Below are 72,089 nucleotides of genomic sequence, written 5' to 3' on the forward strand. Positions count from 1 at the left end.
CAGTGGAAAATCATGTTGGGGTAGTAGTAGTGGAACAACTTTTTTGGTTGTCTGCGTAAGCTGTCTTAAAGCAGGTGGCACCTGAACTGCAAGGTAAGAGTTCAGAGTAAGGAGCATCTTCCTACCGTGCTTACAGCAGCCTGCGTCCTCTGGAGCACGCCTGGCAGAAGGCTTTCAGTAAATCCCCTTTCATCCTTTTACGCCCTTTGGTGAATGGTGTTTCTTGGTTTCGTGTCCCTCCCCTTTGACTGAGGAATTAACAATAGCTTGCTGCTGTAATTGTGTGGCAGAGCACTCACAAGTACTATTTTTTGGAAGAGGACCTAATTTGAACTGGCCTATATAAGAAATAATTTGATTGAAATAAATGAATGCTGTCAACATTCCAGACCAAAAATGCAGTCTTGACTTGAAATTTAAAGCGTATAGGGCAGGCCAGTTTGAAACCTGCTTTATTTTGAAATGTGTGAGTGGTAGAGTTTCCTCTGCACTTGTGTTTTGGGAGTGGTAAGAGAGGATTCCTGTCTTGACTCTGGAGAGCTGTTAGGTGGAAGGAGAACAGGTAACTTTAGGGGGAGACTGGGATGGCCCTTTCTTGTTGAGCTGATACTTTCCTGCTCGTGTGGCATTATCGCAGCAGTCAGCCCGACCGACAAGAGACTTGCGAAGCTGCAGCAGTCACTCACATCTCATACAAGATCCAAGAGTGCCTCTTCATTTAAATTGTGCATTCTCTCGGTACACGTCCGATCAGGAAATTAAAAGGATAGCTTTCTGAGTAACTGTCTTGTGGTCCAGTCTTCTTCAGGAAGATGTACAGATTTATACAGGAATAAATTTAACAGTATTAGTGGTTTCTTAATGAAATCTGACACTGTATCTTTCAAGCTGCCTCTTTGGTTATGTACGTAAGCACAGAATCAAGAATGATATCTTGCGTCCGGTGATTATTTTTACCTGTACTATTCAAAGACACTGCTTCTAGAAAGTAGCTTTTTGCCTGAAAAACTGTCCTAGATATGAGAAATAGGTGTTCAGTAACGGCAAATTGAAGTAAAAATCTGTAGAACTTTGCCTTGAGAGTTAAACTGAAAAGTATTTTAATATTCTTTTTTTCACTGCCACATGCACCTTTTATATGGGATAAAAATTCTGGTCCAGGTGACTTGTTAAGAAAATCCAGAAGTCTAAGAATTTAGACGGTATTTGAAATGACAGTAAATGGGAGCAGAGTCTGAACAGGGCTCATAAAATACTTAGTGCTCTGTGAGTTGGAAGTTAAAAATTGTTTTAGTATACATATTTTTTCACAATTTCCCACTGTCATGAGGTAGATTGAATGGGGTTTTTTGTAAAGCAATTGATAAATTGCTTAAGACTATAAAGTGAACATTGTCTAGAAATGGACAATGTACTCTTTTTTTTCCTTAAACAGCTTTGGTTGGGAATAAATGCGTTTTTGAACTGAACAAACATCTCTTCCTTTTTCTAGTTAAAAAGTGAATATATGATATTTCTATTGGGGAACAGAAGGTCAGCAGTTCAATTTTATTTTCAGCATTTTTTAGACAGTTTAAAGTGAAATCTCTTGAAAAGTAGGTAGCAGTGTTTCAAGGGATTAGCAGTAAAATGTAGCAATCCACAGTGATTCTGAGCTTTGTCCTTCTGTGCGAGATCAAGGTTAAACTTCTTATGTCTGAGGTCTGTTCTTTGTTTATACAATACATAAATGTACTAACACTTCTAGTGAAGTATAATTCCTGCAGACCGTTGAATGTTTGAGCTAGGGGAAAAGAAGCAGCAATAGAAGCAAATCATTCAAATGCTTTTTTTTTAATCTTGAAAGAAATTCAAGGATGTCTCCTTTATAAAATTTCATGGTGTTCACCATATCCTGAGTGGCTGGCTGTTTTAATTTCAAGGTGAGAAGTAAGGTTTATTGATAGTGAGGATGAAAGTGCATGAACAGCGATACACTTAATTTGTTTTTCCACAGAGCATGTTTCACCAGTCTGTCATATAGATAATATTACCTAAATGTCCTCTCAGTAGAGTGTCTGTTTTTTTTTCTACGATCTTGTGTGCTTGGCTCCCTTCTGCCCCCTTTTTGTAAGGGACTATGGAGAGGTTGGTAGGTGTAAAATGATCTGTAATTTTGTCTTGTCTGGACACCTAATGTATGTTGTATTTTTCCTGGACCTTCCCCTCCTTCTGTCTTGTTGGTTTTTTTAGTTTGTTTGTTTTTTAATGTATTTCCAAATGTATAGGTAAGCTTAAATGTTGTCTGCTGGGGGGAATGGAGAGATAACAGTCCAGAGCAACATCAGCAAACATTAAGCTTATCCCTGTCTCTGACATAGTAGAAACACACATAAACCAATGCAGAGATGCGGCCGTTAATCATTGCTGCTGTTTTAGAGGCAAGATGAGGTCTCTTTCGCCAAAAGTTTACTTTAGTACAGTTGAGCCGTTTATTAGCTGTGTGGCTTTCCTGAAACTGCTTTTAAAAGAATGCAGGAAAAGGTGAGCCGATGGCCTTTCTGACCCTCTCTCTGTACTTATTTAAATGTGAGGTAGCGTTTGGGGTTCTGTTGTGTTTACTCTGCAGCCAAGAAGCATAGCCCAAAAAAAGCTGCCTTCTCTCTGTCTCATGCTGTTTGCAATTGATGGGTCTTAAGATGTCCTCTCTGCACAGTTTGGGTTTTACCATTGCTGTCTAGAACGTGGAAAACCATCTATCGCTCTTGAAGGCCATGCCTTTCAAAATGAAGCAACAAGCAGCTTTTTGGCCTAATAGTGGAAAAAGTCACTGCAGATTGGGTCATCCGCGGTAGTTGCATCTGTGTAGGCTGCTGGTGGAAGCAGAAGGAGAACCTGCAGCTGCTGCCAGCACCTGTCTGAGCCCTGCCTGCCAGTGGAGTTGCAGCAACTGATGCAGGACAGGGAGGTTGAGGGCAGATGGCATGAATGTGCCGGGGCTAAAGGCTGGAGGAAGGGGTTGGTAGGAAGGGATGTTAGCTGGCTGTCTGCTGCTGGAGTTGCCTTATCTTCAGACTCTTTTTTTTTTTTTTTTTTTTTTTTTCTTTCCCCTCTTTCAACAGACTTAAAACAGCAATGATAACTTAATAATTCACACTCCTTGTGTTTTCTGATAAGTATATAATAAGAGGGCATGAAAAGATGCAAGTTTGTGTAGTCTTCAAGATATGGGGAGATACCTTCTTCCAAAAATATCATCTGGGTTGGATGCAGCACTAATAAAATTGTCTAACTACAAAGATCCTCATTCAGTGTTTTCTGCCTGGTCTCTAGAAGGTTGCCAGTACTGTCTGTTAATCTTTGTCCTGCTTTCCAAATGAAATAAAAATACAAATTTCTTAAAAACACCCCTCCCCTCACCCCCCACAAACAAGTTGAAATATGTTTTGGGGGTTTTTTTGTTTTTTTTTTTTTAATCCATTAAGGTTGACCTTAGTTGATTTCTTAATAATCATCTCATGTTTATGGAAGGACTTTAGCCAGGTTATTATTGTAAGCCCTTTGCCCTGTGTGTTAGTGACCATACTCAGTTTCAGGTTAGCTAAAGACCCGTTAGAGTGTTTTCTCTGTAACTTCTGTTGTTATTGTTATCTGTGTTTTAAGCATAGGTAAGTTATAAGGCTCCTAACTAGTATTGCAAAACTTTAAAATACGTCGCTATAATACCAGCTTGTTCCTGTAGAATACCAGTTTTTGTCCTTTGAAATAGAATTTTAAATTTAAATAATCTGTCAGAAGCTAAAAATGATCACTGCCTACTTTATAATAGGCATACTGTTCCAGAAGGTGTATAGAAATATCCTTTTCTTTTTAAGTAAGACATCAAAAGATTTTTAAAAACTTAAATTTCTGAACAGCAGAGTGCTTATCACATAAATAGGAAAGAGAGTACTTACCATTATGTGTTTTAAAGACTGTCACGTTGATTAAGCATTTGTATCTTGAACTGCCCCAGACCAGGAAATTTTGTGGCATAGTAGTATTACTAATGAAATTTAAAAAAAAAAAAAAAAAAAAGAATTTGGGAAGGTTAGCTCATATGAAGGTCACAACATGAAACAGAGTGAACATTGTATAAAATTAGGGTGGTATTGCATGAATTAATAGAAGGCCAGAACTCAGATTTGTGTTCTTTTAGTGCTGCAGTAGTCTACCTTGTAACAGCCCTGATGGCTTTCTCTTTCTACCACAAGAGAGGGAGCAGACTGAAGTATCTGCTACTTTCTCAAATAAATGTTAGCAATTTTATTCTCCTTTAATAATATTTTCCAGACTCTTACTGTTGTAACAGCATGGTGTCCTTTTCTTGCAACTTCAGCTTTTTTCTGAGACCATGTGCCTCAAATTATGAAGCTGCATTAGTCCGAATAATGGACAGTTTTTACTATGAGGTGACCTTGGCTTACAAGAAAGGAGTGAAGATGTGACCTGGGGGATTGCCCTCACAGCATTTGCTGTGCTTGGCAGTCTCTATCTCCAAGAGCTTCCCTGCTGCTCTTGCCTGTTAGACACTGGTGCTATACCTTCCTGCTGGACTGGACTTGGAGAACTGGAAAGGTTCTTGTGGTCAACTACAGCCATCAGAGATGGTCGTTGCCAACACTCTGGGCTGCAGGCAAAATGTGTGTGGGTCTTGGAAAGGAGATGCATGCTTTGTGATTCCCTTTCCTTAAATGGCGAGTTTACATTTTAAAAGATCATTTGCAGCAGTTCCTGCTTATTTCATCTGGGCAGGCTGATTCGTGTGATAGGCTTCATGAAAACATTGTGTGGGAATTTTTTTTTTTACAAACTTCCTTTTATATGTTATTATATAAACATATATAAAGCGAGATTTCTTTTTTTGTTGAATGGTAAAGTGCTGTACTGACTCCTTAGCAGGAAGGATGTATTTCTGCGTGTTTCTGATCTATATCCTCCTTTATTTCTTTGTGTGTCTTATAAAAAGACTTCTAAGCCACTTATAAGACAAAAAAACAAGCTTAACTTTTGTGCTGTATTGGAGCTACGCAGAAATTCGTTACCACTAAGCTAGTCTTGAGGTTTCCTGTTTGCAGTTGTTCTGTAACGCAAGATACAAGGCGCCGGAGTGTAGCTGCAGTGGTGTTAAAGATTGGGATATCAGATATGTTGTGTGGCTGACAGCAGCAAACATTGCTTAGAAGTTGTCAGAGGCATCCGGTTGAAGAAAGAAAACCCCAAACCTGGTGGCATTGTGCCCTGAAGTGATGGCAGGCAATACAGAGGGGAAGAGGGTTTGAGGTGCGTGGGGGCGGGCTGTTAGGTAGCTTCAAGATAAAGTTACTTAGCTAGTAGAGCTCTAAATTACTGGTTAATTAAGACTCTTCCTTCACTTTTTTTGAAGATATCCGGCCCACTTATATTTTAGCGAGAAGTGACATCTAAAAAACCCGCGCTCGAGGCGCCTGTAGAAGTGGGCCATAGCAGGGCAGTCCCGCCTGCGGCGCAGGGGCCGCAGCACCTGTGACGTGATTAACCATCCCACTGGCCTGTGTCACCCTCTCAGTTTTATCTGTAATTACTGTGGGTTGATTGTTGTTTTTTGGTTTGGTTTTTTTTTTTTTTTCCCCCTAAGTGACTCATAAGGAAACAGTACTTTTGCACCTAAGAACAAACGCCTTGGGGCTTGCCAGAAAGGCTCATGGTGTCTGCTGAGCCTGCCTTTGAAGTCGCCCCTATGGCTGGGCCTCCCTGGCAGCTGGGCCTTAATCTGCGCTGGCTTGGCTAGGCCTAAATCAGGAGCTCAAATGAAGTGAAAAACGTACAGAAAAAGTAGTTTGTTCGTGCCTATCTTCCTTAAAACCCCCTTAATAAGTACTAATTGCACATCCATAATCTGGTGGTGTGCTGTGTGGGCTTTTGGGATGGTCCGTTGTGTCTTTCCTTTATTTTTTTCTTTAGGATAAGAGTTCATCTGATTACTTGGTGGTGTTATCAAGGACATCCAATTTATGCTTTCAAATAAGTGGCACAACTGTAACTCTCCAGAACTTCATTGCTCCAAATTTTCCTCAGAGTTGACACTAAAACTGTAAAAGCTTTGTGGACAGTTCTTCTGTCTTGGGGTACATTTGAAGATTAAGTGTGTTTTGCTTTTCTTATTGTATTTATACCCGAGTTAATGACAGAGAGGAAAATGGTTGTCACTGTAAAATAATTCCATAGTGTAGAAATAAGGATTAAACGTTTTTTTTGTTTGGTTTGTTTTGTTTTGTTTTGTTTTGTTTTTTTTTCCTTACATCACATGCAGGAAACTTAATGTTCGGTCTAATTCTGTACTTATTCTATTGATAATATTTAATTTATTCCAGATGCAGTTTAATGACTTTTTATAGTTCTGAATGAGCTGAACTTCACTTCTTTTTATACCTGCAGTTTGCGTTTCCTGACTTGAGCTTGTTGCTATGAGTTTTTCCTTTTGAAGAAAGGACGCAGGAGAGGGAGGGGACACAGAAAACCTCTGGAGCTTTTAACCTCACTTTTTAAACAGGATATTCTTTTAACGAAATAATAGTTCTTTCAATGCTAAATTGTGAGAGTAGGTTGGGAAATGTAACAAAACATTCCTCCTCACAGTGGATCTATTTATTTACATCTTTGTTTACATTTATTCTTTACAGCTTCCACTCATCCTTGCTTTCAGCTTTGGAAAACTGACCCTCTAAAGTACGACAGTGGCTTGTATTGATTGTGACTGTTTCTTCAGTTTGCACATCAAAGTAAATTAGATAATAATCACATGCACTTACTCAGTATCACTTTTAGTTCCATAGTCAATGCATCCTAATGAGACCTAATAGTGAAATACCCCAAACTAATTGTCAAGCTTGTGTTAAAACAGTCAGCAATTTAGGCAGCCCAAGTGTGTGGGTTTTTCTCTGCTCAGGTATCAGTTTGACACCTCAGAACCACGTAGCCAGATGATGAATGTTTGGTCACTTACAGCTATTGCTTTAAAAGGGGGGGGAGTATTCTTACAATAATTTTTGGTGCAGTGACCTCTTTCCAAAGAAATGTGTCCCTTGGGGTGTATTGACACACATTATATATATTATTAAAGTGTTAAAAGCCACCTTGTCTAACTGCTTCTGCAGTTTATGTGATTCATCTTCATTTGTCTGAGCACCAGCAAAGAGCCCATGTAACAAAGCATGGAAAGGGTTTTACTGGTTTTAACAAAGGGACACAATTTTCCATAATTTGGGTCAGCTTCTTTATTCTTTTTATGCCTTTGCATTTTGAGATTTTCTTGTAGCAATCATTAGAAATAGGATACTTTGCTCGGTTTAGGTTGGCTTTGGCCTTTGCGTGAAGGATATGATATTTTCCTGTTTTTTCAAACATGCATAATTTAAGTGTCAAAAATCCTGTGTTCTACTGGAAATAGCTAAAGGTATGTCCAAAAGGTGTATTCTTTTTCCACAAGTTTTCATTTGAATTCACATTTCTGTTCTTTTTAATGCCTTTTAAGTTCTGAGTTTAGTGCTTTACTGATCACAGAATCACAGAATTTTCAGAATTGGAAGGGACCTCTAGAGATCATCTAGTCCAACTCCCCTGCTAAAGCAGGATTGCCTAGAGCACATTACTCAGGACTGCATCCAGGCGGGTCTTGAAAATCTCCAGAGAAGGGGACTCCACAACCTCCCTGGGCAGCCTGTGCCAGTGCTCTGTCACCCTCACCGTAAAGAAGTTTTTCCGTGTATTTGAACGGAACTTCCTGTGTTCTAACTTGTGCCCATCGCCCCTCTCCCTGTCACTGGGAACCATTGAAAAGAGCCTGGCTCCATCCTCCTTCAACCCACTCTTTAGATACTTGTACACCAAGATCAAGTGATCACCAAGAACTGAGTGAAACAATCTGAAATGTAGAGAGATGCACTTTTTTTGAGTCCTTTCTATATATCAAAACGATTCATCCAGGCTGATTTAAAAAAAACAACACTAAAACAACAAACTAACCACACACCCACACACACCACAAAGAAAACAACTATAAGTGAAAATAAAGCTTCAAACCTCCTGAAACAGGCAGGCTAACCAGAGATTGCACCTTCATAAATAAGAAAGCTTCAAACTTAGAGTGTACTTCAGATTAAGTGATCTAATACAAGTTGTTTTATTAATTACAGAATACAGTAAGCACATCTGCTTACTTTGAAAGAGGCCTTGATAGAAAGAGACTTTTTTTTTTTTATTTCCCACAACTGTGTTACCTTGGAGGACCAAATATTGCCTACTTGCTCTAGCTTGTGAAAGATTAACCAAGTCGACACCAGACAGCTGGCCCATTAACAACACATGCTGCAGGGTTCAAAACCCATTTTGATTTTCAGAGCTTGGGGGCAGGAGAAGGAGAGGTGGTTCAGCCTTCAAATCTTAGAAGAAAACGTGATATGTCATTAGTTATCTTTTCATTCTCCCAAGACAATTAGCTAAATATTGTACAGTAATTATGTCTTATGTAATACCGTATAGCAATTATGTGTTTTATGCACATCAGTGTCATGTAAAAGCCTCCATATCAATTTAGTACCTTTCTTTCAGTGTGTTTTAGGAGGACATCCAATTCCAGAACAGTCTGTTACATCAATTGTCACTTCCTATTAATAGAATTTTTGCTTGTTCCCTTGGTGAGGGATTAGATCTCAAGCATTACTGTCAGTCATTTTTCAGCCATGTTTCTTTTTTGCAAAGTAAATTGTGAACAGGGAGAGTAACTGCTTCGCTTCACACTGTCTTTAAAGATCAACCATAGCTCCTGTTTGCACTACTGGAACTTAACTGTATCCGTGAGTCTTCCTCCTGAAAGCAGGAGATGCTGCTTTTCTGCCCATTGGGTCAGGGTGTTAAACCAGGGGGAGCAGTAACTTATGTCAGCCTATAGGAGAAGATTCTAGTTCAGGTGGCCTGCTGGAATAAATCATTTCTTATTTATCGTTGTGGGGGAAACACATATGGGGGGAAAGAAATAATCCAGACCTGGTAAAAGAAAATGAGACAATTATATATAGTTTGATATTTAAAATAACATCAAATTGCACATGAAAAATCACTAGCATATTTACAAGTTTGTGGGAGCAAATTCTCTAAAGTTCTTCTGCACTTAAGTTTCCATAATCTTGAGTATTGTTTGCATTGTTCAGTTTTAAGCATTGATTCAAAATGGCCTAGCTAGTTGTTTGGGTTTTTTTTTTCTGCCATTGATAATTGTTGAATCATTGATCGTTTATTGGACATAATCTTTTCCTTTCTGGACTGTCTTCTGATAAAGTCTATATAGGAGCTACAGTACTAGATATTCCACTGACGTCTGCATTTGTTCTGCCTTAGGGTTAGCTAATGTTCCCCACCTGTCTGAGCAGGCTTTCAGTACAGCCTTCTTATGACTGACTTTACCTTGGCTGGGTTTTTGTTCACTGCCTTCCTAGCCTGGCAGGTTTTTCAGTTTTTCCTTCTCTCCCAAGTACGTGTTTTGCGTTGGAACATTTTACGTGTGCTTCTGCAGTAGGGCAGCTGCCACTGAAGACAAAACCTAACAAAACCTAAATTGGACGGAAGAAACAAAGTGGCTTACAGTACCTGAGCTCAATCTAAACTAATTGGTTGTAACATTTCAGCAAGTACAGTATTGGTAAAATAAATTAGTTTACTTCCACTGTTAGGAAATACTGGCTTAAAAGGGGTTGGAAGTGTGCATCGGTAGCATAGTTAATATAAGAATTACTTCTTGAAGGTCTGGATTGTGGAGTTTTGTTTGTTTGCTTGTTTAGTATGGTGTCTTTATGTTTTTTTTTTTATTTTTTTGTTTTAAAAACTGCAGTTGGAAGATGCATTGCCATAAAAATAAAGCAAATGACTGCTTGATACTGTAAACTAAAAACCAAAGCCATACATACACTTTTTAAAGTGAAACAATCTTGTACTGAGAAACGGCTGTGGATTTCATAAATTCACAATTCCTTGCATAGGAATTTCAAAGCTTTCCACTGGTGCTTTTTAAAGGGGGGGGGGGAATTCCCACCGAGTATGAGGCAAAGACTCTGTATTTCAGCACTAAGATTTTCGAGCTTTTTGAGGAGGAACATTCCAGAAGGTTGTACACTCTGAGCAGTAATGGATTTTCATTTTCGTGATGTGAAGGGGTCTCGTGTTAACATTAGAATCTATGGGGATGCTGGTATTTTTTGTTGTGCAGTCTATAAGCAGTATAATTAAGAAATTTCATGGTTAGAGTGCATGTCAAGTTTTTATGGGGCATTCAGATGCTTTGGGAGATTGTATTACTGTTTTTTCCTTATGTTTTCCCCAAATCTAGTTACATCGTTTGCTTCTAATCTTTTGTTTTGCACACAGCTGTGTTGCAGAAGGATTTCAAAACTATTAATTCTACAGCCCCCCTTCTGGGAAACAAATGTGTCCTTATTCACATACAAGGAAATCTTAGCTCTGCAAATGTCACAGGAAGAACCTTATTGTCCTAGATGGAGCCAGTCTGATGATCTAACCAAAAGAAAGTAATTTTAAGAACTTTAGTGCTAGTTCCCCACATTAAAAAACAAACAAACAAACCAAAACAAAAAATCACCCCCACCCCCCAAAAAAAGCAGCACAACCAAACTCCTCTACACACATGCATGCAGCTTTAAATGGACAAGTGTTTAGCTGCAATTATGATGCATTTTGATTTGTTATAAATCCTGTCTCCACTTGGGTAGGAATTCTTGTGCCATTAAACATTCAGCAAAACCTGGAGTATTTTACTGAAATGGGTTCTGCATGAGCATGCCACTTGAGAAACTCGACTCCCCTACACTTATGCCAAAATTGCATCATGCAAAGGGTCTGCTTGTGAAATTACATCGTTTCGCATGCAGAGTAGCAGTTTTACATGTCAACAATAACTGGAATTGTAGAAATCGGGTAGCTTGGGGCTTCCTGTCATGAGTGAATTTTGGAGAACTGTATAGTTGACATCATCAGCCCAGATGTGTGGTCTCTTCCTGTGCTTCTGTCCTTGCCCAGCACCTTGGGGAAACACTTGGTAACTCTTACAATAGGGGCCAATTCAATTTTTTTTTTTAATTTTATTTTCTTCAGAGGGATAGGAAGAGTTTAATAGCTTTCCATCAGTCACTAGTCAAATATGATGCCTAATGTGGTTGTTATTATTAATATACTGTAGTATTGATAGATAATTTTAACTTGCCTGTGTTGTGAAAATAACCTTTTTTTAGAAGTGGAGCCTTTGTGGTGGCAACAGCAGCTAACTGCATTGATGATGTCCTATTTCTTCATGTTCTCCATGTCCCCAGGAATAGTAAGAATTGACCACTTCACAATTGCTGAGATAAAACAAACCGATCTAAGCGGCAGAGAGAGATCATATTGACAACACTGGCCTCTAGAACATGCTTGATTGCAGTCCCCCTGTGGCTACATCAGCTTATCGACCTGTAGGCTATTTGTCCATTTTATGTGAGTCAGAAACCAAGGCAGTTTATTGGAGACTGCAGTCCAAAGCTCAAGCTCTCCTCTGTCATTGTCAGATGGGATGATTATTTTAGGGGAAAAAAAATGTTGAAGGATATAATGACTGACTTCTTGTAAACTCATCAGTTCCACATGCATAAGTCACAGCCTGTTTGAACTGTATGGGTTGTGTTTCTTCTCAATTATTCAAAACATCGTAACTTGTTTTTGAATTCATCTTGGGGCTCTCAGCTATGCAAACTCACATTTGAATACTGTTTTATTGTTGTATGTTCCTTTGTGTTTTCTAATTGGAAAATGAGAACTTAAGCCTGTTGATTTCAGCTTCAGATTTTCAAAAATGTCATCCTGCCTTGGCCATGAGGGGTGATGTTTCTGGTGCCTTCCAGAGCTTTGCTGTCAGATAGTTTAGCAATCATAGCTCAACCCTATACAATGCTCTCCTCGAAACAAAAATGATAAGAGGAGCCTATTAATTTATAATAGAGTCCACTATTGCGTCTTTGATTATAGGTTAACTTTAAATAAGGAAAACACTTCTTTTTCTTTGAAAGACTAGGCTGCTGGGCTGTCTAGTATGTAGTTTTCACAGCTTGTACTGTAGCTAAAGGGAGAAAGAGTGTGTACGTGTGTGTTTACGGACTGTAGAAGGAACCCTTCCTGAATATAAGTAATATAATTTACATGGTGAACAGAATTTCTGAATGAGGTTTGGGCTTTTTTTTTATTACCTTTCTGCCACCTAAACTATTAGGTATCAGAGTTCATAGGGTTGTGGACAGCTGAGAACTAGGCAACAAAGTCAATTCACGTTAAAAAGATCCTTGGACATTAATAGTTTGAAGTAGTCTGGGACCTCTTTCCACTACTCTGTAATTTAAAGAAAATCTACAGCTTTTACTTAAAAAAAAAAAAAAAAAAAAATCTGCTGCATTGACTTTCAAATAAATTCTCACCTCCTACTCTCTCCTGTCCTCCTCCACTTCCCTCTCCCCCTACCCCTGGCAGTGATAAGAAAATTTTAGGTAACTTTTCAGAGTTTAGAGTATAAAATCAACATGTTTTGGTTGACATTATATGTTTGAATGTCACTGGTACTAGCATGGGACTTTTCCTTGCACACTACTGTGCACCCTCTTACTGTTCTGGGTAATTACTGGGACGTGTAGGAAAACATGGAGGCATGCAGCTGTCTTTATGCAGCTAACAAATAGCTTTGGAAAAGATTGTTCTAGTTACAGGTAAGTAAAGACAGACAACTCATTGAGTCTTAATTCTGGCGAAGTTTCGGGTAGGGAAGAAATGAAATGCAATCGAGGGAAGCGCAGTGGGTACTCTTTACCCCATTGACTTGTGCCTGGCACAGGACTGCGGTGAGCTGGGATCTTCCTGGGAGCAAAGGGGGAGCAAAAGCTTCTCCTAAAACACAGTCTTGTGCTTCCCGCACAAAACATTGTAAAAGCGGGCTTACTAAAGAGAGAACTCTCTTCTTGGTGGTAGATTTCATTGCTGAGTTACATTACTTCTCGAAGTACTTTTAACTTCCTACTGAAAAAAAGATGGATAACTTTGTTTAAGTGCAAAAACTGTATAAGTAGTACGTTGGGATGAGGAACTAGGGCAGAAGGAAATACAGTTTGGAATGCTGCTTTTTTTTTTTTTTTTCCCCCTCATATCAGAACTTTGAATGCCAGATATAGGGTAGTTTTATAATGCTATATGCAAAAACTAAATGGGTTTTATAAATTAGCCTTTGTTAATGTATAGCTGAATAATATTTTACATACATTTAGAGGAAGCAAATGTAATACATTATGACTAGAATTTACTCTCAAGGTGTTGTCATATTTTAGTGGCAGAAAAAGCAAGAAAGGTCAATATGACTTCCCTTATTTTTAAAAGAGGAGTTCCAATCCATGAGGTTTTTCTCTGTATGGCTTTCTCATTTTTCTCTGACCCTTTTCTTGCTTATTTCAGAGGAACTTGAGGAAAAAATTGAGTAAGAATTACATGATATAATTTACCAATGAGTATATTGTAATATTTTCTTGCAGAAGGACTCCATGAAAGATGACAGAAGAAGTTATTGTTATTGCAAAGTGGGATTACACTGCACAGCAGGACCAAGAACTTGACATCAAGAAAAATGAGCGTCTTTGGCTATTAGATGATTCCAAGACATGGTGGAGGGTAAGGAACGCGGCCAACAAAACGGGATATGTGCCATCAAATTATGTGGAGCGAAAAAACAGCTTGAAGAAAGGTTCTCTGGTTAAAAATCTAAAAGACACATTGGGTAAGTCCTTTTGTATTTTGGAAGACTTGATGGGTTTCATATTGGGAATGTAATGTACATATAAATATTTTGTAACATATTTGTTAGGATTTTCTTAATCCTTAGTCTGAGGTGACATGGTGGATGATGGAGGGAGGGGGAGAGAGAGAGAGAGAGAGCAGGAGTCGGGAGAGAGTCACATGGACAAATCTGTAACAGGTTTTCTCACATCACATCCAGGAGAATAAGATGTTATTTTTGTTCCGGTTTGTCAGAGGTTGTGTATTTTCAGCGGCTGAAGAACTGTGTTTTCACTGAGATACCAATTACTGATTCCTCTCCTCCCATGCTAAGTCCTCTCACTCAGAAATAGAACAATGTAAACTGGATTGTTCAGCATAGCTGTCATAGCAAAGCTAAATCGTATTATGAATGGGATTACACGATGTGGCTATGTGCAATGTCAGGGGTTACGGTTCTCTGGTCTGAGATGTTCCTTCTTCCAAGTGCTTAATACATACTCTGTTCTATACTTGCACATAAATTCTTCACAACTGTGTATCATGCATATAAAATAATATACCTTTGAAAAATTTTGAGTATATTTTGAAGAAATATATTTGGAAGTCATGTGACATGAAAATTTGTTTTCTTTATTTTTGCAATGATTTTTAATGACTCTTCAAATTACTAAAAAATAAAGGAATTTGCATATGGCTAGAAAAGGGTAAACATAGCAATAAGTGATCGTTTTACACACAGAGGCAAAAAAAAAACCCTACTAGTGGTATTTTGGGATGTAATGAATAAAACAGAAACAGATGTGCACCTGGAGGTGTTTTGAGGTTATTTTTTGCTTGTGTTTTGGGTTTTGCCTGTATTTTCTGAGGTCTTACATAGGGAAAACTTACTGTGTTGCAGTTTGCTGTAGAAAACAACAGAAAAACAAGAATTTGGGATTGGACTTTGTAGAAAGCAAAAAGGTTCACTTGAAAATAACATGGCAGTAGCTCGTGTAGGTTTATCGCAGCTGTCCTGTGCTTGTGTTGTATCTAACAGGTTAGGTTTCTTGGTCTCTTCTTCATTACCACGTACTGTATCGCTGAGCTGCCATAAAGTACATGGTAATTGAGGACTACGGGACAGGTGGCAGGCAAATAAGGTTATCACAAAGTTTGCCATGGCAATATTTAAAACGGTAGGTGTTTCTACAGATATTCTTGGAATATACTCATTACAGTGCCAGCAAATGTGATTATGCCTTTTTAAAGATTTCTTTAAAGAATAAGCTCCAACATCAATTGATTAGTTAAAATCAAAATGCCAGTTGTGACTTTAAGCTCCTTTTATACGGATTTATGTTGTTTAAAATATATATATATTGTCTAAAAGCTACTTTATGAAAGGATTGTATTTCTATTGTGATAATATATCAAGTGTGTAAAATGTGGACAGTATTTACTTGATGCAAATAAACACATTTTTATTTATATCCAACAGAAATGTGTTTAAGTGAAGGAACAGGGATGCGTTCTAGCATATATGCTTGTTTACCTCCTTGATCTTAACAAAGCTGCATTCTGCAGGGTGCTTTGCTTCACTATGGTGGCGACTGACAAAACTGTGTGAGAGCAAAGTTTGGTGGTTTCATGGCTGAGCCTTTGCAAGTGTCGCATCTTCCAAACCTCAGCCCTTTGCACGCACTTAAATGGGTTTTTAAGTTCTGAAGGACTGTTATTATAACCTACTGATTCCTCTGTACTTTTTCTAATAGTTTTCTCTGTGCATTGTTTGTTCAGCTGAGGCAAAAAATACCATGTGGTGGAGCCTTGCTTTTTCTTTTGCAGTGACCACATGTACCTGCTAAGCGTACAGAGTGCAAAGCACCTCTCGTGCTCTTTTATGCTCGTACATCCTGTGACAGTAAGAAACTGCCTAAGCCATGCCTAACCCACAAATTGGCTCAGGATATTCTTAACACCCCCCAAAAAAGTTGTTGCTTAAGTGTTCTTTTTCTTATCCTCTAAGTGAACTGCTTAGCATAATGAAACTTACGTCTGTGCTGTGCACCATGTATCTGTAGAATTTTCTTTTTACCTTTCCTGAATTGAGTTCTCAATTAAACCATAGTCTTTAAGTCTTGCTTTTGTTGCTGTACAGTAATTTCCTATTCAGAACAAGAAGAGCATGTGTCCTTCCTTAGAGGATCCTTTGTTCTGAGCAGCCATCAAGAATGAACTACTTTTTTTTTTTTTTTTTTGAAACAAAGGCTTGCAAATTGCGAGGCTGATGCTTGATCTAGTGAAACAGCTTTTGAAAGTTTTGCTGTGCCCAGTGAAACAAGTTCTTAAGTTCTCTTTATAGAAATATGTCTCATGTCTCATCAAACATGCCTCTCCTAAGATCACAAGAAAATTCATATTAAAATACCCGCTAACCCAGCATAGATGGGAATGGCAGTCATAAGTATTAGTCCTTAAACCAAAACTGTTCAAAACTGTTTCCAACTTTGATCTTGAAGTTATTACCAAAATATCAGGTACTGAACTAAAAAAAAAAAAATTAGTCATTTAATAATCAGTTAATAATTAATCATAAGTCTTGTGAAATCTCAGGAGAGAAACAGCGAGCTCCTAGCTGCTTCCAAAGGCAAGGCTAGCGGGCTTTAAAGAGAGGGACCTGACATACCTGGACCCATTTGCGGCACTCCAGCAAACGGTTCCTGCCATGGAGATGCGCTTTTCCCTATCTTTGCCTTAATCAATTACATTTCCTTGTGTTGAAACATATGTCATCTGAAAGCATTGTTATTGCACAAATGATGCAGGGTGTGGTCTATGGGATAGCCCATAGCTATCTCCAACTCTTATGCTTATCCACAGTAATTACTGGTGGTTGATTTATACTTCCTTCCATATATTCAATAAATATGAAAAGTGCCAGCCATAGTTCAAATTGTGGCAGACCCCATAAGAGCTATTACTATTTAATTAATAGTCCCCGTAGTTGCCTATTGAAGGTGCATCATCTAAATAGTTCTTAATCCATGTAGTCTGTGTTTTAATGAAAGTTTATGGCACCTGTTAATACATCAGTTTCTCATATATAAAAAGCCAAATAAGCCATGAAAGTTTACTACCTTTACAAAGTTGTCTTCATCAGGAAAACTTTTAATCTCATCAGAGAATGCAGTCATGCCTGTTTGATGCTGAAAACTAATTTTCCTGGAACTCTGTTGACCGTCATTAATTGAATCTCAGCCCTTGAATACTTTATTAATAGAATCCCATCAGCTTTACCATTGTTTGGCTTGCAGTTGGTGGAAGGTTAATGGGCATGTGGGTACCTAAAACACACATCTTGATGGCTTAAAACATGAGCCTGTTTTCAGCAATTTCTTAACGCTTCTGGAATTTCCATTGTATTTGAGCATTTTTTGAAAAGAACATAAGCAAATAAATTGTGTTCAGAGTTGGCTCTTTTGAATGTGTTGAGTGCATGTTAAAATGCTGATTGACACTGAATTAGCATATGTACATGAAATCAGTTACTTGTGGACTGAAAAACCTCTCACCTCAAATCTCAAATGATCCTTAGTAATTTCTGAAGAGGTACTTTTGGATCATCTTACATCTTTTTACAAAACAATAGCCCTTTCTGCACCATTCACTTTCTTTCCCCTTCTAAGGACTTACTCTGTTATACAATATGTTCTTTTAGTCCTGTCATCACGGAATTTTTCCAAAACCTTTAGCTTTCCTTAAGTGGCTTGGAGACATTTCGAGACTTGTAATTTTTCTATTGATGGCCATCTGTTTTTGTCATCTTTCTGTTTGATATACATTACTTCTGTGTTCTTAAATCTCTTTCTTGAGTGAACTCTAATGGATACTTAACTATAACAGCCCGGTTTTAATTATGGAAATGTAGCATATAGGCCACCTATTAAGTATTTTAAAAGATTCATCTTCTCATTCCCTTTTTTGTCTTAACTGAGTGATACTGCAAGTAAAAGTTAATGGCAATTTAGCCATTTCAAATTACTCTCTTCTGTTTGCTCATATTGAATTAAATCTGGTAATTATTACTATTCTTTAGGCAAAAGCCAGCTTCCAGGCCTGTGATTAAAATTTCATCTTCATTCATTATAGCGAAGTTTAAAATAGTTTCTTGTACAGTATTTCTTTTGTGGGGAGGGTATTTTTTATACATTTCGATTAAGTCTTGTTAAGCAAGAGATCTCCAGCATGCATCTTCCAAACTGTAATTTTCTGTAATATAATTCTTCCCATGAGCTGGGGGTGTGAAGGAATTCTCATACCCATTTGGATGGAGCGGGTGTTTGCCAGCACCACCCCCAGAGCTGCCTCTGACCGCAGCTCCACGGGTTTCCCCTTCTGCAGCAAAGATGATCTCTGCACTCGCAGGCTCATCTCTATCACGCTGAACAGCAACCTTATCTGGAGGAAGCAAAAATAATTAAGAAGTCAGTTGTTTGTGTAAGCAAAATAAAACTTCTGCATTTTTTCCATCCCTTGGCAAGTCATTTTCCTGGCAACAGCACAGCTCCCCAGGCAGCAGCGTGCCATGGGTGACTGATGCGTGTGATCCAGCAGCAGGGTGCCATTTTCATGGGAATCCACTATTTTCTGAATGTTACTGCTTTTGCTTCACAACCAGCACTGAGTAATAGGGATTTCTTAAAGGTGCCTGGTCTTGCTCCCTTTAGTGAGCAACCACATAAGAAACCTTGAAGACATATCCACTCAGTTCTTGGTGTGGGTTTTTGACCAGATGGCCAGCAAAAGAAAGAAGGTTTATTAAAAGGTATTGAAAGAGAGATTGGACACGAAGAATATGGGAGATGTGTTTGCAAAATGCATAGGAACAATAGAAACACTAGAGATGAGTGTTGGCAATGATGGCAAATAACAGTAATCTTGATAACATTTCACAGAGATGTTTAAGTTGCATGACAGACTTCAAATGGCTTCTTTATTAAGCTTCTGTAAGTCAGCAAAACATTTCAGTAACTTTTTAGTTTTAATTCACTCAGTGTGCCAGATTTTCATGTTGAAAGTAAGAATTGCTGAGTGAGATTTAAAGTACAGAAACCAGTCCTTATTTGCATCGCTGTTCCTAGTACGTTATTTCTGAAGTGTTGTGAGCATCCAGGAGCATTTCTTGTGTTTGTCAGCCTCCACAGTGTCTACCTGGGTCAATCTGTAGATCTGTGCAGCAGTTCCCGAGTGCTACATATACTGTTGCTTCCAGGAATCAACAGTTTTATACCTCCCCCCATCTCCCCTGGTTATTTTTATTTATTTGTATGAATTTTTTTTTTTTTTTTTTTTCACATTTATAGCTTCACGTATTCCCATTTGAGACCTACTTAATACCACCTTCACCATGCCTTTCTGGAAATTGCCGGGGAAATTAGCTCTTTTTTCTTTAGACAGTCACTGCTTAATAACAATCAGAAATGCGGAATAAATTGTTTCTTAATGCAATATTTTCTTTAACATTGGAAAACACCGTTGTTTAAGAGATTTAGTGCATTTCCTTTTTAGATACAAATATTTCAACTCAAATTTAAGCTATTACGATCATATTTCTGTATAACGTGGTCATGAAATCTCATTCTCCAAATAAGTCATCAACCTTTAACACTCTGGTGTGTGGGTTAGTGGTCTTTATTTTTTTTATTTTTGTTTTTGGTTTTGAGGAATTTTTTTCTTTTTTAAAATATCTTAGTGGCCCAATTTCAGTAGTTCTAATGTGGTATGTCTAGTAGGTATAAGAGCTGTCTGTTAAAGGAAGTACTTCTTTGTACAAGGTGGTATTATGACATTCATGAAATTACTTCTAAATCTTTTCTTGAGTACTGAAATTTGATTACTACTTAAGTCTTCACTGGTGAAAGTTACTTATGTGACTAATTGTTGTGGTTTTTAACTGAACTTTTCCCAGTTCTTCAGCACTAGTTTTTAAAGTGTAATCATGAGATGCATACATAGTATTTCTGGCACAGTTCTAGCTATAAATTGAATCTTCTGTACTCTTTGCTTGATGAATTTGTGTGTGTTTGTCAGCAAATTGCCTTAGCCATATTAGCTGCAAGATCACGGAAAACACATTAAATTGGTAGCATGACCAAGCACTATTTTATTTCTTTATTACTTGTTTTCAATTTTAGTATTTTCTGGACACCGTGTGGGTCTAAAATTTACTACAGAGTGAAAGAATGGTGGAAATAAGAATAAATACGGTATCATTGTATAAGTATATTGTTGTATAGTACAGCCTCTTAAGCCTTGTAGAGCTCATGTTAATGAAAACAGAGCTGCCTTGTAAGACAAACAAGTTATTTTGGTCTCTTTAGAACTTCAAGTTCCCAATGTTGTTGTACTTCCTTGTCACAGACCTGCAAGAAATGCTAGTCTTTCCACTCAAGAGCAAGCATTTAATAAATTTGATTTAAAAAAATAAATAACCAACCAACCTTCAGAACTTTTTACAGTATGTAGCTACTTGTTAAATTATTTCTCATACATAAAGATTTATAAGAAGGAATGATATGAATTCTTTTGTTTAGCCAAACATCTCTAGTTGAAATTAGAAGTAAAATCCCCTTGTAGGAATTCAACACAAATAAAAGTATTTTTCCTGTGTCACTTCATGTTGCTTTGAAGCTTTCTAGCTTGTCAGAAAATGTGGGCATAGGCAGTAGTGGCATGTCTGTCATGTCTCTTGGAGGACTGGATGAGGGTAAATTGTCTGTATTGGCATTTTTAAACAGTCAATATACAGGAATTTAAGTTCATCTTACAAAGAGGAAGTAGTAGAAGTTTTTATATACGGCAGAAATTCTTGCTCAGTTTCCTAGAATCTGTGTTAAAAGAGCTTATTCCATGGTTGAATTTGTTCAGCAAAAACACTTTCGCTGCTGAGCTTCATCCTGCTTTTTAGTTGCATTGCTCAAAGGAAGTATGTTTGTTTGTGGGGCAGCGTGGCAACAGTGGTGACTCTTCACCCGTGATGAAATTGAGGAATATGGTTTTGTGGTAGCAAGAGAAACTGATGGGAACTCTGTTTAGGTGTAGTGTCCTTGGTGGTTTGAAAAAAAAAAAAAAAAAAAAAAAAGCTGGAACAATTGTGTTTCTTTCATCGTGACAGTAATAATAGATCAGTCTGGTTGCATGGATTACTGTCATTAGATGCTGAGAAAGGAGAAATGGGAGATGCTCACAGTGATTTCAAAACAGAGAGATTTCTTCCATTTCCATCTAGAGCGTGTGGAGTTAGGAGCTGGTGGAGCTGGTGGTGCCGATACCACGTAGCAGATGATTTATAAAATGAGGAATTCAAATGCTTTGCTACTTTCTGGAAACACATCTGCCTCACGATCATCATCAAAACCTAGACTTAGCTTAAGCGGCTATTTTCAGTTCATTGATGATCTTTGAAGATCTAGAGACATACTGAATAGCAGTAGCTCTGCGCGTGCAAAATGACAGAAGATATTGCTGACACGGTAGAGTCTGCTATCTCGCTAACATTTTGATATGTACACAATGGCAGAAGAATATGTTCATTTTGAATTACTGTTACTATTACACATGTTAAAATAGCTACCCAGAATGCAAAAGAAACTTACAAATTAATGGTTATGGACCTATTGTAGGCCTGTAAAAATTTAAATAACTTTATGCATATCAATTACGTCCAATGAAAGTAGCATTAAAGGAATTGAAGTCTCTTCTTTGTGGAACTAAGATCAGACTTTCTAAAAAATACTGTGTTATAATTTCTAAAGGAACATGTGCTGCAGAAGGAGAAAAATCTAAAATTGCAGAGTATTTTGTCTAATGCAAAAAAAAAAAACCAAAAAACAACCAACCAACACAAACCAAAAAAACCAAACTCTAAAACAAAACACAAACTTTGTGCTTTTTTGTTACTTGCAGCAAAAAGACTTGAAAGCAAAGAAAATTGGTAAATATTCTGGAGAACTCACGGTACAGAGTAATGCTTCTTTTACTACTTGATAAAAGACTTTCTCTGCCAGATGTACGCATCACGCCTTTTATCTGATCTGATAAAGCCAAAAGCAATAGTGAAAGCAGAACCTGCAGCTTGTTGCAGTGGCCCCGAGCTCCAGTGCTAGTTGGTGATGGGAGCAGGTTTGCTCTTTTTTTGGTTTACAATTGCATGTATTACGTTCTGCTGAAAGTCTGCTTTATGTGAATTATTTATTGGGGTGGATTATTTAAAGGATTTGCTGCTTCTAGCATTTGAAACAAACATATAATGGAAACCATGCTGCGTTCTGCCTTTCAGCAGATTTTTCTAATATGGTGGTTGCAGTAAAATGTTGTAAGGCTGAAGGCATAAAGAAATCTTGCTGGTTTTAGTCCACACTGAGTGAATAAATTTGTTCTTTGTATTGTAATAGAAGTTTTGTGTAATAGGTACTTCTCTCCCCCTTCCCCATGCAGTGCGTATGCATGCTTGCAGGTACAATTTGACATTTACAGATTGCAGAACGAGTCTTTATTTTAGTCATAATTATGTTTTGAAAAGACAAAAGGATCGCCTTAACTGAATGTGGCTGCGTGTACTGGTCTCTTTGGTGTTATTACTTTCCTCAGCTGTCACCTTTGAGGACCCTTGGTTTTGCCCCTCTCCGAGCCAGTTATGTTTCAACATGTTGGCCTTAGAGCAAGCCCAAAAATTAGCTCCCAAGGTAATTTCATTGTTCCCTATTAAAGAGAGTCACCCCATTGCCGGTAGCTCATCCTACACCTTGTTCCAGCCGTGGAGGCAAAGCCTTTTGCTCTCTTAGCCTTAAAAGTTTGTGTCTGAACTCTCAATTCTTTTGATGTTTCATTTTTTCCATAGAATAAAATCCTTTAAGCAATCTGCTAATTATGTCTTCTTCTGAGGCACTGAAAATAGAGTATGTTTCTTTCCAAGTAGTGTATTGTACTGGATTTCTTGTGTTGGGATTTCTTCCCTTCTGTCCTTTCCCTCAGGTTCCTGGGAGGACTGAAGTCTGCTGAAGCAGCAGAACTGGGGTCACAGTGTGGGTCACCACATTGCACCGTGCTACCTAGGTTGGACCCTTCCCATAAGCATGTGCTTATGGGGGGATGCAGTAACCACAGTTCTTCAGAAAATGTGGTCTCTGCGCGTTCTGCATACTGTCCTCTCCCTTAGCTTCACATCCTAGTGTGTGAAGGTGGTAGCAGAGAAGAAACAGTTGACAGTAGCTGATTTTGACGTCTTGCGTGTACCTTGTTTGGTGTGTATAGCTGGGTCACCCTTCTAAAGGCCAAACTAAGACAGCTGGCAAAAATCACTACCCTGTGTATATACTGTTGGGAACACCATTTTCCAAAGAATTCCGGTGACTCAAAGGACAAGCAATTTTTCTATATTGAAGTGACAGCAGTTGCTCTTTCTACCACCTGAGCATCATCGGGAAATTCTTCTCATTTAGATGTGGGTATTTCCTCCAATATGCATCCCTAAATAATTCTTTCAGTATTACTGGAGCGCTCTTTTTTTTTTTTTGAGGCCTTGGGCTGCCTTAACATTTAGTCTTCCAGGGTCTTTCAGAATATTAATTTGTTTCTTTTTCTCTTCGTGGTCCCACTCGGGTTCCATTGCTTTGTGTTTCTCAGGTTTTTTGAAGACCTGAACAATAAGTGGCCATTCTGTGACATGTTTTCATATCATTCAAACAAAATTTTTAAATAAGCATTCATGACAAAAAGAAAAAAAAAAAAGGGCTTTGTCTTACAGTGTACGAGAGAAATTTCCTTCCTTTTTCTGAGTCTCAAAAATGTTATGTGGAGTGCATCCATAATGCAGGAACCGAGAAGCATGGAGTGTATGCAGACATCCAGCATAGACCTGCTATGGGAGAGAAAATGCCCACTTCTGTTGTTTTTAAGGAGGAGGGTTCCAGTGGCAGAGATGGCTTTCTTTGGGAGTTGCTTCGGCAGTAAACATGATTGTTTACTGATGAGTAGTTTTTGTGGTCTCAGCAAACAGATTCGGACAGACAATGCTTTTCATGTGAATGGGTGGTCAGGTTGGCCAGGTGGGCATTCAGGAGTGCTGTTTCTACTGGATGATTATTTGTAGCTATATTTTGCACCAGAAAATTGATTTAGGACTTTGGCTGTAGGCTGTCTAAACTATATACAGTCGTTGCCATCAGTCCTGTTTAGCAGTCTTTGAGACCTTGTGAATGAAAGAAAATGGGAAGCAAATGAAAAAAGAAAGGGAAAATGTGTTTTGATGTAGTGAAAACACTGTTGTTCTTGTACATGGGTTCTACCAATTTACAAACCTGTAAGATGTTTTTTAATTGTTCATTCAGGATGTTGTTCTTCAGAACAGGAGCTGAATTATTACTATATTACTTACTAATTCGTTACCGAGTTTTAATCTGCAAAAGAAACTGTTTTAGGCTGTGTGTGAGTCGTGGGGTTTTGCATTTTGGTTGTGAGAGCCAAACCTCAGAGGAGATGGGCTGTTTTCTTAAGCAAGCCGTTTTCCCCTGTTACTTCCCCTTCAGTGATGGGAAGGTCTGGTTTTGTGTATGTAGTTGCAAATAATCTGAGAACCCTTGATTACTGAAGCCAGGGGCATTGCAATTCAGAGAGAAAGTTAGAAAAGAAAAGGTGGTATTTGTGTTGCTTTCCTTTCTACTATAACGCTATAACCTCAAAGAGTAGCTGACCATGTTACATTCAGGAGGGACTATCATAAGCTTTTTTTGACGGTGAGAGATTGCCCTTCAGTCAGTATTTGCATCGTTTTCTTCTAATGCATTTCTTTAAGTTGAGGGGCTGTATAATTACTGCTTTGTAATTTATCTGTTCAGGTTTGGGCTAGATGATCTGAACTTCAATCTGTATTTCTAACACCTATTAAGCCTTTCATTTGCATGTACAGAATTGAGAGCAAATTTGAGCAAACAAGAAGTGAAAAGACCAAGTTAGTACTATAATAACCTGTATCCAAAATGGAATTATTCCATCTCAGTTGCCTGGAAGAGTCTTTAAATTGGAGGGTTACATTCATGTTACATTCGGGGTAGTCTATTTTGTACTTGCTGTATTATTTATTTTTTTAAAACATAAAAAATTGTGTGGGTTCATGTTAGTTACTTGGATTTGTATCCCAAGCTGTGCTGTGTGCTTCTTTGACTTCATATTAATCAAAATAGCTAAATATAAATCATCTTTCCATCAAATGCTGGAGTAGGGAAACATAAGCTGTGGTATATTTACTGAGGGTTAGGAGCCTGTATTGGGCTATTGCAGTTTGGTGCACCTCATACGTATTAGAGATTTCTTTGTCAATATTCTGTTAGTTTTTATGAAAGAGAGGCAAAACAGTGTAGCTTTCCTTCTCTACATCAAGGGGACAGAAAGCACTGGGAAGTCCTACAGGGCTACTGTGCCTTCTCCCCATACCTTATAAATCTGTTCTTAGAATGATAGGGCTGCATTAGGTTTAAGGTAGTCCTAGTTATTTTTCCTTATCGGGGACATCCCGATAAATCAAGATAAATCCCAAAATCAAGAGAGCATCATTAATAGGGTTACAAAGTAGGTGGAAATATCTTTAAATGATCTCTGTTTGAAAGCAAAGACAGTGTATTTAAAGCAAGATGTCTTCAGTTTAAATTTGTAGATGGAAAATGGAACCAAAGTTCTTGAGAAACCCCATTTATTTTAAATGCCTTCTATTTGAGACTGAGACTGCAGTTTGCCTATTCTATAGAGGATTTAAAATCACAAGGCCATTTTAATTTTGCCTAGTAAGACTTCATCTACTTCGCTCTTCCACTGGGGTAAGAACATACACTACGTGGTTGATGGAAGCCTTTGGATCTTATGTTTGATGCCCTTGGAAAACTCTGTTGACATATGTCCTTATAGTACATCTTCCATTTTATCCTCTTGCTCTGAAATCCTCTGGGTTTCCTGTACCCAGGAAACTCATTATCTGGTACAGGAATTTGAATGTACCTTTCCTGATAATGGATAGGCATGTTTAATGGTCTAAATTACAAGAATTAATGAAGTAGTTGTTTTTAATACGGTTGTTGAGTTGATTTGTTTATGGAGGCCTCCACGGCAAATAGTGTTTGATGTATGGGAAACTTTGACACTACTTTTTCCTGTATTTGAAAAGCGTGGTGATAAAGCAGCCTGGTTGTCGAAATGTCAGAATTTCACTTTGACATTTAAAGAAGAGTTTCCATTTTCTGATTTGTTCTAGTGTGGCTTTTTTTGATATTGAGCTTCTTAAAGAAGACACAAAATGTCATTAACAGAGCTGTAAGGCTTCATTTCTGTATCACAAATGCAGTTGGAGATTTCTGGAATTTATAGCAGTGTCCTTTGAAGAGTGCTATTGATGGAGATGTTGCTTCTTAAATACTGACTATCCCATATGGATCTTGGCCTTTGAACGTTCGCTTGGAAACTGGATGTGTAGGTGGAGGGGGAGAAGAAGGAGTGGGAGGTTCCAGACTGAAAATGTGCAGAAATAGTTGGTTTTTCTTTCTATGTAACAGAAGAAACTTTGGTCTGCTGAATTCCTTTTCAATAAAGAAGCAAAGACAAATTAATATTATAAAAATAATAGTAATAAATAACATAAAGCTAAATGAATGTCTGATCTGGACATTCCAGCTGTCAAGAATTTATGTGTTCATCTCTGTATTGTTTTTTTTCTTAAGAATTTTCCTGAAAAATTAATTACTTTTTTCTTAATACATTTTTTTTCTGTGTGACACTGTCACTTTGCATCCTTATTAACTGTATGCATTAATATGCAATATAATTCAGAGCCTTAGTATTAGGAGATGAATTAACTTATTTGATAAACAGAAAATAGTCATTTTTTTAACTGCATGTATGTGAAACCAGATGGAATTGCAATTCTATTAAAATGCACAAGAAAAATCATGATTTTAAGTATCTTAAATAAAAATTGGCTAAAATGTTGAATAAATGTTACCTCTAAATAAAAATGGGTTTTGATAAAGTTACTTGTTTCTGTTGCATCTAACACAAAACACCTGATTAGTAAATTGAATGAGAATTTCTGGTTATCTTCTCTGAAGATTTTTAGAACTAGGAGAGCTGTTCTGTAAAATTTGGTTTTATATTTGGGGGAACTAAAACATATTCCTGTCTCAGCTGAAAGCAATTTCTTAACTTTTTATATAAGTCACTAAACTTAACAGAAATTATTTTTAAAATATTTTTTTCTAACTCTTTGAGATGACTATTATTATTCAGTATTTGAACAAGCTCTTGCTGTAGGTATTTATACTGGGAGTTCTCCTAGCTTGTTTGTTTGACTGCCTTAAATTTATCAGCCTCAATCTTGTTTCAGCTTTTTAATGGAAGTTGTCTTAATAGACTGTAGTAATGTTACACTTTTCAGCTCTGGAGTGCCTTGTTTCAGTTTGAATTATAATGGGTTTATTTTTAAAGAAGAAAAACATTTTAAAAATCTGATTAAAATGAAAATATTTTCATTAAAAGCATACTGCATTTAGGGTCTTTGTGGTGGCTTCTATGATAATTTTTTTTAACCATAAAGCAAGTTGCACTGTTTAAAGCATTGTACTATAGAAGGAGAGTACACAAATTGAGATTCATTAAAATTTGTACGAAGAATTTTACAAGTAACTGCTTTGGGTTTGGTTTTTTAATTCACAGAGGAATGATGAGTAATGTAAAGAAATTTCAGTTACTGGGTACTTTGTAATGCCAGTGAAAGATCCTTTTTTTCATTTTTTTTTTCCCCATAAATAAATTTTCAAACACTCATTCATGTTACATTTAAAACCCATGCTTTGACAGCCTGCATGAGAGTTGTGGCAGCGTGGATAAGATTTAAAGCAGAAGCTGAAGTAACTGTCTCCCAGAATTTTCTCCCTTTTTCCTCCTCTTTTCAACACCTTCGTTTTTGTATATTGGTCAGTTTTATACCGAATAGCTGCGAACTTAAGTGCTGAAGTTGAGCATCATGCTGAAAGGTGTGGCCATCCAGTGCAAACTGGGAAGTTGGGCCAAGGGTGTTATCACATGGAAGGAGGGCAGCGGCACACAGCCCCGCCAGCCACAACCCCAGCACAGGGACTGGGGGCCGAGGGGCACTGATGTGCTCCTGCTGACCCATCAAAATCAGCCCGATGTTGCATTCATCTCAATAAAATCATGCCAGTTAGTCAGCTTTTGACAGAGCTGTGTGTCATGGGTTCATTTTTGGGTACCAACTTGATTGCAAAGCAAGTCTGTTTGGGGAAGGCCAGTTTGGGCAACTTGGGGGCTAGGGGAACTAGGAGGTGGGAAGGCAGGGATCTTCACTAGCCCTGCCTGCCTGCCTTTCCAAGTGGGCAGAGCATCACATTTCTGTTTTTGGAGGGTTTAAAAAAGAAAAGCATCTACGAAATTTAGTTTAGAGAGAGAAAACCATAATATACCATTTTCTACCCGCCTTTGTTTCTGACTGTACATGTAAGTGCACTTTTAATTCAGCTCTAGTATCAGTTCCTGTGTTTTGACTAGGTAATACAGCATAATATAGGTTTTTGATTGAGAAAAAGCTTGTATTTGTAAATAGACTATGAAAGACAGTAGCTGGCAGTATTTGATGTACTATTAATTCAAGATGTCTATTTGATAACCCTTATCATACTTGAGTTAACTCTTTTGCTGATTTACAGCTTTGTAATACTGTTTAATAGCTGATGGAAAACTAATTGAAAACGTAAAAGGTTTAATCCATAATATAAAAATCAGTTCTGACTTGTTATGAAAAACAATCTATTAAGATATCTAAATATAGAAATAAAAGGAAATATATAAAAAGTTGATTTTCTAATTGCCATGGGGATAGGGAAAGTAACAGCATTACTCAGCAGCATTTGCTATTATATTTCCAGCTGCATAATTAGACTTAAAACTAGCTACCCCAAAAGTGAAGGACACCATTTAGTAGAAATCTAGTCCCTTAGAGAGGAAGTAGTTTCCAAGATCTCAGTTGTATTGAGGGATATTTGTTGTTGGTTTTGCAGTGGTAGGGTGTAGGGGGAATCTTCCCTTAATTGCTCTCAATATTTTAATATGAAGTGATCGAAGGCTTCTTAAGCAGTTGTATCTGTCGTTCATTCAGCGGCTGGTCCAGCCCAAACCATGACACATGGTCTTTTTCATTGAGTTCTGGATTGAGGAATCCCATTCTGGAGATAGTTTAGTGTGGCCTTTATGATTTCTCAAAGCAATATAGTTTTCTTGTATTTGCACCTTTTTTCTGAGACGCTTTTTTTTTTTTTTGTCCTGTGAATTTGATTTGATGCACAGATAAGCTACAGAAAATGCTTTTGCTCACGATTTATGTATTAAAAATCAGGGAAGGTTTTAGAGGTATAGGTTGGGAGAATTCAGATGACGCTAGTTTCGCCTTCCAGCTATTTCTCAGAAATTGGCTTTGGGTATTGAGTGACCTTTTTTTATATACAGAAGATGTGAGAATGGAAGTCAGTGATCTGAGGTATCAAATAAACTTAAATTCCTTTGGAAAAGAAATTCAACTGTATTTAGTCCATTTAAAAGTTAAGCTACATACAAGATGTAATAAACTTAGGGAGCAGTTTTGGGAGGGGGGTGCTAGACAATTTGACTGCAAATATCTTCAGTGTTTAATACGTGTTATTCTTAAATAGAACTTAATCAAATAAATGGGAGTAAAGATAAGCCTGTCGAGATGCTTTATACAGCTACATCGGTGAATCTGTTCTTTCACCTCTGGAGATGAGCAAAAGCAGTTAAAATACAAAATGTGGTCACTCATCAGTTTCAGGCAAGGACACCAGCTTGCAGGAGCACGGAAAGACTCGTCAAATGAGTCCTCCTAAATTAGGAAAAGATAACTGTTTTGTAAATGGGCTTTTTCTAGTAAAGGTAATATGTAATATAAACCATAATTAGCTAATGGATTATGCATTTTTACTTGTGGTAAAAAAATCCCTTTCTATACAAGTGTTATGTATCTATTTGTTAAAGTGTGTATTTGGATAAAGTTTTAAAGATAATTAAACTTGTTTATCCTGAGCACCAGTTTTCATGAAGATAGTAGCTACGCAGCCTTGTTTCATTGCCTTCACTGAAAGCAGAAGAAGGAGAGAGAAGCCCTTCTTTCGGTTTCAGCAGGAGAAGGCTGAGCAATCAGGGCATCTGTGCTGTCTGACAGGTGGCCAAGCTTTGGGCCAGGAGTGTGGCCAGCATGGCAGAAGACATGGGTAAGGGTAGGGGAACCGGCACTATCACAGCGTCGGACCAGAACGGAATTCCACTGATTGAGGTTTGGGGCTGGGGAGAGCTAAAGACATTTATTTCCTGAGGGCGCTTAAGGGGCACGAGGTGGGAAGTCTGAAAGTGCTGCAGGGAGAGGGCATTGGAGGTGTGAGCCGGAGGACATACAGGTACAATGGGAAGGCCATCACGGGGACAAGCTGGTAGTGAAAGGGTGCAAAGCTAGGGTTTGCACAATAGGGACTTAAGAGACAGGAAGCAAATTCATAGGAAACTGGTCTTCCTTTGGCTTACTGCTTGCAAAACAAGCTATTCTTTAGAGCTGCAACTGAGTGAGGAAAGGAAGAGGGCACAAAGTAATGGAGGAGGCACGTTTCTGAGTCTCCCTAGGACTAACCTCGGGACCAGAAGGTTTCTTTCACTGCAGAGAGAAGGAGGATTTGCAGTGGATCCCTGCTCTGGAAATGGTGCTAACCATTTTTTTTTTTTTTTTTTTTTTTTAATCTCAGCTATATATGCACCTAAAAATTAAACCTACTCGCATCACTTGGCAACTTGTTAGTAAGAATGAAAATGAACTAGTTTAGTGTGGATCAGCTGTAGATTGTGAACTGTGTTATTTCCTACAAGACACTATAACATAAAAACAGGCTTTCTGCTGCTTTGCAATGCTTTTGCTCCCACTCTTTTCGCCCCACTTGACAGCTAATCATTGCTTTAGGTTTCTCCTTACGACAGCTAGTTGTATTACAAAGGATTATGGCTTCAGGTGGACTGTAACCAATGACTCGGTGGGAAAATACAGTTGTATTTCACTAGTAGATAAGTTTTCATTAAAACAAAGGCAATAAACATGCCAAAATGATGACTGCAATTACAATTATATTTGACTCTTCCAAATGTGACTCCCAAAGCGCTTGAATGTTTTGTTTTCCATTAAATTCTTTACATGAGTTTCATTCCATTCTGACATAAGAATAGGGGATACCTTTACAAATAGTAGTAAGCGAACATGTCTGTTAGTTGCGAGTAATGGCAGTGTTTACTCTTCCAGAGATGACTCATGTAGGTTGTACTTCTGTTTTTTTTTAATGGAGTTGTAATATTTGTTGTAGATGCATACGAAGTTTATGATCATCCTAACTTTATTCTTGCTTAGCTATGACTAGCCATCCTACTAAATTATATTTTTAGACTTGTTTCCTAAGGAAATGAAGCTTACACTAGTCATGCTGTCACAGTCAGCTGTCGTCGTCCTTCCATCTGTCCGCCCTTGATAACTCAGCCAATTTTAAGCAAACTTGACAGACCGGCAGAGATAAACTAACTAGTTCTCTCCAACTTATTGCCTGGGAGGGTCATTGCTGGTGTCCCTCAACTGCAGGAGAAGCCAGAGCAACCCCAGCTCTTTGCTCAGTCCAGGCAGGGCTGAAAGGCAGCGGGGTGCCGGGCACCATGCTTGGCTGGCCAGCCTAACGAAGGTAGGGAGGGCAACACCAGGGGAGATGGAATACACTTTGAGGGCAATTTGGAGATTGCAGTGGGGCAGCTGGAGGTACGAGAAGGACCTGGGGCTGCAAAGGCAGTCGTGTGGTAAGGGGGCTTATTGTGGATCCTGCAGGAGATGAGGGAGGCCGAGGAGGAGTAGTGCAGCAGGAGGCGTAAGGAGAAAAGCAGGAACAGATTTCCTTCATTCTGCTCATGGAACAACTTGTTTCCTCTTCTGTCATAGACGCAGTTATGAATGTAGTAACCTCACAGAAAAAAATGAGTGTTAAGTAATGTTGTGCATGCCTTTCTCTATGCCCGGCTGCAGATGGATCTCTGTGTAGTTAGTTACTTTGGTCAAACCTGCTGGAAACAGTGTCTTTGGTGCATGTCGCTGGTATTGCAAAAGACTAATCATTACCATGCTATCAGCCTTAAAAAGTTTGGTTACATTAAATGTTAAGCTTAAATTGAAGAGCTCTGAATGCCTTTATTGATAAAGAAAAAAAATGAAGGTCCTGTTAGCCCCCCCCCCCCCCCCCCCCCCCCCCCGTGTTTTTACGGTTTGTGTTGAATGGGAAGGATAGAAAGGAACATTTAAAATATGAAGATGCAGTTTGTGGAAAAAGATACAACTTATGAAACTCCAAGTGAAAGAAAGTGTTTGGATGATAACCTTTTGCTAAATGTTCAGACACCTTTATTGGACTTCAGAATTTTTTTTTTGAGAAATTTATTTTTCACCTGTTTGTCAACAATTTTTTCTCTAGATGTTTCAGTTTATGGCATTCTCTTATCACACTACATCCCCCTATCTCACAGTTATCTCTGTGCTCTGATTTTCAACTAGTTTTCTCCTGGCCGGCTACTTCATAATCTGCTGGGTTTTTTTATTTTATTAGTTCTTCTGCTGTAATTCCAAGAAGGGTTGCTGTAGATCTCCATTACAGAGCACATCAAAACCTAAGCTTTTAATCTGGAAGGTTCAGTCTCAGTGTAGGGCTTTATGTAGAGTGAATCTATTGAAATAGTTGCTTGTTTTCCATGAAGTTACAAGTAATTTCCCCCCTTTCTTAACAGAATGATCCTATGTTGTGTTTGTTTATATTGCCCTAATTGAATGCTCCTTAGTTCTGATATATCCTTGTCTTTTGGTGGAAAATGATCTCTAAACTGATGAAAATTTCTAGTCTTGGCAGAGATCAGAACCTGGCCAGCTTCTGATTAGTGCTTGCTTGGACACTTTTCCTGCAATTGTCTCCCCAGGTACAATAAGCCGCTCTCCCTCAATTTGCCTGAAAGTGCAGCCGCCGGCTCTTGACTGAAATTATGTAGTTAAAATGACATTAGGATGTAAGCAGTCTTCAGCAGGAAGCAAGGAGCTGCTGGGGAAGCTCAGGAAACAGTTTAGGATCATTGGAATTTTCTGCAGTCTTCTGAGACTTTAAGACTGTATTAATTAATGTATTTAACCCTTCTAGTTAGCAATCCCTGTGTGGTCACATGCGTGCTGTTTCTCTGTGCTGTAGAGCTAACCCTGTGAAGTAAACCGGGTAGTTTTGCACTGAACAAACAGTTTTGAAGCTATTCATTGTATATGCATGTACATTTATATGTATATATATTTAAAAAAAAATAAACCCACCATACTTTTCAGTGGCCAGATTAAATAGTCCTGAATTATTAAAATTTAAATACCATACATCTCCTAGCAGTTTATTTGAAGAAACAAAAGCTAAGTCCTGTTTGTTTGTTTTTTTTTCATTTGATCTGCTATAAGCAATGTGTACTCATTGTGTTTCAAGTGAATCTCCTGCCTGCCAGCAAGGCTCTAGGAGCATGGAGATAAGTAGAAAAGCTCCTTTTTTTCTCTGTTGGTTTTTGCTTTCTGTCCCCTGCTTGACATTTTGGGCGTTGCTTGGTTTGTGCTGTATTGAGGCTTCATCTTTTGTTTTATCTTCAGAACTTTTGTTTCACAAGAGAGAGCTACTTGTTCACTTTATCTTTCTGTTTATATATAAGCTTAAGCAGTCCTTGCTGCAAAAGTTTGAGAAGTACACCAAGTGTAATGTGCAGTTTTTCTGCCATATTTTCTTCCACAGACATTAGCATGGTTCCTCTAATTTAGAAAAAAAAGTTACGTATTTAATGTTGTTGTTTCTTCTGTACATTGTATTTCATGGTATAATTAAAGCAACGACAGTACATCAGAATATGCAAATGGTCTTCCTCACCATCAGGTTTACGCTTTATAGTACGTGACGAAATGTAGATGAAAGAGGTGTGGATTTCAAAAGGGGACTTTGCAGTTGGAAGGAGCTGCAGCTGTAGCTGCCTGTGGACGAAAGAATGAAGAAAGTAAAATGTAATCTGCAGAGAAACTTAAGCTTTTTTTGCAGTGCTAGTTTATTTTTGTAGATTTTCTTTCATCTTTTGCTTGAACCAAATTAAAGTCATCGCTAAAATTAAAAGGCATGATCATTTGGCTGGATTTTTAAGAGACATAACAGTTGCATAGCTTGCTGTTCCAGTGATTAGCTGTTCTTGTAGTGAAAAAACCACTGGTTTTGAGCATGTTAAAACTCTGGTACTTCTGGGAAGGGAAGAGAGTCATTATAACGCAAATTGCTTCTTACTTAATGGTGCATCAGCTGGATGATAATCTCTTAAAGTTGTTACTGTTTCCTGACTATGTAGTGTTACAGAAGAGATCTCCATTTAGCAGTGCTGTTAGTGACGGAGGAGCGTGTCACCAAAACTAGCGTTTGCAGTCTGGGGACAAACATTCCGAGTGACCACTTTGTGTTTCTCTCTTTAACAGGTTTGGGAAAAACCAAAAGAAAGACGAGTGCGCGAGACGCCTCACCCACTCCTAGCACGGACGCAGAATATCCATCCAACGGCAGCAGTGCTGACCGGATTTACGATCTTAACATTCCAGCCTATGTGAAATTTGCCTATGTTGCAGAGAGGGAGGATGAACTGTCCCTCGTTAAAGGATCGCGAGTGATTGTCATGGAAAAGTGCAGCGACGGTTGGTGGAGAGGTAGCTACAATGGACAGATTGGCTGGTTTCCTTCGAACTATGTGGTAGAGGAGGTTGAGGAGGCAACTGCAGATTCACCCAGCTTTCTCAGCTTAAGGAAAGGCGCTTCCATGAGTAACGGCCAGGGCACCAAAGTACTCCACGTTGTTCAGACACTGTATCCATTCAGCTCAGTCACAGAAGAAGAGCTCAATTTTGAAAAAGGGGAAACGATGGAAGTCATTGAAAAGCCAGAAAATGACCCAGAATGGTGGAAATGTAAAAATTCCAGAGGGCAAATTGGTCTTGTTCCTAAAAACTATGTAGTAATCATTAGCGATGGTCCTACCATTAACACTTCCCATCCGCCTCAGATAAGCTACACGGGACCATCTTCTACCGGACGGTTTGCTGGAAGAGAGTGGTATTACGGGAATGTTACTCGACACCAAGCAGAATGTGCCCTGAACGAAAGGGGAGTGGAAGGAGACTTCCTTGTTAGAGATAGTGAATCTTCGGTAAGTGGTACTCAGCCCGGCAGGCTTTGTAATACCTGATGCTTGGGTTAGCAAGCGTGACAGTTAATAGCTTCCCTATCTGTAGTAAAGGGCTTTTCACCCTTAAAGAAGAAGCAACGCTTCGGTGTTACCAAGCTGTACACTTACTGCTTGTGAGAATTGGTATGTTACTGAAACGCAGTGACTTTTACACTGCAATTTAACAGCTGTGGTCTGTATTATCCAGGGTTTCTTAATTAGTAGACAAACAACTGAGTATTTCAGGCTTCAATTTGACTTTTGAAGTCTCCGTCATATGCAGTCCTCCTCAAATTTACAGCACTACAAGATAAAATAATTCTTGTGAATTGCAAATCTGGTCATTAATTTGGTTTTCAAGCTAATTTCAAATGGGATCTTTGCACTGGTCAGTTTTGTTCTGCCTTTGATTGAATAATAGCATAGATTCTTTAAACTATTGGTTAAAATCCCATTTTAATGTATTTCTGCTCTACTTAGATTACTTGGCTTGTAATAAGGTAAAGTTATTATTGTATCTAATTGTTAAGATTATGATACACAACAGAGAGGGTCAAGTCAGCACCTCATATGCTTCGTAAATTGGGCCTTGATGACATCAGAGGGATGTAAGTAATGCCAATTAGAGATCGTTGTAATTCCAAAAGTTCAAATTTAAAATTACACTGAAAGGCCTTTCATGTATATTGAGGCCAGAGAATTCATAGTTTAAGCACTCAAAATTTAATTATCCCTTGACTGTGATTTTTAAAAGGTGATAGATTCTAATAATTCCCTAATACATCTTTCAAAAGCTACCGAAAAGACTGTTCAAATCCGAATTTGTGATTAGGGCTTTTCTGCATTTATTGTTTCAGTTGTGGGGCCATTCCATGACAATGAATTGTAGCTTAGTAGATGTCTCCATTGAAGTATTTTGTTGCTTCATGTATAAAAATTCAAAATAATATAGTTATATCAGCTCGGTCTTCTAATTTAAGCATACAATACTACTAAAATAAGTATACCTTATACAGCTATGGACATCTATCTCTAAGCCATATTTGTATGAGGTTTCATTGTGCCCATATTGTGGCTGTCCTGGTTTACAACGTAATTTGCGAATAGGAACTATGGCAGTGTCAACTGCATATGTAGTTTGGGCTGTAATACGGTTTTGAAAAGGTTTCTTGACTCTAACTCAGAAGGCTATATTGATCACATATATCCATTCTGGTTAGAACTTGTGATGTTCTTCATCATAATTGTCTATAAATTTGGGGAAAACTGTTCCCGTATACTATTCCTCGTATAAATGATTTCAGTAAGTAGTCAGTAGTCGGCGTTGGCATGATTGTATGCTAGAAAACAAAGCATTTGCTTTAAGTGAGGGGGAGAATTAAGCTTGAGCTCAAATCTGGAAGTAAAGGCCCTTTTAGCTCTCCTTACTTTTTTGGAAGTGTGTTTCACATTTTCATTTGCTGATTCTGTTTTTGCTAAGTTAGAATTTCAGCTACTCAGAAGAGGTCCCAGAATGAAGTCAAAATTGGAGGTAGCTGTGAGGCAAGATTCATTAGGTAGTGCATACTCTATCCCTTTAGAATAAAATTTCTTTCCTAATACAACTCTTTAATAAACTAAAAGACAGCTTTCCAGACAAGCAGAATCCATCTTCTGAATTAACAGAGCCTGCATTTTTAATATAATGATAGTAAAATTTGGGATTGGCGGGCATGTTGGCTCTTGGCGAGTGAGATGAACAGAGGCTTCTAGTGACAGCAGAACAACAGCTGAAAGACAAGGAGATTGTTAATTCTGTAGGATTTTCTAAATCCAAATCAAACTTTGCATTCTAAATTTTGGAAAACATTAGTAGTTAATTATTATTATTGAAGTTAGTACTCTCACTATTCCCTGAGATTTTTACATCATATGTAAAATTATTGACAAAATACAATTCTGTAATAGTTCCAAATATATTTTTTTTCTGGATTCAGTATTGTCTGATTAAATTTCAGGCATCTTTCCTCGATGAATTTGCTCTTCAGAAAACAAGATAGCTGTCAAACTAGCCTTTCTTTGAAGCTCTGTGTCATTGAGTTCCTATTTCTGCTCTCAGTTAACTGTGATCACTAAACGAAGTGAAATGCAAATAACCACAGGAGAACAGGAAGAAAAATAAAAATTTAGAAAACATGACTGACTTACAGAAGCTGAGAGGAATCAAGTTTGTTTAGTCAACAGAAGAAAAGACTGAGGTGGGGCGTACAGTCTTCGGAAATGTAGAAAGTCACTAGAGGATTATGGTAATCATTAAATTACAGTAGTTCAGCTGTCTCTTCAAGGTAGCATCCTGTCTGACAGGGGCAGGTGGGTATACTGGACCCGGTGTACCCTTGGTGTGTCCGTCCAGCAGGTAGAAGCTCACTTTCAGATATGGATGCTGCATTTTTGGATTATCCTGAGACAGTAGCTATCAATTTTCTTCTGTCTTTTGGGAAAGTGCCAGAAGGACAGTTAGAAAATTAATACATTACTTAAAACAGAGAAACACTCAGCCATTTCTCAGCACACACCATGTCACAGTGACCACCGTGCTGCAGCTCATTTCTTTGCTCTTAAGAGTCTACCTCTTGAGTAAACGAATTTCCTTGAAAGGACACAGTAACCTTTTAATTTAATATGACATTGTAACACTAAACATACTTGTATTCAAAGCAGTTTCAAATTTGCCTGCATTGTTGCTGGGGAAATTATTGCTTGCGGAGGATAAAAAGACCCATTCAGAATGTGATCTTCAAGTTGTTTCCAGCATCTAACACTTACTGGAATCCTAGAAAATTTACTGTATTCGTATTACAGCAAGTTTTTTGCACACACACATAAAAAAATGTGCCGAATTGAGGAACTTATCTTTTTTTCTTTTTCTAATCTTGATCTGGTCTTGCAGATCCTGTATTTGGGGTTTTTTTTCGAGCAATGAGAAAGACCGTAGTAATGAATGTAAATACCTCCTTTCTCTTAGTACTAGTAGAGAGTTTTATTTTTTATTAGGTTTAAAGAAATCTATTACATCTCAAACTTTTGTCTGCCCTAGTCTTTATATATAATACCTTCATATAATTTGTTTATGCATGTGAACTATAAAAGCATTGGTGATGGCTAGATGGTGTGTTGCATTTTTTTTTTTTTTTCTCTGAAGTGCCAGGAGTGATATAATAAGCAAATGGGCATGCTTGATAGCATTGGGAAGAAGATCACAAAAGATCTATTTCAAGCTTATTATGTATAGAACAAAGAAATATATTAGAATTAGCTCTCAAATTCTTGACAGTTCCTGTATTTCAGGAGTGACTACAGAGGCTGTTCGTGCTGTGGCTAAAAGTCACCCGGAGCATCTGTGTGATCAGAGAGCAAGATCTTGATTAGAGAGACCAGGCTGAACAGAGTGAATTTGTTAGCTCTCCGGTTTGCTCATCTTTCCACCAGACCAGCACGTCCCATTACATTGTGTTATGAACCCACCTATTAAAGCTGTGGATGCAGGGGTTATTCCTTTCTAAAAAGGCCCCATAGATAAAATTGTGAGTCATCCTGCTAATCTTGTGCCTGATTTTTGACCTCTTTTAGGGTTTTCTATAGCCTTCCATCACCATAGTTACAAAAAGTCGTCTGTATATCCTTGGATTACTTTGAGTTTGCTCTTGCTACTGAGCTACAAAAGGCTCTCCTTGGATAGATGAAAGTTTGTATTATTCTGTATTCACTTCATGAGACTGTCATGTTGTTCCATTTCAAATTTTAGTAGATGCAAGATTTTACAATGTTTCTCTAGATTTAATTTACCAGATGTTAGTTTCATATCTAGATTTATTTAGCGAAAAATACTCTCCTCCGTTACATTTAGATTGAAGAGATGCTGCTGTGGTGGAGAATATCCCGAGATGAACTCTGTGAGGTAGCTAAGAGCCTGATTATCTTCATTAATTACGAAAATACTATTATTAGAACCATAAACTTGTTTGAACCATTTAAGCCCATAGTTTATATAACAGGCACAATTACCTACTGATAACATTTTTGCCAACTCTGTTACACCTAGGTAATGTCACCTCAGTTTTGGAGGTGTAAAGGAGGAGACTGAAGTGGAACGTACCTGGTTGGAAGTACTGCTTGATTTGTTCTTTCTGTTGCAGGCTGCTCAGTTGATAAGAACTGAATTTTTTTCTGGTTTAAGTAGCACTCCTGAACAAATAATGCAGATGTAATTTATGCAGTCTCTGTACAGCCACTTCTTACCCTTTTTGAGTTGCAGGCTCTTTAGCACTCAGATTTTTGTTCTCTCTGTGTAGTACCTAACACAAGACAAACAAGTCTTGGCTGACACTGTTGGCCTGGGTTGGGGAGGTGATCGCCATGCTTTGAAGATCTAAGATTCCACTTGGGAGAGAAGCAAATTTGGAAAGAAGAGGGTTTTTTGTTCAGATTCACCCTGGCAAACATGTGTGCTTGCTAGTGCTGTAGCTCACAGGAAGCAGTAATAGGCTATGGCCAGTGATGAGGGAGGGCAACCACACGTCACCTCTAGCTTCTGAGCAGACTGCAGGCACTCTTAGACTTCAACAGAAGCTTCTGTCAGGACTTGGAGTCCCCTTGCACTCCACTGCAAGTGGGTGTGAAGCTGGTGATTAGACAAACACCACTGCTTCATAGCCCTGTGTTGTCTTCCCACAAAGCAGAAAAGATGTTGTTTTTCTCAAACCAGTTTTGTTAGCAGGAATGAGCTGTGCAATTTTTTGGACCATTCCAGGAGCAATTATTCACTAGGAGGTAATGGCAACCTTCTGCCAATAGTGTCATAGCTATCAAATTATAGTTACTGATACTAAATGGAGTTGCAGGGTATTGCACAAAGATGATACTGGGGATTGTAGATGCAACTGGATTTGTGTTAGTCTTTTGAGATCCCATTTACCTTCTGTGATCTTCGTCCAGCAGTAGGGACAGCAGAGGGAGGAGGCACAGTTTGAGAGCTTTTATGCTTTTTGAGGTGCTAATTCTGTAGCGTTCAGGGTGTCCCATATTTTCCTAGGGTTTTGATCCTGCAAGTTGGATAGAAGCAATGAAATGTGGCAACTGTTTGAACACTGAAGCATTTGTCATGTTCTGTCACATGCTGTGATTGATGAGTATAGTGGAGAAGAGGAAAAAGTTTATCTTTAAAAACAGGCTTAAAGAAAAATCCTAGTGGTTTATTTTAAATGGAAGAACAGAAGTCTTATTAGAGCTGTATTTGAAGATCGATGGAACTAATTCATGTTTCTGACCTGTGTAACGTTAATTTTGGAATGTAGTGAACCATTACATAGAGAGGAAGGGTATTTATATCTAAATGAGGTAGAAGGGGTAGAATAAAGAATTTTTAACACTCCCAGGAATTTTTAACCCACCTTTCTGGCCTGACCTTAGACATTTGAGCTATGACTTGTTGGGGTTTTTTTTGGATGGGTGACTGAATAGGAGGAGAAGTGAGGGAAAACCTGGGTATGGAAATGGAAGGAGTTGGGAAGCTCTAGGGCAGGCTTACAGATGGGAGCTCAAAAGGTCTAGAATAGTCTGAAGAATGAGAGTATTTTTGACGGAGGAAGGGTATTGCCAGGTGGAACTGGATTGAAAGGGGGGGGGGGGGGGGGGAGGGAATAGTTACAGGATCAGTAAAAGACTTTCAGAGGGAGTATTTTTTCCCAACATTGCCATTAGTGATAAAATTGTCTTGTTTCATTCTCAAACAAAGATTGTAAAGAGGGCCCCTTCTTTCCCTCTTTCTCTTGTTTTCCCTTATATTACTTTATACCTTGTCTTCATGATAAAGTTTTCCATCTTTTTTTGAAGAGACAGTGAAGTTCCTGACTAAAGAAGTAAAATTAAAGGAACTCCCTGCCTGTTGTCTTCCACATGACCATAGGCTAGGTGATGCCTACAGCATTTTAGTCATAAGCAGGAGTTAAAATAAGGAATCTGAAATAATTCAAAGGAATACTACATCCAGACTGAAGAGCTGCAGATGTGCAATAGCTAGTCTTCAATTTTCTGATTTAGGAATTGATTTAACTTCAAGTTTAGGTCTTCCCAATTATGACAGTACAGAAATATTCACATGTTCCCTGCCACAAAGCTATGCTCTGTAATTTCTGTTGCAGAATCATCTGCTCCTCTATAGATTTCAGGGATTAAAGCTTACTTCTGATGTGCCTTTATTCGCTGTATATGAGGCTTTTATTCCTGGAGAAGTTAGTATGCAAACATCCAAATGTAGCAATTAATTTAAGAGGGAGAAGGGAGAAAAGTTGGCCAGCAGTTGAAACAAAATAGCTTAAACAGTAAATAAAATAAACAGACTTGGAGCAAATCCAGGGAGGACAGCAGGGAACCAATTCAGGCTGCATCGAACCAGCATACTTTGCAATGGTAAACTACTGCTCTTAACATTATCTAGAGGGTTTTTTTAAATAGTCTTTTTAACCATTTTGCATGCTTGTTAAGAGTGGAAAAGAAGCAAAATAAAAACAAATGCAAGGCCAGTTGCTTTTGCTGTTTGTTCTTGTGTACTGTAGAAGTTACTACACTGAGGTCAATAAAGGGTTTCAAGATATTTGCAACAGCTGTTTGAGCTCTTCCATCTCTTTGCACCGGATGATGGCTCTCAAAAGGGTTAGATCAGCCTTTCCGCTATTTTTTTTTAAATTAGATCAGATCATGAAAAGAATAAACTTTGTAACATATATCCTGGAGAAAATAAGTGATAATAATGTCTTCTATTTATGCATCAATCTAATTAGCAGCTCTGAGGCTGGGAAGAATGGACAGTAGTTCAGGAGAATGTTCATTCATTAAAGTTATAATTACAATGGCAGGAAGAGTACTTAATGTATTGTGTAGACCACGTCACAAAGATGTAAGCCTGGCCAGTGCCTGGGACATAGGACAGTAGATCAGAGGTCTAAGACCTGTTCCAGCACTTCTCTATGTGTCATTAGTGCATCCTTTCTGGTCTAAAGATAATGATTCTTACCAGATATAAGGAGCTTTGAAAACTCACAAAATTTTGACATGCTGAGAACAATTGTGCTTTGTCAGAAAACATTAAAAGTTGTTGAGTGTGAAGTGATTATTTCACTTATTTTTAAACCTTTGTCTTAACATCTTTTCCTGTTGCTAAAACAACCAAAAAAAAAAGTCTTTGGTTCAGATTATGAAATTCCCATTTGTAAGCCCCTCTATTTTTAAACGAGGGCTCTTTGGTTACTGGTTTGCACTTGGCATAGGTGATGCCCATGGAAGGACCAGAACTTAGCAAGACTTGGTCTTGTTTTTCAAATCCTAAGCAGCTAGTCTGTTAGTGCTCCTCTCAACACAGTCCTTCTTGAAGATACCTTACGGACCTGCCTGGTAGCCTGTGTTTAGAGCGCAGAGGTCAGCTGCCCAGAACCTGTGCCCTAAATTTCTCTGCCATGAGCCCAGGGTCTCAGAGCTTCTGCAGAACTTGGTTTGTGCAGGCCTGTGCTTTGTTACTGTTTAAAGGCTGCTGCTTAGGGCTATGGAGATGTCCATTGCAACAGGTCCTAGGCCTGTGTAACTATGGCTGTCGGAGGGTTTGTCCACACAACAGTCAGGGTCTTGACCCAGCACCATGTTGGTACAACTGGGTTAACTTTAACCCAGTAGGGTAGGTGTTGAAAACGGGTCAGTCTTGGTGTGGGCTTTGTGCTGCCTTGTTTGTCATGCTCCTGAGGCAGGGGTTTAACATCACAGCTAGCTGGCTTAACATAGCAGCTTTCAAACTTGGAGGTAGGGATAGGTCACAAGGGACAAAACATATCTTGGTTGGAGCACTGGAAACCCCTAAGATACGCTATTAGACGTTTCTTTCCACCCCTCCCCAGTCCTCTCCTCTTGGCAGTCATGGGGGGGGGGGGGGGGGGGGGGGTGTTGCGTGTATTTTGAACCAGTGGATTGGAGCATCTCGAGGCCTGAAGCTGCCTTCCTACCGGATCCTGCGCTGACCAGGCCAAGGCCCGGTGGCACCAGGGTATAGATGGAAGACGTAATTCTCCTATGGATGTTATGTAAAATATTTTTTTAAAGAAGTGGTGCTTGTGGATCTGGAATGTAGTAGCTTGAGATAGAAGAGAGTTAGTCCAGAGGTGCGGGGAGCTAGCTGCTGGCTTGAGCAGCGTGGGGCGGGGAAGAGCTGCTGCTCAAAGCCACGGTGCGAGCACAGGGAGTTGGGCCAGAGCCAGATCAACAGGCACGGCAGGAGCTTTGTTTGCTCTGGGCAGGGCGGATGGAATAGGAAGGGAAGGCAGAGAAGGCATTGGTACTAAAATGGGTGAGAGGGAGATGCAAGGGGCGAGATTTTGGGATACGCAGAACATGGGGGATGTGTGGGGCAGAGACCCACATCATTGCAGGAAAAAAAAGACAGCGTGCCTGAGAAAATGTTGTCCTTCAGCTTGCTTGGGTACGTACTCAAGTGTGTACCTGATGCCCCAAACGCAGTGTAGAGGACTCCGGAGGCTGCGGTTTCATGAACCGAAGTCCGGTGACAGCAGTAACGTCCGAGTGCTCCCACTCCCTCCCTGCTCAGTCCTCTGCTGTGCCGCAGCTGCGCTCGGGGTTGTTCGTAAGGCGATGCTCTGGACCAGATAGTCCCTTGTGGGTTTTGTTTAGCCTGGACAAGTTCAAGTTCTCAGCGCTGGCGTGACCAAAGCAGCAGTGCGGTGTGGGGGAGGACCAAGGGACTGCAGGAAGGCTGCATCTGAAATTAGCATGTGCCTTCAGTGGTTTCTGCCTGAAGCCATGCCTTCAATATGCAGAGAGTCTGCAGGAGGACCTCCAGAGTCACATCAGGTGTTATTTAGATATATTTTCTCGTTTTCCTGCTGGTTGGCAACACTCACCTCCAACTGTCTCTCATGGAGCAAAAGCCTGTACTCCCATCTCTGCAGCCAGCCGGCAGCGGTCGATGGCTAGACATGGAGCTCAGCCAGAAGTGAGGGACAGTGTGTCCTTTCTACCCTCCTACGGTGGCATGTGGCGCAGAAAGCGGAATGGTCTCATCCTGGCTTTTGGATGACAGCACTGTCTTCGTTCAAGCGGCTGATTGCCAAGACTGAGAGATTTATCATGTGAAATTGTTCTGTCCTGAATAACTTAATTAGTGCTTACATTTTGTCTTTTGTGGGCAGTGGTTTGACGGTGAGATTTCTACTGTGTTTTTATTCTATGGATTTGTCTTTTCTTTAAGAAAAAAAGGTATACTCAATAGGAGAAATTATTCCCCATACATATGGTAATGGCGATAAAGAATGTGGTTTTGTCTTTTGCAATGCAAAGCAAGAACAGCCCTCTAGTGGTCACGGCTCTAAAAAAAGCGATATTGGGAATTTTCTTCATCTCACTTAAGCAATATTGCAATAATTGCTTTCTCCAGGACTCTAGCAAGGAAACCATACACAATAAAAGTTTTTCCTTTCACCTTGATATTCTCGTGCTTCTAGATTGAGTAACTAAGATAATATTTGCAATTTAGTCATGTAATTGGCAACTTCAGACTGTGCATCTGGGGAGCTTTCACTTAACTGACTTAACTGTGCACGTTAATAATGATGGCAATTATTTATTGAATAATAGACTATTGGGTTTCTTAAGTAGCTAAAGCAGCAAGCTGTGGAACAAAGACTAGCATAAATTACCATCAACTATATGACACAGTTTGTTCCTGAAACCACAAAATTACACCTTCATTTTGTTCACTTTTATGTAATTCTTTTTTTTTTTTTTTTCTCTTTTGAATTCTTCTCAACAGCCCAGTGACTTCTCGGTATCTCTAAAGGCATCGGGGAAGAACAAACATTTCAAGGTGCAGCTCGTGGACAATGTCTATTGTATTGGGCAGCGTCGCTTTAATACTATGGATGAGTTGGTGGAACACTACAAAAAGGCTCCCATCTTCACCAGTGAACACGGGGAAAAGCTATATCTTGTGAAAGCACTTCAGTGACGTTGAAGATGGACTTGGCCGCCTGGGCCTCTTATAACTTACAAGCCTTAGGTCCTAAATTCACTTTTATAGAGCAGAGCAATATCTGAAGCAGGCTTAAGGAATAGGCTTTTTCTAAAGTGTTTGCTCTGTCGGTTGCTGTTTGTCCTTTTTTTTTTTTTTTTTTTTTTTTGTTTGCCTCTTTTTGTGTTCCAGTTCTGTTAATCTCCGACCACCTCTCTTCAGGTTGAGAGTTTCCCTTGGGTGGCCGTGGCGAGCACTCACTTTCCCGGCTGAGTTCAAAACTCCCCTCTCCTGTGTACGTTTACATAGTTAGCTCAGATCAAGGAGGGGCGTTTTCAATTCAAACCAGTGTTAATCTGTTCAGATTGCTCACGCAGGCAGAACTCTCCGTTCAGAGACATCGGGCACAGTTTGAATGCACTGAAGCTGCAGCTACTTAAGTGAGAGAGAGTAGGCATAACAGTTGTGGCTGTGAGTTCTGTAGCTATATCGCTTACCGAGTAGTATATTACAAAAACTCCTAGTTCCTAGAAGCACTCTTTACACTGTACTCTGCTATTACATTGCCTCTCTGACTCTTTGTAAAGAGTACACTAATTAAAAGCATTTTGTAATAGTACTTCTTAAACTACTATGGTAAGATTGTAGTAAAAGAAAACTATCTAGTGTATTTTGGTCTGTAATTGCAACAAAGAGAAATTTTATTTGAAAGTTGATTACTAGAGAAAGAATCATTGAATTGTAAAGGCTGAATGTTTTGGTAATCTACAACCAAATGTGCCATCCACATAATGCTTTTTCTTCTTGCCCTTCTGCTTGTTTGAATTAAACGATTATGTATTTAATTCTCAAAGTAATATGTATCTGTAGCTGATTGTTGACACTAATACAGAAGATTAATAAAAACTGATCTTGGCATGGGGTGGGGCGGGCTACCAACACTATATATATATTTGCTTTACGGAAAGAAATCTTCGGGTTTTACAGAGGATGGTGTGGTTGGTAGGAAGAGACACACAGAATGTTTATGAAGAAAATGCATTTTTCTTTTCTTTACATTTAAACTCCTTTATGGTTTAAATATACAGTCTTTAGATGGCACATTCCTGAGATTGGAGAAGGGATCATGAGATCTCAAAATCTTGCATACTCGGTTTTTTGGATATTGTAATAAAAAAGGTATTATGTCATGATGGAGTACTGGATTTATCCTTGGGTGGTAGTTCTGGTGTTCCTTTAGCAAGGTGAAGTAGAGTGAAAAATGAATTTGTTTGTCTTGGAATTTGTGTGGCCTAAGAAGAAAAATTCTGCGACTGCAGAGGACAGTTTGGTATGAGGCAGTGTCTAATGAGCTCTGTGTGACCTCTTTCTGTGATAAGTAAGTCTGTTCATAGTTTTAATGAAAACTTCAAGATGGAGCTGTTTCCTTTTTGCTATTAAAACGTGTTCCTCACCTATTCTGTATTTCAGCCAGTGGTAGTACAACTACCTTAGTGCATAACCCCAGTGTAGGTTAAGCAGTGCCGTCTGACTTGTTCTGGTGTAAATCATACCACTGCCAGGAGACTGCACTGGTACATCTGCGAATGAATTGCAGTCTTGCTCAGACCTGAGAAGCAAGTACATTTTTCGAAGTTCTACACACATACTATTTTCCCCACCACTCTTGAAATCGTGTTTCTGTAAGGTTATCTGAATTGACAACTGTATTTGAATTAACAACTGTATTTTTCTGTACATGCATTAACTACAAATTGGGCAGTGACACTACTGCTTGGTCCAGCTTAATGAAGGAAAGCAGTGATTCAGAGCAATCCAGAATGGCATGCATTATCCTGAAGAACACGTACCCATGACTACCCTCTAAGAATATAAAAGCTTTCCTTAGGAAGTTGGTGAGAAGTACCAGTTGTTTACAATCTACCTGCAGAAGGACTCCGCAGTGGGCTGCTGCTTAAACTTCATAAGTGAATTCTGCAGAGAATGTAGTTTTTTGCCGTCTAATACCTGGTTCTTTATTTAGGTGAATCGAAGCATGTACCAAGTATGGCAGTGACGTTAAGAAAGTCAACTATATGGTGTATGAGCATTTTCCGGTTTGAGTGAATTGCTTTTTAGTCTCATTGACTCTTTTTAGTATTTGGAAAAATGATATATGGGAATGGTTTTCCTTTTCAGTATACTGATTACTGCAATTACTCTTTCATGCCCCTTGTTCATTTTTCTGAAATGTTCCCCATGTTTCCTCTTCCAGGAGCGTTCTTGTGCCTCTCGCAATCCTTTTCTTGACTCTTTTATAGTCCCTTTTTACAAGCTCTGTTAGTTCCTAACCCCTTTCTAGTCTTAGTAGCTTAGAACTAAATCAAATAGACGTATAAGTGAAGTTTTCACTATATGCTTTATATTTTAATGCATTTTTCAAATCATTTTGTTTTGGTTTTTGTTACCTCATCCTCTGTAAACAGCTTCTGTGTATCGAGGTGTGAATTGTTAAAGTATTTTGTTTTGGAAGCAGTTAGTTAATTTATGAGCCAGCAGTGTGGATGACAAGCTCGAGTTATTTTTTTTGAAACAAGCCTCATCTTGTTTTTGCCCATGCTGTATTTAATCAACAGGCTCATTAATAGTTCTTCAGTTGTTCCCATCTTTACTAATTGAGATAAGTTTCTGCAAGTTTTGCTGCCTTTTTGACCTCATTTGCTGGATTGGGCCTAAGCGTTAACAGTCTTCAGTACTAACTGCTTAATAAAGGGGCAATAGACTTTTATAGGTTTTATTTTTATTTTCCTATTTTTTACGTACCTTTCTATCATTTGACAAAACCTCACACTTACTTTTTGACTACTTAAAGCCTCTTAGTCAAAGCTTGGGTTTGGGGGTGTGGGGTTTTTGTCAAGATGAGAGGAATTGTGGTGACCTGAGTTTCTTCACCTGCAGTTCTCATTAAAGGCTCAAATAATTTCTGATGGAATAGAAATGGTGATTTTTATTTATGGTATTCAGTCACTTTTCCCATCATACCTGGTTCGTATAGGTGCCTAAGTTGTACTTTTAAGTATTATACTGGTATAGCTGTTAATGTTTTCTTGCCTTGCTGGCGTCTACATAGGAACGTGAATGAGTTGTCTGAATTCATAGGAGTTGCTGTACTTCGTATGCAGTGGCAGGAATTCAAGATCCATGTTTTCACTTTTAGCTCTGGGAGCTTGTTGACGAGCTCCCTCTTCCAGTTATCTCAACCGTTTGTGGTATCACTGAATAGCCCTACCTTGAGTAGGCACAAAAAGACGCTCAAAATCCTGTCGCTTCTGAACTTACACATCATAGCCTATCTGCTCTGTAGCACTCCTCTTCTGAGGATGTTTTATTTAAAGGATGCTGTGGTAGCTGTTCTTCGTAAACCTCTACAGTGTAGTCCATGGCCCCAGCGTTTATGCTCTTCAGTCTTATGAAAGTATGTGCGTATGAGACATTTTCCAAGGGATGGGGAAGACTAGCGTTATGCCAGCCAGTCCAGAGTGCTGTATAGCCTGGTGCCAACTGGGAGCCACTGTTCTTCGCGCAAGCACCTACAGTGGCATGCTACTGTTACTGATGGTGGTGTTTGGCCAAAAACGTTGGAGAGCTTCAAGGTTTACGCTGGTTTGCAGATAAACGCACACAACTTCTGCACAGGTCCCGAGCCAGGCAGCTGCTAGCCAGATCCAAATTGGAAGAAGCGTGAACCCATGGGCTAGTGCTGAGTCTCAGCCTGAGCGTCTTGCAGAGAAGTACAGCAGAAACACTTAATGCAGCTGTGCAGTGTTCAGCTGGCTTGGAGCATCTGTCAGCAAAATACTGCACAGCTGGGTGCCAGGTAGCCACAGCTGACCTGATTTAGTATTGAGGGTAGTCGTGTATTAGGTGGGGACAAATTATTAAAGGATTAATCTAAGAGTGAACCAAGAACAGCCAGGTAAATTCATGTGGATGTACTGTATTATAAAAGCAAAGGGTTTGCTTAGTCTTTGCTTTTGGGGAGAGAAGAGGCAATAAAGACGTGCGGTTGGGTAATTAACGTGAATATGGGCTAGATGAATGGACTGTAAAGTCCCACTCTTGAATGATTCTGTTTAGTGTTCTCTATTCAGATATTTTTGTCTCATAAATCTATATGAAATCCTTTACAGCTCTTCCTCCAACCTTTATTGTAGTTTTTCTATACTGTAAATTTTGCTGTGTGGTTTAATGGTTTCAGTAAGGGGAAACAGAGGTTTTTCACAATTTGAATGATAACTTTTGTTACTACACAAACTCGAAGTACTTTTAAAATACCACTTTACAATTTTACTTGTAAAAATAAGTCAGATTTTGCCTAAATTCTAAATCAGAAACTAGAAATGGGATCACCCTTCTTTTGGATTAGGTCTGACAATTTACTTAGCAACAGCTACTAAATAACTGCAAGGACTTTCGTTTCTTCTTGGCCTTAAACTAGTTTAATTCAGTGATTTAGACATAAATGCAACCTGTGCAATCTCCAGAATCTGAATCTGATGAGTTGTTTTCTTACTCTAGTGGGATGGGGTGACTCATTTTTAAATGGAAACTTGTTAACATATTTATACTGATAAGCTGTGAAACGTGTATTGCTAAAGTAACTCTCAGCTCTTAAAACGCACTAGGAACTGTGACTCTTTCTATTCCTTTTTCTTCAGTACATCCAAAATTCAGTGCTTTTTTTAAGAATTGGAAAAGTGTAAACCAGCAAGAGTACAGGGTGCACAGTCCTAAATAGTGGTATAGATCACCTGGATCACGTGAATGAGAGGTTTCAGAGTAAAAGGAGGATGCAGGTAAATGCTGCTGTTGATTCACTACTTGCTCCTAGGTGGAACGGGCTTTTAAAATAACAAGTAAATCAGTTGTGCAGTACTGTTCTAGGAAGTACACTGCCATTGCAATCCAAATGTGCACCAACGTCAGTATATGATAGCAATGCCCAGTATGTGTATGTTCTTGTGCTGGTGTCTTGCAAAAGCAATAGCTCACTGTCGTCTTCTCTGTTTCAGGTGCGTATTCATATCTATAGCTGTTTGGTATAGTTATAGTTTGTTAGAAAATCCAACACACAGAATGTTTTTTGACTTTAGATGACTTAACATGAAATACAACCTATATATAATATACTTCAAACTGTAATATTTTCTAGTCCTTTGCATACCTCTGGAACCCTATGCTACTTTTGTATTTTAAAATGCAAGTTTTTCTGCCATATTTTCTTCTTGTTATAAAATAGATTGTCTCCCCTGTTGTTATTTGAAATATCTATCCAAGCTCATACAGAAGCTGACTAACAGAAGTGGCATGTAACCATTGACAGATTAGACAAGTTTTTCATTGCATTTTCTTTCATATGGGGTAATATGAAATGTTTTAGGAGTGGGAGGTTAAAGGAAAAAAAAAAAGAAAAAAGAAAACTCTTCAACTTGACAGATTATCTTCAGCAGTGGGAGTCCACAGTTATGAAGAAAAAGTAACAGGTAAGAAATGTTCTTTTCTGTTTTCTTAAGTGAATTTAGTTTGGAATTTAGCTTGACATCATACGGCACTAGTGTGTGAAGTATTACAAAGGTTAACAAATGAATGTTGACTCGGTCCAGCTTAATGAAGGAATGGATGGATAAAATTGTTGATCTCAATGTCCTAGTCTAGAAAATAGTAGTAGTCTTCAAAAGGGGACAAGTGTGATTTTGGGGACTTTTTTGTTAGTGGTCGGGTTTTTTGGTTTGATTTTTGAGGGAAGACTTCAAAAGAGGTGTCTTGCTCCAGTTTTCAAGACAAATTTTGCTTCTGAGCTTCTTCCCAAGAAGGATCTCTTTGGGTGTGAGCCAGGCCACAGAGAATATGTTAACTGGAATTATTCTCCCAGCTGTAATTGAAACTGTGGTGGTGAATAATGGGTTACTTTTTTTTTTTTTTTTTTTAATTTTGATCTCCATTAGATTGGATACATACATCTATATGGTAATTAATTAGTGGGTTCTGCGGGTTGCTGACTTAGCTTTTCAGCTGGGTTCAACTCTGTCAAGTTAAAATAAGCTTGATGATTTTTTTTTTTTAGTTCCTTTTTATGTCACAGAACCAGTAGTGCATTCAGTGCAATTATAATTTGTAATGCAAAGAAGCCCCTCAGTTGTGGGTGGCTGGTATGTTTGGAATACTAAGTCCATAGATGATGATGATAATACAGCCATAAAGAATGGCGGGTAAGGGCATCAGCAGACTGACAGAGAGAACAGCCTCCTGGGGTCATGAAGCAAGTATCTGATGGTTTCTCTTTGGAGAATTAGGATGTTTATTTTCATCTGAATATGCATAGCTAATTTGCAAACGTGAAACTTAATCGTTTCTTGGTGTACAGTCTGTTTATTCAGAAGTAAATTCTGGGAATTAGCACTGCAGGAGGGAAAGTGGATGTTGAGGCCTGAAGAAAAGTGGTGTTTGTGGCAGCTTTCCTACTGAAAATCCTATCAGGTTATATGCCAGTGAAAAGTGGGATACTCCGTGTTACTTGGTTTTGCACCAGTATTGGCCTGACTTTGTGCTGGCATAACTTGTCTCCACTGAAGACAGGGTAACTGTGATTAGGTTAGAGTTGAGATTTTCATAATGTAGTGAAGGCTGTTGTGCAGCTGGTTTGGGCTAAGCACAGAGCTCAAGGTGAAGAGAAGAGGAAGCGTTGAATGAATGTTCACCAAGAATGGTTGGGTGCCACAGAGAACTCTCAAATCCAGTTATTTTTGTCCTTTGCCAGTACTGATTCAGCAGTGGGTGCCAACATTATCAGTGTTTGATGTTCTGTGTTAATAAGGCACAGAGTTGTTTCTTGTGCTAACAGGTAACTTTGATCTGACGTGCCGCTTCTCTGGCTTGTCTCTGCTATGAAATTCAGGATGGTTTAAGAGAAATTATTTCTTTTTAGCTGGCATTTCTGATGCGGTATATAGCACACCTACATTGTCGGCCTTCTGGTGCTTTTCAGTGTAACCTCTTCTGAAAAAGCCTGAGCACGTTTCAAAAGTTAACAATCTCAGCTCAGTCTGTTGCCATGTGGTGTTAGATTACCAATCGTGGGCCCCTTGATGGTGACGTCTCATGTTTTTTAACAGTTGTCTTTGAGTCTTGTCTCCCTAAGTTAACATTGTACTTGTCTTTTTTTGTCCTTTTTTTTTCCCCCCTCTCCATTTTTTGTCCTCCACTTTTTCCTCAAAAATGCACATGCATCTGTCTATGGCAGTCCTGTTAACTTCCCAGAAAGCCTTCTTGGCCATTAGAAGCTTTGTGGACCATTTGGAACAACGGCGTTTCCATCCAATGTTGGCTTAATGGAAAATAATATCGTTCATGATGAATTACATGAACCTGTAGTGGTGGAAATAAGAACCAAGGTGCTTTCCCACTTTATGCTAGTTCTTGGAAGAACATTGTGCTAACGGAATGAACTCTGGCCGTTCTTTAGAAAAGAAACAATAAAAGGGAATAGGTTTAAATCAAATCACTTTGTAAGTGCTCGCGGATCGTTTTAAAACTGTAAAAATGGAAAAGCTCGTTATACAATGCAATGCCAGGAACTATTTTAGTTGCCGATGGAAGGAGGAGACTGCTTTCCTCAGCATTAGCAGAACGTTAATTCTGCAATACTCATAGAATTTTTGAAAAACAAACCCAACCACCTTCAGAAACATATGTAAAACCAAGCTGTGCATACTGAATACAGTTCTGAACCTTTGAGGATGGGACATCACGCTGTCACCTAGCTTGATTTTTTTATTTTTCTGTTAACTACAATGACTTTTATGATGACTCAGATGAATGAATTTCTTGTGTTTTTTCTAGCGCAGTTGCATCTGGTCTGGCATCGCTTCCATTTGAGCCGGTCGAGTTTCCGGGAATCCTGCTTGTCCTGTGCTTTGTTCTTCTGCACTGCCTTCCTGCCCCATTTGCACTTGGTCTCTTGCTCCGCCTTTTCTCCTTTCCTCCTCTGTTTTCTCTTGTGCCCTAAAGCCTCTCAAGTTTTTCAGCTCCTTCTTCCTTTCTTCAATTGTCTCTACTCTCCCTCCATTTTCAGCCTTTAATATTTAGAGCCTACCTAATGAACAGGAAAAATTGCTGTGTGCCACGCTTCTCCCTCATACATCCAGGTTGCAGAGACGCAAGCCCACGTCCCCGGGTGGAGCTGTATTTGTGCTGTGGGCACAGCAAGGAACAGGGCCGTCAAGTGACTGCATTGCTTGAGCAAACCTGTTCTTATCGTTCTCAGAGGCGGTTCGTTGGACGATGTGATCCCAGCCTAAATCGGCAGCTTGACTTTAGGGCTTCAGTGCACGTGTTCTCACTGGTGCTCAAACAGGCTAAGCAGCTGCAACTATAAAATGGGGAGGGGAAAAGGACACGGTCAGTATTTCTGCATATTTACCCCAAATGTCACATGGCGTGCTCATCAAAACGGGGGCAGCAAAATTCTTATGTTATGTTGGTATTTGGGGGTGGTTTTCCACCCCTCCTTTCCTGCTTGCCAAAGGTTCTTCTCCCTGACCTGCTGGATGTTATTTTCCAGTACCGAAGAGAGAAAATACCAAGGATTCCTCCAGGAGAGTTGCAGTTCAGCAGTGGCAGTTTTTGTGAGATCTGATTTGCTTGAAGTGCGTTGATGTGTAGTTAGGCTGACATAGTGGAGATGTTATGCTGGCATAGAACTATAACACTGTGTTGTAGCTGTAAATGACAGCTCTTACTGTTTATTGGGACTGTTACAATTATAGGGTCTACTATAAATCTTCATTCAAAAACCTGATACCGTAAACAAAGCCCTTTAATTAAAAAAGAAAAAACACCGCCCAGCCCACATACAAAAGGAAGGAACAGCTCAAACTGAAGAGAGCAGCCAAAATAATTGCTGTGTAGTGTACAATGATGATGGAGAGCAGACAAAGAGCATACACTGAGGAGCCATGGAAATGAAGCATCATAAAAGGACTAGTGACAGATAACGCTATTAGGAGCGTGCTCACCCACGCGAATACGATGATGCATATGTTGGCACCAGTGAGCAGGAGGGAAGTTCAAAATGATTGCACAAGGTGTTTGCTGAGGAACCGGGCTCAGCAGGCCCAGACCGGAGGAACTTCAGTTTCGTTCTGAAGAAGTTCTTGCTTTTTCTCTCCAGATGCAGCAACCGGGTATAAACAGCAGTGGTCTTGAATAAGCAGTCAGCCTCTGCTTCTGCGGTAGGAAATTAAGACATCTAAAAAATCCCCTTTGTCCCAGATAGTGTGTGTGTGTGTGTGCACGTTTACTTTCCCTCCATTTAAAAGATTTCTTTAAACTTGATTTGTTCCAGAACTAACTCACTTATCCTTTTAGAATCAGTGCACACCTTTCTGTAGCAGTGTGATCACTGGGGAAATGTTTGATTACATTTGAACATGAGTGCAGACTTGCCCTGGACTGCACATGGGTGACTAATCCTTGATGAGCTCAGTGCTCTCTGAAGGGAGAGCCAATGTTTGAACAATTTTAGTTGTGCCCGTGATTGCACTAAAAGTCCTCTACTCTTCTACCTTCCCCACCCCGCTGATTGCTTGGGGACGCATGTCCCTTTGGCTTCTGCAGTCTGTTTTGCAGCCCTGATACTTGTTCAAATTTATTCCAACTTTGAGTCTTGGAAAAAAAACCCTTGAGCCTGCTTCTCCTCACACCAGCCTTTCCCATTGAATATGGAAAATGACTGCACTTGTGTAGTCATATCCATGTCAGCCAGGGAACCTGGTTGTCGAGTGCCATAATCAGATGAATGTGTTGCCTGCCGTCAGCATCCAGAAAATAAAGGATTGCTCCATCACCAGTGGAGCAGCAGTATGAGGCTCTATGTTGAGCCTATGTCATTCAACATCCACATGGATACGAGTTGGATCGGGAGCTGATGATGTGTAAAACTTGATGAGGAGAGGTAAAATATGGTGCATGTCAGTTCTGGATTCGCCCTTTTCAATGTAGAGGTCTTAATGGCTGTGCTGGTCCTCCTATAATCATATAGTTGTAATAGTAGACTTACCAGTACACGCATCTTAGGGTGATGCAAGGCCTGAAAAGCACTGAAGTTCACTGCGGTGCTTCTGTTTCTAAAGCAGAAGAAGATATTTGTTGCAAAAGCAATGAATCTGAACTAAAATATGCCGTTCTTGTTAGTGGCGTTGACTGACCCAGCCTCTTTGCTGGTTCCCCGTCAGTTCTTGTGGGGCCTTCTGACTTCTGGACGGGATTCATCTCCTCCCAGGCAAGATGGGTGGAAGCGAGTTATGAACTTTTAGCATGGTGCTCTGAACTAATCCTTCCCTGGGCTTTGGACTGCTGTCCTTCCCAGTGATGAAAACCACATCCATCGTTTACTGGCCTGAAAAAGAAAGCAGAGATATTTTCCCAAAAGCTTGGATCTGTGTCAGCAGAAATTAGGAAGAAGAGTCTTCTGAAATAAAGCTGTGATAAATTGTGATCTAGACAGCTCGAGATTTTCATGCTCATCTAAGATGACAGATAGCCAGGTACTGCAAAAATAGGAAGACTTAATGAAGATGCTTCTTTCTCTGAATGTTGTTCACCCTTCCTGTAAGTCTTGGACTTTCCAGCCCATAGGGAAGTTTGACAGAGCTTCCTCCCCTCCTAATTTCTTGCTGTAGAACTGGGGAAACTGGCCAGTCTTGGTACTGTCTTCTGGTAAATGCCTACAATTTACACTGGCCACATGTGTTGAATATAGAGACTTGTTAATATACTTCAGCAAGATTCTTGTGTAATTATGCAAGCGCAGACACAAAATCGCTGACCCTCAGTGATTCTGCCTATACCGGTAAGTGCACATGTACCTCTGCATAAATATATTTCCATAACTAGCTACTGCGTGCAGATTCGTATCCTTTATCTGGCACCCTGATTGTTACTTTGATAATGCCTTGGTTTTTAATGGACAGTGGCCATGAACTGAGGCGCAGCAAGAGAGAATCATTTGCAAAGAGCCTTGCGACATTACACAATAACCACAAAGAGCATCAACGTTTACTTTGCATGTTTTCTAAGGGCTTATACCAAGGCAGGCTGAAATTTAATGGAAAGATCAAAGTGACTAGACTTGGCTTTGGATCAAACTGTAGTACAATTAATTTCTTACTGACTTTTGTTTGATATCAGAAAGTATTAAGGCACTTATCCTTATGATTTTAAGAGGCCTAATTTTAGAGGATAGAGGGGATCAGAAATGTTAACTTCTGTTCCAGAGCAGCTGGCTGAATTATACATTTGTGTTTTCTAAACTATCATAGGTGAAGCATATTTACTTTACCAATCTTGCAAAAAGGATAACAAGCGGAGATGGTGCCAAATCTGCAAAGAAAATGTCATATAAAAGAGGATTTCATGCTTACTTTGGTATCAGCTATTGCACTGTTCTTTAACTGAACCTGACTTCCTAGGTTTTCTGATATCAAATAGCTATGGCTTTTCCCAGACTTTCTGTTTATTAAAATTCAGCCTTCCAACTCCAGAGCTCCCCTTCCGAATGTTATTTTATCCTAGCTAGAGGAAAGCAGTTGAAGGGATAGATGTATTTCTAATGGATGACCCCTTCTTACTATTAAGAATTTAAAGAATATTATACTTCTTCTGGACTTAAAAACCTCAGGTTGGAGAAGAAAAGGATGCCGTTGCTTTGGTTTATTTGTTTTATTTCACCTTTTGAATAATGTTCCAGCTCTCCAAGGAACACTACAGTATTACTGTGCCTGTGCTCTTGCACCTTACGTACCCATCCCATATGGATTTCGCGCGCTTTGTTTGTCTATACTAAGCCAACATTAAAAAATAAACTCTGGGTGTAGAAAGGTACTTTCCCTCAGTCTTCTGGAATTACAGAACAGACAGTCCCCTGGCACATTCCCAGTTTCGGGACTTGTTTTTGAGATAGTCACTTGTTGCGCCACTGTAGTGAAAACTTCATCAATATGGAAATGAGCTCAAAGGCTAGATTATGAATGGTTGTTTCAATGTGTTCATCTCATGGGTCTTGATGTTTATCTTTGCAATGGTTTAGTGGTGTAACACGAACCTGAGCTGAGATTTGGCAGTTTGTCCCTCTTGGGTTTCAGCTTCTCAGCCCTCGCTGCTCAGCGATGTTCCTTTCTTCTCTGCTGGCTGGATTCACAAGCTTGATATTGCAGTAATTACTAAGGAATTCATTATAAGATGTTTAGTATCAGAGCTTGGCTACTTAAAGAAAAGAGCAGCGAGCTTCCAGGCAGGGATCGGGTTCTGACAATTGCTTGCAGAAGGATTTAGCGAGGTTACACCTGTTTATCTGCTGCAAGCTGGTCTTTTTTTTTCTTTCTCTTGCTGCCATTTTCCCACGTCTTCAGTGATTCACAGCCTCCTACACTGCAGTCCACTGGGACTGCCAGAGATTACTTTGTTATTAGATGATGTTTCTTGGATGACCCAAGTTTTTCTTGTAATCTGATTCCATCAAGGGGATGGTGTCAGGCCTCTGGGACTTTCGGGAATGGCTTGCATTGCACACGCTTAAGGGAGGCTTGTTCAAAGTGACCTAAAAGCTTAAAAGTCTCAAAGCAGTCAACAGTTTTTAGTTCTGGGCCCCCAAACATGACTTACTGAAGTGCTGGAGCTCTTTTGGGAGAGTCTGCTTGCTCCGTGCTCAGCTCTCCTGCTGCCCTCTCCTCTAGTCCAGAGCTCCTCTGTCCAAGCGGGGTCATGACCCTGCGTGTGCGTGGGGCTCACGTGTCAAATGCCCCCCGGTGTCTATACTGCCCCGATGCTTTCAGCGTTGTGGCCTTCTCTTATATCTGCCTGCTTAGTGTGTGAGATTTTTCAATCACGCATAGAACTAAAAGCACAACCTTAGGGCCTGCTTGTGAGACACCGTTAAAAAGTCTCTACAGACTTCCGCTCGTCTCAGATGTGTGAAAGTCCACTTTGTTGACAGTGGTGTGTTTCCATTTTCTATTTATGAGAATGACAACAAATCACAGAATATCACAAGATTACATCTGTACAGCGTATACGCTCTTTTTGGCCCCGGTAAAAATGGAGGGAATTAAAAAATAAATTAGAAAACTAAATGGTAGTTTGTATTTTCTGCCACTGGCCTGTTAGCGCTCCTATTTCTTCCACGTGCTTTGCAGCACTGAGAAGTATAAACACAGCTAGTCTCTGCCTTTTCCAGCACTGTTTAGACAGTGTATCCCTCTGCTATTCAGATTCCTTGCCGGAGCTGCCAAGTGGCGAATCGCATTAGTGAATGGATGTTCATTCACTTGAAATTGTATTGGTGCTGCAAAACTGTTTCCTATAGGTCACTGATTTGCTGTCATTCAGGTGATTAGCGATGTTATTAATCATTTATTTCTGCTGTTGATCTGAACCACGCTTTAGTCTGTGAAGAAGGATCCACAGGGTATTCAATATAAATCTGAACTGTGCAATTCTCTCTTAAGGTATGTGTCGTAAAGATGCCAGGGAATTAATTCCCTTGCTGCTTCTGCCACAAATGGCATTTAATGTGAGCCAAGAAACTTCAGCTGATGTTCAGTGGTTTATTGTGTGTCAGGCAAGCCCAGAAACTTTCTCCATGAGGGCTGTGCGTGCTGTTGACTGATGAAATATTTCACCCACTTCAACGGTGGGAGGTTGTTTAATTAAAGAGAATAGGTAGCACGTACTATATCAAACACTTTAATGCTGAAAACTTGGAAATGAGAATTAATAGATTCATGTAGAAGCGTGCTTACAGGGGATTAATGACTTTTGTTAAGCTGGTGATTATTCATTTCCATTTGAATACATTGCTCTGAGAATATGCTTGGGATCCAAAAAATTAAAAAATGGGGATGTGGGGGCTTGAGGGTGGGAAGGCCGGGACTGAAATGTGTTTGCCTCCAGTGGCACAGAATTAAAACCTCTTGGCTGATGCTTCAGGTAACTGTGACTGTCATTTCAGCCCTGCACGTCACCCTGTGACTTCATGCTCAGTTTTCAAGCATGCCATAGTACTCAGGATAGGGGTTAAAGACAGCAGTAAAAACAAAGGTGTGAAATACTAAGAAAAGCCCTGTTTCATGCCTGTGGTTGGGGGAAACACAGTGCAGGTTTGCACAACGTTCATATGGGCTTCAGTGACATCCAGAGTCCTACAGTCTGGTAGGCTTGAATCAGACCTAGTTTACCTGGATTAGCAGCACAACCTCTTTTCTCATGTCTTGCTTCATCCAGGGTAAAAGAAACTGCCGCCCAGTTGTAGGGCTGGGATTTAAAACAAATGGGCAGTAGCAAGAGATGTGAGCAAGCCCTTTTCAAGGAGGTGCCCTGTAGAATCGTGAATGAAGAACAACTGAGTGTGGGGTAGAACAAGAGAACGCTGGGGTACGCAAGTGTGAGTTTTTGATGCAGCAAGAAGGACAGAGGGGTGAGACAGGAAAGATCAGAAGGAAGAGGGAGTCTCCACCAATACTCATGCAGAACGGGAAGAGCGTTAACTCGGATCTGTCGATTGGCATCAGTACAAAAGTAATACTTTTCCCTTAAGCACAACTCTGCGGTCACAGCTGTTCGGTTACCAATGTCTCCTCCCAACAAAAGACATTACCTTAATGCAGAGAGGTTGCTGTAAGCTGCAGGCATAACTGCAGCCGTGCCATATTCTCAACCGTGGTTGCGCGGGTTATTTTTTCTAGTGCATTTTTACGTCTTTGTATTTTTCTCTCCTGAATGCTTCTGCTGATAATCAGACTTCCTCAATAGTTACTGCTCACATCAAATGGTAGGAGGAAGGAAGAGTAAAAACCTGAATGATTATTGTGGGAGGTTCCTTTCCCCCACTCTAGCACAATTATCATTGGCAACAACGGAGATCAACACGGGGGATAAGAGAAACACAAAAAAAAGTACATGAGGGGTTAAAAAGCTGATGTAAGTGGCTGTAGAACAGCATCTTCCGCTCTCAAATGAAATGCTCTCATCCACTAAGCATCTATCTCAGTCTTCATTAAAGTTAGTGGGAGCCTTTCCATTAGCTTAAAAGGATATTGGATCAGCCCCAGATCCTCCGTGCTGGGTGTAACGGGCACAGTCTTTAAGCTCAGAGGTGAGCGGAAGGAATTTTACGACTGAAGAGTCTGCGTGAAATCCCAACCCTCTTGAATCCAATGGTGAAACTCCCATTAACTTCATTAGCGCTGGGATTTTGCCACTAGACTCAGCATGGAGTGAAATCAATGCAGCAAGAGGCGGCGGGATGTTTGACAACAGAGATGCTAGCTATGTTTTATCTGTGGCTGGAATGCCTAAGTGTAAACTATTTTCGCTGTTAAAGTTTCATGCTGCCATTTCAGCAGCGATAGGAGTGAATTGAGCCTGACTGCAGCTGCCTGTCTCCTATGGAGAGAAATTCTGGCATGGCACCTGGCATGGGCTTTCCTTCCAAAAACTCTCCCTTGAGAGTTTTCCGGTTTATCCAGAGGTGGCCATATCTAATATGCAGCAGGTAACTGGAATACAGTACACTTCCATCCCACAGCAGAGACCGTGCCCATAATCTGTACCCAGGTGGAAGAAAGCACAAAGCAAGAGTTAAAATAAAAATAAGGAATTTGGAAGAAGCTTCTAAGAAAGTAATGAGCTGTACCCATCCAGCTGTGCTATCTGCAGGGAGATCATCTATTTTTGAATTGGAAAGAGAGGTGTGTGTAAGAAGGAGGAAAAAATGATTGAAAACACATGCGAATAGAAAGGATTTTCACCAAACTCTCCCCAAACTGAAAACAAAGCTGTCCATTATAATAATTGCAATGTAAGTCCCAGAAATATGCTGCAGTGTGAGGCCAGATCCCTCCCTGGAGGGTTCGCAGGCAGAGATGAATATAAAAAGAAGGCACAGGAGTTCAGGGGTAGGTCAATACAATGATTTCAGTTTTTAAGCAACTAGTATAGGATTTTCTAGAAAGGGCTGAAAATCTATTTCCCGTAAGCAGTTGGAGTTGAACTCTGAAACCCAAGGGCTCTTAAAACCCCAGTTGCTTTCAAAAATGTTTGTGGTTATCAATATCTAATCCTCGCCTGCTTCCCAACCTTGGGCTGCCTTTGAAGTATCGCTACCGAGAACTGCTCTGTGTTCCTCCTCTGCCCTTGCTTGCTCCCTAAGCGGGCTCCAAAATGGAAGGATTTGTTGTAAGCACGTGATTCACCTTTTATTCCTACGTGTTGTCAACTGGTATTAGCAGTACCTTCCTTGAAAGAGATGGGGTTGATAACAAGGTGACGTTTAATTGAAATCCCTAAAATAAGAAGCCACTGGCTTTAGGGCCCCCTGTAGCCACTAAAGATCTTTGTCCTTGGGAGAGCACAGAGACCTAGACGCGCCATTGCAGTGCCAGCATTGTGATGGGCAGTCTGCGAGTCTGACTTCTCCAGGGGTTAAATGGTTCATCCCTTCAAATGCTATTTTACCAGTAATGACAGCGTGTCATTCATGTAGAGAATCGTTAAAAGGGGAACATTCTTCCCTCTCCCTTTCCACGTGGCAATGCTAAATGTGGTCCCTTGTCACCCTCCTCTCTCCCCCCCCCCCCCCCCCCCCCCCCAATCCATTTCTCTTTCTGGAGCATCCGGAGTGCATGACTTCATCTGCTTGATTATCTCGAGCCTTGGGAATGCTGGCTTTGTCTCCGAAACCACCAGAATGTGCTGAGCAAACACCGCTGCTCGTCAGGCTGCATCAGGGCTGGCGGTTAAAGCCTCCTATGCAAGAAAACTTCCTAGGAAGTGCTTTTCGATGAGATCATCTTTAATGATACGGGGTTGTCTTATGGGGTGAACCGGATTGAACACGAGGGCAGTATTGCGGCCAAAAAAAGAGCTGTTGTTTCCAAATGTTTGTGTAGCTTTCTAGGATTGCATTTTTGCATAAAAGTGGGCATTTGTTCTTTCTTAGGTTGCAGTTTCGTCTTTCATACTGACAGCGCGGTTTCTGTCGTTGGAAGCCATTCCAGTAAATTCTGCGATGGATTTTTAAAAAGTTACTGGGGAGAGGCTGTTTTTCCTCAGAGAGGGATGAAGAGCTGTGTCTCTGACTATACAAACTTCTCCTTAAGCAGAACTACGTTGTTCACTCAAGTGTCTCTGGCTATAGAGCGTTGCTGTTCTTGTGCATCCAGCAGCTGGAGTGAGCTGAAGCAGTGGAAAGGGAAGGATTGCCAACGGGCATCTAATGGGGGCCGTTCCACAAAAATTCCCGTGATGTGCATGCAGGAGTGCTCCGTGCAACACCTCCAGCTTGTTGAAGGCTGTATTTGCTGCCACGGCTGTTCTGACGTGCCGTCTCTGAAAGAAACAACAGGAAATTAGGATGGGTCAGATATTACTGGGATACTGAGAAAAGGTATTATGTTTCTGTATTAGCTGATAATATCTAGGCTATGCAAATGCAATCTTTATGGTCTGCAAATACCTCCTTCTGCCCTCCACAAGGAAGATGAGGTTTTATGTCTTGCTTAAAAACTTCACGGGAGATCGAGCTGCAGCGTTGCATTGATCCAACACTGAGGGGGGGAGTGCTGGAAAAAAAAACCAGAATAATTTGTGTACCCTGACCCTCAGCCTATTAACATCTTGAATTTCTTCCTTGAATATTGCAGAAATGTGGGTCTGCCACTGTTTGTACACGGCAGGGGCAAATAATGCAGATGGCAATTCCAACCGATGTTCAAATCTTAGTCAAGCGTGTGCTTATTAGCCTGAACAGTGTCAAGGTCTCAGCTTTCTCCCTGTCAGCCGGTCCCGTCCCTGCAGGTTTAGGAGCTGCCAGGGCACGTTGAGGACGTTTGCTGGTTTCTGTCACTGCTCTTGTGATGTGTATGAAGTTGAGTCTTACCCTGGCGTTAGGGTGATCGCTTCCAGCACACCTTTTTTTGGGGAGACGGGAGAATATATCAGTCTGGTCAAATGAGGAAGTGATCCAAAGTCTTGCTCCTAACCCACGTTAAGTAGAACAAAGCTTTTGTTTTATTCTAATTTAGAAGAGGTTTAACTTTCTTTGGCGTGAAGATCTCTATACTCCCTCCTAGTCCGTCACGCAAGCATCAAAGACATTGTTATAGCTCAGCCAGAAATGCTTAAAGACGTTCTAGAAAAGAAGTTATTCTCACGGAGCTGAGAGGATGAGCTCGTGCAGAGCTGAAGCCGGCTTCCAGGAGCTTTTCAGGTGAAAGCTTTGAATGTTCAACCTGAAGACTGGCTCAGTGTTGATGGTTTCTCTTCAGATTGGTGTTCAAGCCAGTGCCAATGCACAGTTTTGCACGCCCTAGCAAATAGAAGATGCAGCTCTATCACAGAAGATGAAATTGAGGTATTTTCCATTGAGACAGCAGCTAGAGAAGGTTATGCGGGACAGCTGCTGACTCTGAACCTTTGAGAGTCATTAAATCCAAGAAATTCGTGTCTGAGAATTTTTAAACACCTGGAGAGAGGAGCTCGGTTGACCTCTGCACGCTGCTTTTTAGTCAGTGAGTGGCAAAAAGCGTATTGCTAACATGCTATGAAAATAAAATGCTGGTGGTAGGTATAGCTCTGTCAGCTTGACAATGATCCAAAGCCAAATAATGGAGCAACTGAAATAGTACTCCTTTAATAACGAATTAAGGGAGGACCACTTTGTTAGCGTCTATCTACCTGAGCCGAAGGAAAACGGATCTTGTCAAATCGGCTTGATGTATTTTACTTTGCCAGGCTTACAAGCTTGCCTGATAAAAGATGCAGCAATCTTCTGAGTGGGCCTCCTTCACATCTTGATCCCGAGACAAAATGAACAATGTCCAACAGAAAATGGTTTTGACACTGACAGGTCTCCAAATGGAGATGGATGGAGGGAATCATCGCTGAGCTGGTGTGCGTATCGCGGGGTTCCTTGGGGATCGTTTGCTGGTCTTTGGCTATTTAACACTTGCATCAGTAGCTTGCTGGAAAACATAAAATCATTACTGATAATGTTTGCAGATAGGCGTGCAGACTGGCGACTGCTGAGGTGATGAATAAGTCAGCTCACTGGAAGAGCCATCTGCATTACTTGATAAACCGGGAGAATGTAAGAAATGCTCATTTATTATGTGCCCGGTACAGGGGCTTATATTTAGAGCTCAGGGCAGCAGGTCTTGTGGGGGCCCGAGGTTTCGGTCCTGCAGAGCAGCGACTGAGAGGCCCCGATGGATGGAAAAGGGGGAGTATAAATCCCGACACTCTGCCAGGGTGTGGGGTTTGATAAGGCACCGTTGTGGATGTGGAAGGAAACGTTAGAAAACTAAACTCAGCACTGGTAAAAGGAAGTGGGTTGTTTACAAAGTCGCTGCGTGTTGGATAAAATCCACTTTTGTGCAGAGGGCTAGCGCAGATGATATCAAGGCTTGGAGTGAGATTTTCATCTCGGGCTGCCTTTCAGTGCAGGGGTGGAGTGTACCCTTTGAGCCTCTGTGCGTAATTGTGCCACATCAGGATTTAAATTCTGTATTTACTGTTTTCCTGGCAAACATTTAGGCAAATGTTGCATTAAGTAGACATTTATTTTTAATAACATTGACATTTATCTTGCTTTTCTCCTGACATTTTTAGCATCTTCACAGATATCTGCATAGCTATTTCTGTTCTAAAATTTGCACTAATTAATTGCTTTTCTGTGTATCTATGGGAGCAGCTATCAGCACAGAGAAAGGGAGGCACTGCAGTTGCACATCTTTTTGATTAAAGATAAATTGAAATAATTAAAGATGTGGTATTTAATGTAGATGCTTTAGGGCTGAAAACCAACATCCTGATACCTGCTGAGAAATACCTTACGTCACAAATAATCTCTGTTCTGGTAACTTCTGCTGTGACCAAGGCTAGCACTGGAATGTGCCCTACGGTAATTACTGTTTTGACACAAAGGGGATGCTTTCTGTTCACCCAGAAATAAATCACTTTGATTGCTCTTCTCCTGTGGCAGAGCGCTGTATGTATAATTTAGGATGCACAAGGCAGCAGTGGAGCTTTTTGGAATTGAATCATCCCAGCAGTGAGAAAGCTCATACAAGTGATGGGTGAGCAGATAAACATCAACGATTTTGGGTGCTGGCTGGCGTCAGGGATGCTAGACGGTACTTGCGCAGCTGAGAGCGCCATACATCTTTCAGTCACCGGTATCGATGCTTCCAGAGGTGAGACCCAGCTTGCCCAGGTGTGGCTGAGCTGCAGGAATGTCTCGGGATTGCTCTTTGGGGGATTTCCTGAGCGCCCAGTGGAGCTGCAGTTGTGTCGAGAAAACCAGTCCGTCGTGTCAAGTGCTAATAATAGGAATTAAATCATTCCGTGAGCACGTTTTGGAAGTATAAACATACATAATTAGTTCGGCGTCCCTTAACACGCCAATATGTGACGATTCTGGAGAGCCTTGGAAAAGCTTTTGGAGGACAAGGCAAGGGAGAGCATCCATTTTGAGCACATATTTGCTGAAAGTGCGGAGCTTTCGGGTAGCTGTGTGTGGAGCTGCTCTGGGCACAGCCACAGTCGGGGGTGACCTCAGGCATGCAGGGTTGTTTGTTGGGTTAGTAACCAGCCACTTGGGAAGGGTTTCTAAAAACAGCTCTTTTTTTATTATTTGGTGAGCACTCGAAACATGCGGTCTGGGGCAGAAGTTGCTGCTGTGCTTGTATCAATTTCCTTTCGATGGTTGTCTTGTCTTTCTTTAGTCTGGGGTCTGAGATGCTTTGGGAAGTCTGGGATCTTCCTCCCTCCTTTCCCTTACTCCAGCTCCTCCCCTGGCTGCAAGCTCAGCCTCGACCTGTCTCTCATCCTGCTCTAAAGTCTTGAAACCTTTAACCAACACCGCAGCTAAACAGCCTCTTCTCGCGGAGCTGCGAAAGCGCGTCTCGCTCTGCATGCCCCGAGTTTCTGTACCGGGGGCATGGGAAGAACTGGAGGAACTTCTTCCAGGGCTTTCCACCTGAGCAGGCAGTTGTTGGTGCTCCATATCGTCCCTGCTCTGGCTAAGAGGAGAGGTGAACAGCGAGCACCGAGGTTCTGGTGTCACGGACCATTTGGCGAGGTGGCATCAGCCAAATTTTGCAAACCTGGACTTGATATCATGTTTTCTCTTCTGGCTCAGCTGAAAGGCTGACTTGGAAAGTTTAGTAAAATGTGTTAAGTAGGCAACCAGCACCTGCCACGGATGAGATTGCTTCATTGTCTCCCATGTGTTCATCTGAAAAAGCAAATACATGTAGTTTGCATGTCTAATGCAACTAGAAGAGCCAGAAAAAGACCAAAAAAGGGTGTCTTTCTGTTTCATTTCTGGAGCCATTCTACTTTTGTGTAAAATCAGCATTGTGATTGAGGCATTCTTATTATAATTTTGCAGATACGCGTTTGTAATGTGAGGCATTGCCATGCGGCATTCTTACACCCCACCCCCCCTTTTTTTTTTTTTCCTTCTTTATAAAATTTCATGCTCTCAGTTCTGAAGTAAATTAAAGGTTTCGGATTGACAGTTCCAGATGTAGATGCTGTCTGTTCATAAAGCAGGCGCTGTACAGTAGCAGAATTAAACTGCCAGTTTAATTTCGCTTCAGCACCTCTGATCTGATCTGAAGAAACCTTCATGCCAGTAGAGAAAGTTAGCAGTTGTGTTTGCAGTACAAGCATGAACTTTTATGATGCAGACATTACGCAGCTGACTGAAATAACTCGGTGGTATTGCTGCTCTTCCATCTTGCTGGTTATAAAATCCTGCCGCTTTACCCCTGTTCGTAGCAAGTTTCCTACTTTCTGGATCTGCTGGGCTTCAGTAACATGTTTGCTGAGCAAAATTCCTGCTGTCTAATTCTTAAGTCTTGTACATTTCATGCATTTTCTTGTCATTTGCATTAAAAAAAAAAAAGGGGGGGGGGGAAGCTTGGATCCTAACAGAGAGGCTATTTAAGCGGTGAGTGCAACTTGGAGGCTAAACCAAACTTTTTCCTTTTGAATCACTCCATGGGCGGTGCTGCTTCTGTACAAGCACAAGGTGCCCTTAGTACGTTTGTAGTTCAAAATTATTTCCAGCAATATGAGTGCAGATGGAGCAAATAATCAGTGTTTATTTCTAGGCTTGTTCTGTCTTTTCATGGAGGAAAAATGTCTTTCTGATGCCTGTTTGAAGCTGAGCATGATGCAAAAATCAGGCAGACCTTTCATCTCCCTCTATCCTGACGCTCACCATCTTCTCTGTTGAAACATGGGGACAGTGGCATGTGCCTAGCGTATGGATTGAGACTCCTATGTGCGGGGCCGGAGACCGACCACGGCCATCTCTTCTGTGCAGGACCCTGAGAAATAGCTCATCCCAGCCCCAGCCAGTGGGACGAGCCATGTCCGTGAGGGTCTGTGCCCAGCCCTATGGTGTGAGATGGGCTGGATCCACATCTCACACCAGTCCGAGGCGGGAGCTGGTGCAGGCTGACCCTCACACAGGGACAACATGCAGCACTGGGGCAAATGGCCCTCACCTGCGCTTGTTGCTGTCAAAACCTGGGGGAGGTTTCTTTTCCAGAAGCCCAAAACCTGGGAGATGTTTCAATCTCTTCTAATTGAGTATTACTCCGAAACAAAATGCCAGCTAAAAAAAAAACAATGTTCCTCTGTACACGGCTCTTCTCTGTCACCCCTTTTGCAATGATCAAGGCATGGAGCTGTGTTACAAGCCCCGCAGCAGCTGGGTAACAACTGGCAACGCGGCGCATGTGCAAGGGGTCAAAATTTCATCTAGAGCAGGGGGAACAGGGTAAAAATCTCCTTTAGGGAAATCTGGCAACTTGAACAGACCAGCACCGTTTCTCTGTACCTTATCCCAACTGCAGTTAGCCACTGGGACGGCACGCTGGTGGGATGCTCTCCGCACCCATCCTCTCTCTGCCAGGCACAATTTGTGCCGGCCACTGGAAATGCGTGTAGGGGTTATTGAACAAAGGTCTGCCTGTGCAGCCGGGGATGCGAGAAACGCTCGCTGTCGGATGAAAATGACAACAACTTTTCTTTCTTTTTTCCCCAACCAAATCATTTATTTGAGTAGATTAGACGGTAACTGCACGCTGTCTTCAGAGTCATTTAAAACCAAATTAATGGAGCGCACTCGTAAGCCGAGGCATAGGGAGGCAAGTAAATCCTTCTTCCCAAGTCATGGAGGAGTTGCTTTTTCCCTGCAGCATGTGAGAAGGACTCACGCGTGCTTAAAATATCACGTATCGGTTACAGAGCCCATGCTGCCGTTCAGATGACACCGCTGGTAAGCACACAGTTTTCTTCCCTCTTGACCTAGTAATATGTGTGCCCTCTCATCATCATCCCACATTTTATTTTAGTAGGGACCAGGCTACGCCAGCGGCATAACAATTTATTTCACAGGGGTTTCTTCTTATCTAAGGATGATCTTTAGAAAAAAGCTGGGGTTGGATTGACACATGGGAAATCACTAGACTAAGGCTGAAATGCATTGAGCGTCTGGCCTAGCCCATCTGCGTTCAAAGCTAACGCTGCTCTTGCTTTTTAGGATAAATATCTGGCAGAAATTCAGGCTGGGTGCAGCCCCGCTGCTGTTTGCAGCTGGAGGTGCAGGGAGAGGGTTGCTGCTCCGTTATGCACCATCGTTGGCGATTGGGTGGCTGGAAAAGCTGGCAAGTTGCTTCAGATAACCGTCTGGGTGGGTTATTTTTGAGGAACTGCTGCTGGCATTGCCCTCAACCCAAAAGCCTGCTGAAGTCAGTGATAGTCTGCTGAACAGTGATTTCTGCTCATTGGCATAAAGTCTAAAATAACTGGACAGAAAAAGCTATCAGTTTCCAATTCTCCTTGAGCAGATGTTGCTGCCCAGTATGACACCCCTCTGGGGTGTGGATGAATGGAAATCAGTTGTAGGGAGTTCCAAGGGAAGGCAAAAATGAAAGCAATTTCATTATAAAGTAAATGCTTGTGTTGCAGAAATAACTGATGGATTTTGAGCAGTAGTGATTTTAGGATATACAATAGAGAAGTGAACTACTTTATGCATGTAAAAGATTTTTGGTAGATTCTGAATACTAGATTTTATGCTGGAGTAAATTTGTACCATTAGTTCTGTCCAGAAAGATTAGTTTTATAAAGGAAACAGTAGCAGGACATTGTCTCAGAGAGACACAATGAAAGAGGGGCTTTCTCTCGCCCTGCATTTTTACACCCAGAAAATTTTGCCTTTTCCTGTTAGTATCTTGACCAAAACTCCAAACATTTTTAATGCATACTCTGAATGCTGCTTTGCACTGTACTGCACAGAGTAGGGGCAGCAGACTGAAATAGACTGATGGGGAAAGCATAAAAAATATTGTACAAAGAGAGATTGTTTAGATATCTTTATTTAGCAAGTGAAGTATGTTGCCAATAGGAAGGAGAAAAATGGAGACTCAGCTGTGTTTACAAAGGCAACAGAAATTTTCCTGAAGTGAGGCCAACTTTGATATGAGCTATTAAGTTTGCTTAATTTTTGCAGGGCTAATTCTGAATAGGAATTGAATGTCATGTTTTTGAGCGGGGGCATAAACAACTTGCTTTCAGTTCATGTTAACCTTGCATCCGTGCTTCTGAAAACTGACACTTGGTCTGGCACTTGCAGACCTGTAATGTGGCTGAGATTGTGGCGTGACCTGAAATGGGTTGTACCCTGTACACTTTTGGGAAGAGCTGGGGTCCTTGTGGCACTAAAACAGGTCCTTGATACTAGTGCCAAGCGCGTTGTTTTGATCTTGTATTTTTTGTCCTTCTTGTCTTCCATCCCAGTGAATGTTTTCCTTGTGGCCTTGATCCAACAAGCCGTTTAACTGCGTGCAGGTGCAAGCACGTGATGGGACCAACTAGCACGTTTCACTGTGTGCTAAACTGTATTTTCAACGAAAAACAAACTACAAGACAACCTCTGCACCCACCTGCCCCTGCCAGCCCAGGCCTTTGTTGGTGCTGAATACGAACGTCTTTCCAGAGCACCAAGCTCAAGATGGCAAGCCAGGAAATACCAAATTAAGGTACAAGTCCCTGCATTGCTCTCTCTGACCTCCGAAGATGGGTATAGCTGCTGGGAGTTACCTGCGGCACTTTGGCTTTGTCCATGAGAGCAGTTTTGCTGGGTGCTTGATGTGGCAGCTGGGCAGCACAGCAGGCCGGTCCCCGGTCTCGTTGCTCCGTGAATGCAGTTGTCTGAGCACAGGTTGGCTGGTCGCGCAAGGCCACCCACAACACTTGCACCATCAGTGATCCATGTTGTTCAAGTTGTCAGTGGCAGATGCAGGTGGCAGTGTCCTGGAGATTGCCATCCATGAAATGGTAGAGGAGGGTGAACGTTTTTCCACAGGGTTTCCTATGAATCACATTTTTTCCTGTTACCTAGGCACGGCTATTGGCTGATGGCTTCGATACCTGCAAACCTATGTGAGTTGTCAAGTCTTTTCTGCCTCCATTCTGCCTCAGATAAATGCCAGGCATGAGTGCCAATACATGAGCGTCCTTCCTCATCCCACTAGGCCGTTCACGCTCCTGACCCATTGACCATTAGCTCCGTGGCCCCTTTAGTGCTGCAGATGCAAGTGACAAATAGCTCTGAAGGTTCTGCTGTATCTCACACCCACTCTAATCACTAGACTTTCCCTTAACGGGAGCCCTTGGCCTTCTCTTTCCCCACTGATTCCTTTTCTCATAATTTCACCCTTCCTATTATTCCCCCATTTCTCCTTAATTCAATTTTTTCTGCCAGAAAGAATTTATTTAGCTTCGAGTGCTTTTTGATTTCTTGCTGTACTCAAACTGCAGCACCTCAAGCGAGCCCTGCCCTTCCCCATCACCTTCTTAGCAGAGCCAGGTAGTAAGAGTATACCATTACTTCCTTCCACTCCCTGGTTGAAAAACACATTTAGTAGGTATTGTTCAGGTTTTGGGGCTAGTGAACCCTCCCATTGATTCTGTTGAGCAACAGAGTAAAAATGAAGGCTAGAAATTTTCTTGACCTGCCCAAGCGTGCACACTGTGACCCATTTGGCTGAACCTCTTGCATGTGTCAGTGCCCACTGAAGAGCTCAATTGCTGTGGCAATACAGTGTTGAATTGCCCGTGTCCCAGAAGGGACTTACTTGGTGCTACTTAAGTGGAAATGTCAACAGGCTTGCAAGTATGAAGTTATGACCAGAATCTGCTCATGACCAAGCTCTGGTAGACTTCTATCCACCTTAAGAAAATGATAGATTTGTCTGAGGATCACATCCTCTGGTTTGCACATCCAAGAAGTGTCAGTCCCATCGAGTTATTTATGGTGTCTACCTCACATCATTGATATTTTCTTCCTTTGGAGCACTGTGAGCAATCACTGGGTACAGCCAAGTTTGTGAGATTTGGGTGGGAGTTTTATTTCAAAGGACTTCTATATAACATCTACCTAAGGTTTGATTTGAACCCTGAGGAGGATAATAAACAATTGGGCCTGATCCAACTCCTGCTGACTTGGAGAGAGAAAAACGTCTACTGACATCCCTTGATAAATGGACTTGACTGAAGCTTAACCAAGGACACTAAGCCATGGGCCCAGATGAAAAAGTTCCTAGAGAAGTCTTTTTGCAGCCCGTCCTTTCCTTTGACAGCCCCAAGCTGATGGAAGCTCTAAGCTTTGTTCCTCTCCCAACCCAAACCCTAACCATGG

At 40.4% G+C, this 72,089-nt stretch overlaps 1 protein-coding gene across 1 annotated transcript; it reads left to right on the plus strand.

Moving 5' to 3' along the window:
* Positions 1-13,623: 13,623 nt before the first annotated feature.
* On the plus strand, positions 13,624-46,461 carry NCK2 (NCK adaptor protein 2; the record flags this gene model as incomplete). The annotated part of the gene is made up of 3 exons (XM_082498750.1): positions 13,624-13,849; positions 34,493-35,214; positions 45,080-46,461. 3 exons carry the CDS (start codon positions 13,624-13,626, stop codon positions 45,272-45,274), a joined length of 1,143 nt encoding a protein of 380 aa, XP_082354876.1. The 3' UTR covers positions 45,275-46,461.
* Between the last annotated feature and the right edge of the window lie 25,628 nt (positions 46,462-72,089).

Source organism: Vanellus vanellus (assembly GCF_965231255.1).
Source record: "Vanellus vanellus genome assembly, chromosome: 1".
Classification (NCBI taxonomy): domain Eukaryota; kingdom Metazoa; phylum Chordata; class Aves; order Charadriiformes; family Charadriidae; genus Vanellus; species Vanellus vanellus.